This window comes from Pteronotus mesoamericanus, unplaced genomic scaffold, assembly GCF_021234165.1.
Source record: "Pteronotus mesoamericanus isolate MK-2021 breed Mesoamerican mustached bat unplaced genomic scaffold, CSHL_Meso_final scaffold_99, whole genome shotgun sequence".
In the NCBI taxonomy this organism is placed as follows: Eukaryota; Metazoa; Chordata; class Mammalia; order Chiroptera; family Mormoopidae; genus Pteronotus; species Pteronotus mesoamericanus.
Window position 1 is genome coordinate 10,675,188 of NW_026555330.1, and position 71,680 is coordinate 10,746,867.

General features: G+C 41.9%; 2 protein-coding genes and 1 long non-coding RNA gene across 7 annotated transcripts; all 3 read right to left on the reverse strand.

Annotated features, from left to right (window-relative positions):
- Positions 1-18,797: 18,797 nt before the first annotated feature.
- Positions 18,798-28,506, reverse strand: LOC129063970 (pancreatic alpha-amylase). The gene is made up of 11 exons (XM_054565101.1): positions 27,963-28,506; positions 26,406-26,619; positions 25,916-26,062; positions 24,883-25,080; positions 24,255-24,485; positions 23,364-23,497; positions 22,323-22,445; positions 22,134-22,233; positions 20,435-20,553; positions 20,205-20,330; positions 18,798-19,023 (listed from the first exon to the last, which is right to left on the reverse strand). The coding sequence occupies exons 2-11, from the start codon at positions 26,571-26,573 to the stop codon at positions 18,822-18,824; spliced, it is 1,548 nt and encodes a 515-aa protein (XP_054421076.1). The 5' UTR covers positions 26,574-26,619; positions 27,963-28,506; the 3' UTR covers positions 18,798-18,821.
- A 2,435-nt stretch (positions 28,507-30,941) lies between these two features.
- On the reverse strand, positions 30,942-36,882 carry LOC129063890 (uncharacterized). The gene is made up of 2 exons (XR_008528406.1): positions 33,390-36,882; positions 30,942-32,545 (listed from the first exon to the last, which is right to left on the reverse strand). It is a non-coding gene; the product is annotated as an uncharacterized LOC129063890 (long non-coding RNA).
- Positions 36,883-38,624: 1,742 nt separating this feature from the next.
- On the reverse strand, positions 38,625-61,900 carry RNPC3 (RNA binding region (RNP1, RRM) containing 3). 5 transcript variants are annotated; one of them, XR_008528404.1, is made up of 16 exons: positions 61,640-61,900; positions 59,810-59,857; positions 56,017-56,135; positions 55,001-55,084; positions 54,491-54,602; positions 53,353-53,421; positions 52,137-52,279; positions 49,208-49,333; positions 48,027-48,178; positions 45,400-45,561; positions 44,235-44,329; positions 44,078-44,136; positions 42,019-42,151; positions 41,261-41,332; positions 40,351-40,436; positions 39,146-39,756 (listed from the first exon to the last, which is right to left on the reverse strand). XR_008528404.1 is itself a non-coding variant. In XM_054564987.1 (15 exons), the coding sequence occupies exons 1-14, from the start codon at positions 61,829-61,831 to the stop codon at positions 41,273-41,275; spliced, it is 1,554 nt and encodes a 517-aa protein (XP_054420962.1). In that variant the 5' UTR covers positions 61,832-61,900; the 3' UTR covers positions 38,625-38,902; positions 41,261-41,272. The 5 variants fall into 5 exon arrangements, 3 of the variants coding, with proteins under 3 accessions (XP_054420962.1, XP_054420963.1, XP_054420961.1); XR_008528405.1 differs by having other exon boundaries at positions 40,336-40,436; XM_054564987.1 differs by lacking the exons at positions 39,146-39,756; positions 40,351-40,436 and adding an exon at positions 38,625-38,902.
- Positions 61,901-71,680: the final 9,780 nt, after the last annotated feature.

Below are 71,680 nucleotides of genomic sequence, written 5' to 3' on the forward strand. Positions count from 1 at the left end.
CATATCTAGGCAAACCACTTCTTTCTACACCAACTTGTCCAGGTAACAGCAAAAAGTAATTTTGAAAGTCATATTTATTATAATTGGATGTATTCATAGCACAGCTGCAAATCTCTTAAAGTTGTTATAAACCACGCAAAACTACTTCCTCGTGACAGTTTGGTGAGCATTTAAATGGAAATCAAACAACCTAAGCTATCTATTTCAATTCAGCTAGCAATTCTGGAAAGCTTAAAAATCTAAATGCCACAGTACTGTGGAAACACTATCAAAAATTTATACAATTAAATTAAAATCTATAAAAAGTACATTGTTTTCAAACATCTACTCATCTCCTTATCAACATACATCTCTTTTACAAAACCTTTTTAAGAGCCATAATGCCAACATTATACATATTGTCTTCAAATTACTCTGATGTTCTGATGGAATTTAAGCTTGAGATTTCTAAACATGGTTATTTGAAATTGTTTATCTCCGCCACCTACCTCTCAGATGGAAGGTTTTCAGGTCTCCAAGGTCAAGGTCACCGGTTTCTATACACTCTCCCTGCTCCCTCTGTCTCCAGTGCCTCTCTCCTTACTTTAGCTCCATTGTTTTTGTTCCACCAGTTCCTAGTTCTGACCCCCACAGCCATTCCTGACCCCCTTTCTCAGCTCTTCCCCCCGTTCCTACACTCTCTTTATTCCCATCAAATCCGCCCCCTTTCCTCTTTTTCTGCTCTTCCTCGCCTTTTTACTCTACAAAAATATAAAGGAAACGGCACTATGGTTTGACTACCACTTACGTATTGAAAACACGAAAGACTTTTCTCATAAGAGCCTGAATCTATACACCCTGTTGCCCCCTGACCATCACCCCCTGGAAACTCGTGTTCACATCTGGTGAATGATGACCTCTAGCCCGTTCCATTCACCTCCCGTTCTTTATTCTTTATGCAATTCTTTATTCACATCCAATCCTTCTTGTTCCCCATTTCAGTGACAGCACCATCTGTGTCCTACACCACGTCACAAATTCAGCGCTCATTCTTAAGTCCCCCTTGGTCACCGTTGCTGTCCCATTCATCAGAAAGCACTCTCGATTCTTCTCCCGGGTGTTCTGGAGACCACCTCCCTACCACTATCCTGCAGCCCCGCCTGTATCCAGGCGCTCCCCAGCTTTCACGAGCCACATCCTCCTTCGTTTCCCAGCCTCATCAGAATCGCTTTCCTCACTATCAACACACTAGGCACACAATGTTTTCTTCCCTTTGTCTTTTTTATGGGGTCTCTTGTTACCTCCGTTAACAAGTCCAAGATACAGTAGATACATAGAAAACACTGAAGTCTCCCCAGAACTAACACAACGGAGGTGGTCTTCTCTTCTCGCCCGTGTATTGGCCAACATGTGATAGTGAGTCTTAACTCTTCCTCACCGGGTGTCAGACAGCAGGTGACACAGACGCTCAAGCCCTGTTTCTTGGGAATGTGTCAGGTTTCTAATGCTGAGCCCTGCAAATCTTTTATATGCATCCTTCATTTTTCTAACTCCTAACCATCGCATTACTACACCATTTGGGTGGCATTTTTTAAAACAGCCCTAGTTATTAGCTACATATAGTTTTTCCTGGGATTTCAACGCTCAACTACATTATAGTAACACAATGTGGATGGACCGGGATGGGGGCTTTAACCCACTAAGCAAATATGTTATGAACCGCCTTTGAGAAAAGCTCCTACCCATTAAGAAAGTAGGTGTTAAATCCAAATTTTAGGACTGTTTTTCTCTTTCTGTAAAAAAAAAAATGCCATTAGAATTTTGGTAGGGATTATATTGAATCCATAGGGGGCTTTGGGTAATGCGGGCACTTCAACAATATTAATTGTTTCAATCCTTCCTGGGGTATCTTTCCATTTATTTGTGTCTTCTTTATGTCTTTTATCAACACTTTATAGTCTTCAGTGTACAGGCCTTTCGCCTCCTTGGTTAAATTTATTCTGAAGTATTTTGCTGTATTTCATGCTATTGTAAGTGGGATTGCTTTCTTAATTTCTCTTTCAGATACTTCACAATTAATGTCTGTAAGTGCAAATGATTTTACGTTGATTTCATGTTCTGCAACTTCACTGAAATTGTTTTCCAGTTCTAAGAGGGTGTTTTTGTGTGGAGTCTTTAGGATACTCTCTACATAAGATAAAGTCAGCTGCAGGAAGAAACAATTTTACTTCCTCCTTTCTGAATGGGTGCCATTATTTCTTCGTCTGGACTCACTACTCTGGCTAGACATCAGCAAGAGAGGTCATCCTTGTCTGAGAGAAAAGCGCTCGGACTTTTACCATTGAGCATGAGGCTAGCTTTCACCATGTGGCCTTTATTCTGCTGATGTGAATTCCTTCTATATCTAATTTGTTGAGATGTTTTTCATAACAGCGCTCATTCGATGAAAAGTATATCGAATTTTTTCAAATATTTTTCTGCATCCATTGAGATGATCACATGGCTTTTAGTCTTCATTTTCTTATTACTACAGTGTATTGCATTTATTGATTTGTTACATTGAACCATCCTTGCATCCCAGGTATAAATCCCACCTGATCCTAGTGCATGATCCTTTTAATGTGCTGTTAAATTAGATTTACTGGTATTTGACTGAGGTTTTTGCATCAATGTCCATCAGGGATCTTGGCCCGTAATTTTCTTTTCTTGTAGTGTTGTTGCCTGGCTCTGGTATCAGGGTAATGTTAGCTTCAAAATATGAGTTTGGATGTGTCCCTTCCTCTTCAGTTTTGTGGAAGAGTTTGAGAAGAACTGCTGTTAATATTTCTTTTAATATTTAATAGACTTCACTGGTGAAGGCTTTCAGTCGTGAGCTTATCTGTGTTGGGAGACTTTTGATGGCTGATTCAATCTCCCTGCTGTTACTGGTCTGTTTAGATTTTCTCCTTCTTCATAATTCAGTCTCAGTTGGTTATATTTCTTAGAAATTTATTAATTTATTCTAGGTTATCTAATTTGTGGGCATGCTTTTTCATTATAGCGTTTTGTGACCCTTTGTCTTTTGTGGTATCTGTTATAATGCTTTCTCTTTCATTTCTGCTTTTATTTGTTTAAGTCTCCTCTTCTCTTAGCCTATCTAAAAGTTTTTCAATTTTATTTATCTTTTCTGTTAACCAGCTCTTAGTTTCCTTGATCTACTTCTGTTGTTTTTCTAGTCTCTCTTTTATTTATTTGTTTTTGCTCAGATGCTTACTATTTTCTTCCTTCTAACTTTGGGCTTAGTTTGACCTTCTTTTTCTAGTTCTTTATGCTGTGGATTTACATTGTTTATTTAAGATATTTCTTTTTTTAAATATACATGTTTATTACTATATTTCTCCTCAGAATTGCTTTTGTAGATTCATATTCATTTTGGTATGTTTCCATTTTAACTTGTTTCAAGATTTTTTTTTTTATATCTCTTTTGATTTTTCCCTTGGCTCATTGGTATGGCATGGAGCCACAAAGATCCCAAATACCCAAACCAATCTTGACAGGGGAGTGGGGGAAGAGCAAAGCTGGATTTATTACATTTCCTGATTTCAAACTATATTACAAAGCTATAGTAATTAAAACAGATTGGTACTGGCATAAAAACAGGCATGCAGACCACTGCAACAGAGTGGAAAACTCAGAAATAAGCACACACATATACAGCCTGCTAGTCTTTGAGAAAGCTGCCGGGGACACACGATAGGAAGAGGGCAGTCTTTTCAATAAATGGTGTCAGAAAAACCTGCTATCCACATGCAAAAGAACGGACCAGACCTCTATGTTGAACAATTCAAAAAATTAATTTGAAATGGATTGAAGACTTAAATATAAGACCTGAAACCTTAAAACTCCTAGAAGAAAACAGAAAACACTCCTTTACATCATTTTTGGCATTGATTTTTTTTTTTTTTTTTTTTTGGCTATAACACCAGAAGCAACAAAAGCAAAAAATAATATAACTTTATCAAACTAAAAAGCTGCACAGCCAAGGAAATAGGCAATAAAATAAAAAGGCAACCTGCAGAATGGGAGAAAATATTTGCAACCCATAGATCTGATAAGGGGTCAATCTCCCAGATATATAAGGAACTCTTACAAGTCCATATCATAAAAAAATAATAATAATAACCTGATTTAAAATGGGCAAAGACCTGAGTAAACATTGTTCCAAAGAAGACATCCAAATGGCCAAGAGGTACATGAAAAAGTGCTCAAAATCACTAATCAGGAAAATGCAAATCAAAACCACAATGAGCTATCAGATAGCATGTGAGGTGTGAAGATTTAATGTATCCTTAAATGTAAATAGATATTTTAATAATTATGAAGATTTATCATCCTAATAGTTTTTCTTTTATAAGCTTCTCTCAAATTACATATTAAAATACTATTTTTAAATAAATATCTTCAAATACTATTTAATACTATTAATGCACATAAATTTTGAAAATATTTTTCTAAACAGTCGGAGATACTGTCCCCCTTAGCAACCTTGCCAGTTCCTCATGTAAAGTTTTTCCTCCAAAAATCTCTTGAATAATGAGACTGCAGCCTTGCCTGACCTGTTCGTGGGCTCACTCACCCAATTATATCGAATGCATTTTCTTCACTTCTTTGTCCCTAACATATTGGTCCATCCTTGCACTGCATTCATCTTTGAAAAATAAAATCTAGGACAGAGGTGACAGGAGAACTCCCTCTAATTGGCAATATGTCAGCCTTGTTCTGAGTGACAGACAGGGATGAACTTGGCAGCAGTAGGGGCCTGCGCAAACCTGACCTCACAGCAGGTACAGCGTTCACGTAACACAGGTGATTTAACTCTAAGAACAGCCAGCATCCCAGAATAGACCTTCTTTTCTCTTAAAATAAAGGTGCCATTTTTAAGTTCAAAATTCATGCCTTAAAATACAGCTTTGGCTTTAATAATCTACCAAGGATGAGCTACATGATATAAATCCTTCCCAAAATCTAATATGACTTTAACTAATTTGGTGGCAGACAGTAAGTCAGAAGCAACAGACACTTTCTTGGACCTAGTTTGATTTGTGCGTAAGGTTCTAAAAGATTTCAGAGAAACCCTTGATCGTGGGGAGGGACTAGGACCCACCCCAGGACCTCCACGTTGGCCTATGCTCTTCCTTTTACATCCAAGACAAAATGATACAAGGTTTTATGGGAGACGCGTGCGAGAAAGGGAGGGTACAAAAATCCTTAGAGGGATGATTCTCATGTGCTTCCCAATATCAGCGTCAGCATTTTATGGTTTAGGAAGGAGAGCCGCTGTCTCCCATCTATGCCAGGATGGCCCGCCACACGGCTGCGCATCCGCGCTGCCCCTGCGTGTGTCCGGGGCCGCCACGCCTGCCCCGGCTGGCTGTCTGCCAGGCGCTGCGGCTGGAAGTCGCTCCCCGACTCAAGTGGCAGGACACGGGGTGGGCCACACTCACTCTCTACCGCCCTGGGCCTTCAGCCTCCCCCTGTGTGTGTCAATCATCGCTGAAGGTTGGGGGAAGTTAGAGTCCAGGTAGGGGCGGGGAAACTGAAGTCAGGGCATTTGATTCCCCCCCAATTGTGCCAACAGAAAGCACAGAGCAGACGAACGCCCAACACAGCGTTTCCTCCTGGGCACAGCCCACGGCTGCAGCTCAGCCCGGCCGCGTCTCGCCTTCGGTGGGACTGTCTGTGTCTTCCAAGTACCTCGAAGTACTTGGAAGTTAACAGCCAGCCCTGAGCACCACATCGGCGGTGCTGGAGGATCCACGTTTTCCCAAAGGGCCACGGTGCAGGGCGACACGGAGGCCCAGGCGATTCCCAAGTGCGTTTGACACTCGGGGAGACCCCTGCCACCGCCTGGGCTTGAGCTCAGGATGGAGGACGCGATGGGCCCATCGGCCTACGCCGGCGGGTTTAGAAAAGCTGAAATAGGTTAAAAAAATTTTTTTAAGAAACACATTAAAAATACCATAATACAACACTCAGAACTTTGTTAGAATTCTATGCAATTTCGTATTCTGTTTTTTAAAATCAGATTCGGCCCTATTCCACACCTCCAGGCAGGCAGGAGCTCCGTTCCCATCCTCCCCATCTGGGTTTTATTAGTTAAATCTAAAGGTACTGTTTTCAATAGTACGTCTCCGTAAACATTTTTCATTCCAAGCCGAACATTATAACATTTTACTGCCTTAGACAATAGTTGTTATTCTTCTTCAAGTTCATTGTTTAATAGTTTTATTTGCTTGGCATTTTAAAAAAATACTGGCTTAAGCCTTCCCAAACCCCCAGCGGTTATCTAAAATGCTTTTTAATCAAATTATTCACATGGCCAAGCCTGCCAACTAATGTAGTGACTTCATTTTTCTAAAATGACCTTTCTCACAAATGCCACCAACGTCCTCATCTAATGTTTACAGGTTTATCTCTAGCCCGCTGGAACCCCCTCTCCTGGGACTTCGTCATTATATTAAGAATCTCCTTACCTTCTGTATTGCGTTCTCTCTCTCTCAGAAACCATAGTTTCCTCTTTCTGGGTTGACTTATTTTGGTCAAGAAAAAAAAGATATATGGGAGTTACACACTTTTTAAGTTTTTGCATCCGATAAACATCTGTTCTTCCCCACAAATTATGACTGAGAACGTGGCTCCCTACAAAATTCTTGGTCAGACATCATTTCCCTCAGGATTTTAAAGATATTGTTCCACTGTGCTCAGGCTTCCAACATTGCTGTTAATGAGTTTTCTAATAACAGCTGATGTTAATTTAGCACTTCCTTCATACCAAGTCCTGCATCAGCCTATTTATTCCTCATAACAAACTTAGGAAAAAGTAATACTATCCCTAATGAGAGGTGAGGAAATGGGGATCCAAAGAAATTAAACAGTTTGTCTCAGGATACTCAGCAAATAAATCATAGAGTCAAAATTTAAAACCACACTCTATCTAGCATTGGCACTCTGGTGCTAATCTTTTTATTTAATTTTTTTCCCCCCTCTGGTGCTAATCTCATTTTGATCCACCAGATAAGAACAAGTCATTCTCTTTCTATGAAAGTGTTTCTCATCACCTTTTATCCTTGGAGTTTTCTGAAACATTAATAACATGCATTGCATTCAACATATCAATTTTTAATGTATATACTTATATCCTTGAGCTCATAATTGCCTCGTTCCCATTTCCCCTGTAGCCTCCTCACAAATCATCAAAATTAGATGTTGAAATTCCTGGAATAATTTTCTTTTCTTTTCGATTTTTCATCTCTTGTCTTTTCCTTCTATTTTCTGAGAGATTGCCTCAATTTTACCTTCCAACATTTTTACAGAGTTCTTATTTCAAATATGGGTATATCATAGTTTTAATTTCAAGAATCCCATTCATATGTATAAATATATTTCCATTTTCATTCTTATGTGCCCTAAAAGATTTTAGAATTGTCTTTATAGTATTGCTTTCCAATTCCATTAGGCTTATTCATTGGTACCTTATAGTTTTGTTGTTTATTGTAAGTTATGTTTTTAAATTACTTTTTCCATTGATGTCTGGTGGTTTTTAAGAATGCCATTAATCTTGTACTGCTGGGATCTTTCATCTGTCACTTGTTTATCTTTCCTTTTTTAAATACCTGCTTCACCTGGGCCATAGGTAGTTTCCTTTCCGATTGTTACTCATTTTAATTGTGAGCAGATCTCTGGACCCAGTTGGAGCTGTGATTGCCTATGTCGCCCTTGAGGTGGCCCTGTGAGCCCGACAGCGCCACCTGGCGGATGCTGTCTCAGAACACTCCATCCAGCCCTCTGTGCCGGCTCTAAAACCACTTACTTTCATTGCAGTACCTTTACTTGTTTCTCAATCTTTTCCAAACGAGCCGCTAATCAGTCTGGCTCATTAACGAACCAGGCTTTTTATGTTATACGTTTCTTTTGTGGCGTCAGAGAGTTCATTTTATTCCTTCAAGCTAACACATAGAATCGGACGGTCAGTCCAGACACCAGCGAATCAGAGACTTTATCCCAGCATCAGCCTTTTACTAATGATTCCAGCCTTTTACTCAGTCAATCAAGGGGTTCAGAAAAAACAGAAAAGGCCTGTGACATCAACAGCAGCCCCACCCCCAGAAAAGAACACAGGCATCGGGTCAGAACCGAGCAGCTCTCCAGCGAGGGTCACAGAGCTACGTCACGATAGGAACATTTAAGGTATAAAACATCTGCACGTGTTTCTCAGAGAGCTGAACATCTTCGAAGATGCCTGCCCTGCCCACAGACTCTGGCTTCTGTTTATTAGTACAGATGGCCCTCAGCCAGGGACGCCTACAAAGGGCGGGCCAGGGGGAAGGCTTCTTCCTTGACCGGTCCCGGCGCCCCTTCCCGCAGAGGCCCAGCAGATCAGGAGGTCAGGCCGGCTCCCGCCCTCCGCTCGCTCTCCCTGGGGGTCTGGCAGGGACGAGAACGACTAGACTGCAGGCGGCCTGCTTTCGTTACTTCTTTACACCCCCAAGCGGACTTCCCACAATTGTCGAGGTCACCATCAAACATATTTTTTTTGCTACTGCTTGCAACTCTTCCTAACTTCTCCTGGAAGAGGTAGGGTTTTTGTTGTTGTTTTCAAGTTTTTGTGGTGGTGGTGGTGGTGGTTGCTGTGTTGGGCTTTCCGCTGTTCCCACTGTGGGATGGGATTGGTTCGGATCCCACAGTTCCAAGGCCCACCCCAACCGAGCCGCTCACTAGTCAAAGAAAGGAATCTTTGATTCGATCTTTATGATCAGAGGCCACCATACTTTCTAAGAGGTTTTTGCCCAGCTCAAAATCTCTTGGTGCTACTTCCTTTATAGATTAGCTCCAATTCCACTCTAGTGGTATTTCTATGTGGGTCCTTGTAGTATATTATCTGAGCAGAAAATCTCATAGTTTTATTAGAGATGAAGGAGGGGTTTTTTTCCCCCTATAGTTTTTGTTCTTGTTGTTTTCTGTTTTCACCAGGGAGGGGGTTGAAATGGAAATAACTTCAATCTGTCATCACCAAACATAAGAAAATAGAACATTTTTAAAAAGGCCTTCTACTGCTATAACTGAAATTTCTGTGATTTGAAGACGTCTACAAAAAAAGATTAGCTTTAAACTCATATGTTTGATTTCGGTAAAAGAATCAGCTTTTTCTTTCATTTTAGGACCAACAAGGACCCTATAGAAACTTTGAAAATATGTAAGAAGCTTTGAAAAGCAAATGATTACATTTTAAATAATTATTTTTGGATTCTGAAATTATATAGCCAACAGGAAAATATAAAAATGAAGGAAAAAAGAAAACTAGATTTGCTTTCGACTATTTTTAATCCATACCTGCAGTGTCAAATTTCATTGCAACGGTAAGGAATTTAATCCATATCAAGGATGCAGTGAAAAAATATTGTAGCCTATTATACAGTGAGTCATAATCTCTGTGCGGGCGGAGGGCCCTGCCTTCGATTTGTGAAAAGCACAGCGTCTGCCTGCGCAGCACGATGCAGTGGAGCGCAATAAAATGAGGTGGGACTGCAGCCTGTCGGAGGGGGAATAGCAAATCTTCAGCAACACAACATTTGTCAAAAAAACAAAACAAGAGAGAGGAATAGCGCAAAATAAATTACAGGAAGGGTTGGCACTGACAGAATGCAAGCGCCCAAGACAGAATTGCCCCGAATTCCTACAGTGACACCCGGTTCTCGTAAAAGGCACCTCTAGGAAACAGAAAGTGATCTTATATCTCATTGTATCTAGAAAAGCAATCTTCTCTAGCCGAGTCCCAGCAGCCCTCTTCAATTTCAATATGACATTTTATCCTGAGGTTAATAGATATTAATAATACATACAACCACAGAATATCAGCTACAGTAAGACACTGGATATAGAGAAAGTAGTTCTGTGGCCTCTGTGCCATTAGGACACAAATCTGACCAGGTGCGAGACTTTAGTACTTGAACTCATCCAGTCCGCTGTCATGCCATAGATGGCCAGAGCGAGACCCTCGGTGACAGTTTCACCGTAAAACTTCTCCTCACTAAGTCTTCTTTCACGTGGGACCTCATAAGAACAAAATTATGGAAATCATAGGTTTTATCATAGAAATCAGTGTCATTGTGGAAGGCTTTGGGTCCAGATAACTTTTTTAATGCCAATAACGAGCACGGTATTGAGTTAAATTATATTTCCAAATATAAGCATCAATGCCTTAAAATACTGTAATAATTATATTGCTAACCTAATAAGTTCAATAGAGTGACTAGGTAAAACAAGTCGATTCACAGCAGAATTATTTACATGGAGGCAGAGCAGGGGTCTTGGAGCAGGGTTAGGTGCCACCGTGGACCCAAAGCACCAATCTCAGAGTCGTAAAAGGAAGCAAAGACTAGGTATGATTGAAACAACCCGAACAGCGCTAACTTCTCATGGCAAATCATGGACCCCTAGAGAATTTTGAAGAGCTTCTGCTTCCTTTCAGGGTACACTCCATTCTATTTTAGTGTTAAGCTTCTCTATCTTACCCTGCCATGATATATTTCTTTTTTGTTCAGCGAGTAAGATGAGGCAATGACGTCATATCTTAGAATTCGGTCTATACGTTTAATGCCCAGCCCATGAGCCCAATATCTCCAATTAGAAACGTTGCATTGTTTGGAGGTGGGATTCTCAATGTGACCAGAAGCAGTAATAATGGCAGAATACAAGCAATGAAGAACAGCCAGGGCAAGCCTTCTCTTTTCCCAAGAAATTGAGAAAACTTGAGGAAAAAAAAAATTTTTTTTAAGGCAAAATTTAGTCAAAGGTCGGGGAAAGGGGTGATTTTGAGTGCGTTTGCCTCTACGTCGCAGATGTTCTTTGACTAGGTTCCCTAGACTGATGTGAATGCCCGGACAAAGATACTACACATATAAACGGAAACTGTATGACTCATTTGAGCTAAAAGACAACACCGCCTGGAGACTTACGCCGTGTATCTTGGTTGGGGGAAAGGGATGCGTCCCAAATGCAAGAAGACTCGCGCACGTCAGCAGTGTCTGTCCAGCCGCAGGCGCATGAGCTCTATGCGTGGCTTTGGCATGAAGCGCGGCCTCTGCACAGCACGGACTTTTTATAACGCGAATTAGCGTCATCAGGGGCGGGGTGGTGGCGGCGTCACACGCTCCCTTAGCGACCCCTGCGGAAGCCGTGAGATACAGGAGGGCATGGGCAGGTGCCCCACGGTTCGCCACCCAGTCTCCCAGACGGAGGACTCGGAGACTGCGAGGTCTTGCTGTCAACGCCACGGTAACAGGCGTTGTCACTGTCGGAGACACACAGTGCAATGCATGAAATGGGGACACGCTCCCCTGAGACCTCGGGGGAGCGAGCCGCACCGAGGAAACGCGCAGCTTGGTTAGGGGGCTGATTTTACTCAGCAAGTCTGCGCTTTCAGGAAAAACGACTCATACATCATGAGCCCAGGACATGGTGAAGAGCTGAGATCACGTGGCGGTAGATGACCCTTGAAACTAGAGGAAACGTGTGTGCCAGCAACGTGACGTGGCGGGTGAGTCCGGCGGACGAATTTTGGCACAAGGCTGCCCAACAAAAAGCGGCCTCGGGGGTGAGCATTGCTGCTCCCGAGTTTAAGGGGCCAACCCAGTCCCGGGGACGCGAGCACCGTGAACACGGTCAGTGTCGCGGTCGGAGGTGAGGGGGACAGACGAAGTCAGACTGGAGTCAGGAGATCAGACGGTCCTCGGGACTTGCTCCATCGCCACTGAGAAATTGGCTCTGCCCTCCGACGCCGCGCCTCGCTCTCGGGCGGCTTTTGTCCCCGGCCACAGCGAGGCGGCCCGCGTGCAGCACCAGGGGCGGGTCCTGCCAGGCGCGCAGGCCCCGGTAAGAGGCGCACGTGTCCTACCCAGTCGTTTCAACGCGTCTTTGCTGGCAGTGCAACCGCAGGCCGAAGGCTGACTCCTCGGGGGTCTGGCCCGGTTCACAGGCCTGAGCGCTGTGCCAGGGGCCTGGCGCGTCCTGGATGCCCCCGCAGAGCACGCGTGCTCAGCCCTGGAAGCGGGCGTGAGGCCGCCCGGGCCTGGGCAGCACGGGAGGAGCGCGGCCTCTGGGCGGCTTCTTAACGGGAAGGCAGCGAACTGCTATCCACAAAGGAGAAAAGGGTGCCGGGCAAATCAAACAATAAATGGCCATCACCTCCACGTATTGAAAAACTCGTTCGTGGGCCAAGGAGATAGAATCACTAAGAGTTATTGCCAACTACACTAATTAGCAGAGAGGGAGCCATGCGCTCCTAGACCGTCGGTAGCGAGGAGGCGCGCGCGCGCGGGCTGGCAGCGGTGCCGCTGACTCAGGGCGCCGCTTGTCCTGGAGGGTCCGTCGTGAAATCGAAGATGGGTGTTCGCCATTACTCCTTGCCTCTGATATTTTTGGTTTGCATTATTATTCCAAATCCTTTAGTTTGTCAACGTGAGAAAATATATACACCATGCATTTTGCTGTATGCCTTTGCCATTCCTCCTGTTGGAGTAGATGGAGTGTGTTTCTGCGTGTCTTGATGTGATCGATGCCCATAGAGCCAAGCAAAGGCTTTGGATGTTCTTTCTCGACTAGACTTGGACCCCTGCATTTCTGCCTTGAACAGTAGAAAGAATGCACCTTGAATATTCACTGGTGGAAGAAAATGAATCCCACATGACCTTGACTTACAGCCCGCCATCAATTTTTATTTATTTTTTAATCCTCACCCGAGGACATGTTTCTATTGCTTTGAGAGAGAGAGACATTGACGTAAGAGAGAGACTATGTTCCTCCATTTTCATTAATGTTTCATACAGTTCTGTTCTGTGTTCCCAATTATCCTTTGTACTGAAGCATGGGTACCATGTTCAAAGTACCTCCAAGAGTGCTGCGTGCTTGATTAAACCTGTGTTGGGCTGATTGATGCGCATGCTCATTGGAACATATGGCTGTCCCTAATCTTGTCCACTCGCGGCCTCCACCGCAGGTGAGACCGCGGTGCACAACGCTGATGCCGAAGTTCCCACTGGTGGCTTTCCTGCCGATCCATGACCTAGGACTGAATCACAAACACTAAGTCAAGAGGGATTTTCTGTTCACTAATGTTCAGCTAATGGCACCGGCTGGACAGGGCAAGACTTCAAGTTCGAGTAGAATGTTACCTTCTGCTCCAATTCCAATGCTTTGTGATTTTCTTTTTCTTCTTTCAGTTAGATTTTAGGAGAAATATCAAATTGCTAGCCCACAGCATTTGAATAAGAGATACATCTTTACTGAGGAAGTAAAGTATGCAGGTAACAAGAAATGGTGGTTAGTATGTTATACATGTATACAATTTCTCGTTTAATTCACCAGACTAAAACAGGAGGTGCTGTTTTCATTTGACAGATGAGGAAACCATGGTTCAGAGAGGTGTCTCAAAGATGTTCATCTATTGAATTGAATTGATTCTGAAAATATAATTGTTTCTTGATTGAAAAACATCTTCAAAAGTGTCAAATGACACAGTGCATTGGACTTGGCAGATTTGCAATTATAGGGACATAATAAACATTACCTTTTAGTCCAGTATAAGTGGTGCTCTTTCTACCTAAATCTTTTGAACACACCTATTTCTACCTAAAAACAGATTACGTAAGTGGCTCTGAACCACACTTCTCTCTTTTCTCTTTTCCCAGAGTTTATGTTCAAGGGCAAAAAGAGCAAACAGACTGTGTATTTGCCCATCTGTTCAATTTCTTGTGAAAGACCTTTAAAGGTCTTTTAATATATCACTTGTCCTCTGTTTTTTTTTAAAGAAGTATTATTTTTATTGGCATTTTTAAATGATTTCTTCTAAAACCTTGTGATTTTCTTCAACAAATTGTAAGCTACATCTAATATATCTAGCTTCCCTCCTTTGTATTTAGTGGGGTTTTTTGGGGGCGGCGGGGGTTAAAGACATTAGCAGGGGCAAACAAAACAGAAGGAAAATTGAGACTCAGCTAAGACTCTAAAAAGTTTCTAGTCACTTTCAAATTGGAAGGAATTTGCTTTGATGGATCCTTAAAAACAAAATGCAAATGTTCAAAACAGTTTGGTTTAAAAAAATAATTAGAGATTTCTCTATCCTTTCCAAAAACTATCTCATTTACTTCTTTACCACAGGAAGTGACCTCTAGAGATTTTGTTTATTACTCATAAGTGTCTTTTTGGAAACATTTATCAAAAAATGGTCCAGCACCTAAGTGCACTTCATTTGGGAGTTGAAGGATAATAATAACAATACTAATAATCATAATACTGAGATTACTCTGGAAAGAGACTGAGCAAACATTCCAATCATCCTGTGATCAGTCATCTATGAAGAGGTTCATTGTCTCAGTTCTGACTGGCAAGGGAAAGTCTAATAATAGTAATGATGATTTTTCAACACGAACAGTTCTCATCCCTTCCACAAGAAAGTCAACAGCTCAGCCTTTACAGGCAGAATGACTTCCACAGATAAAGTGAAACATCTGAAGGAAGAAACTGCTCCATGACACATATGAGCAAAGTGGGCAAAAGCACCAGGAACCCAATATGGGGCTGGGCACAAACAACACCCCCTTTGTATTACAAAATCATAAGCATGTCACTGGGTAACATGACAATATCACACTCAAGCACACACGAAGACATTTGAGGTGAGATGTTCAAATTAAAACTACCAAGTATTACACCCATGTTATTACCCGACAAAGCCCACGCCAGCCGGCGTCCTTCCTGCCACACCTTGTACAAATGGGGTCACATCCCAACCAGGTGGAAGCACGGTCTCTGGTCTAAGAGCAACTGGCTGCCTTACTAAGGGGACGTAACAGCTGCTCGGACAAAAACAATACTCTCCGGTGGCTTGAAAATCCAGAACACATGATTGTGTTTGGCCAAAATACTTGACTTCCCCATGATTTCCCCCCCTAGCTTTATTGGGAAATGACTGACAAAATTTTATATATATATATATATATATTACATATATGTATTTTAAAGTGTACAATGTGATGATTTAATATGCACACATTGTGAAATTATTACCAAGAACGAGTTACTTAAACTTCCATCACCTCATGTAATTCACATTTGTGAGAAGTAGTAAGATGCGCTTTCAGAAAATTTCAAGTGTACACCACCATAGCATTAACTCTAGTCGCTTTGCTATATATTAGAGCTTCAGAACTTATTCATCCTACCACTGAAAATGTGTACCCTTTGTCCCCCCTTGCTCTATTTCCCCACCCCCAGGCCCTGACAACCACCATTTCTACTGTTTGAGTCCAACTTTCATTTTATATAGATTCCACACATAAATAATACTGCAGTACATATTTATCTTCATCTGGCTATTTCACTTAACATAATAGACTCCAGGTTTATACATGTTCTGACAAATGGCAGAATTTCCTTCCTTTTTATGGCCAAAGAGTATTCCATTATATAATCTTTATCCATTCATCCGTTGAAAGACATTTAGGTTGTTACCACATGAAAAATTGGTCCGGCATCTAGGTGCCCTTACCATGTCTTTATTATTGAGTAATGTTGCATTGAACATGGGGGTGCAGATATCAACACAAGATTTGATTTTATTTCCTTGGAATATATACCCAGGGGTGGCATTGCTGGATCATATAGTTCTCCTTGTTATTTTCTGAGAAACCTTCATCCTGTTTTCTATAATGGCTGCACCAACTTCCATTCCCACCAGCAGTGCACATAGGTTCCTTATCGCCACAGCCTCACCAACATTTCTCTCTCATATTTTTAATAATGAATATCTCAATAGGTATAACGTCTCGTTGTGATTTTGATTTGCATAACCCTGATAATCAGTGATGTTGAGCACCATTTTATGTTCCTGTGGGCTATTTGTATGTCTTCTTAAGAAAAATGGCTATTTGGAGCCTTTGGCCATTTTTTAAATGAGATGAGTTTTTGGTATTGAGTCTTAAAAGTTCCTTATATGTTTTGGATATTAACCTCTTTTCATATACATGGTTTCCAAATATTTTCACCCACTCCATAAGTTGTTTTCTTCTTGTATGGATTGTTTCCTTTGGTGTGCAAACGCTTTTTAGTTGATAAAGCCACATTTGTTTATTTTTGCTTTTTTGCCTGTGTTTTTGGCATCATATCCATGAAATCATTGCCAAGACCTGTGTTATGAGGCTTTTTCCCTTTGTTTTCTTCCAGGAGCTTTATGGTTTCAGGCTCTACAGCTAGGTATTTAATCCACTTCAAATTAACTTTTGTGAGTGCTGTAAGACAGAGTCCAGTTTTATTCTCTTCCTTGTGCATATCCAGTTTTCACAGCACCATGTATTGAAGAGACTTTCCGCACTGTATGTTCTTGGCACTCTTGTCAAAGATTAGCTGACTGCATATACATAGGTTTATTTCTCTCTATTCAGTTCCATTGTTCTGTGTGTCTGTTTTTATGCTAGCACCATACTGTTTTAATTACTATTTTTTTATAGTTTGAAATAAGGCAGTGTGATGTCTCCAATGTTGTTTCTCTTTTTCAGGTTCGCTTTGGCTATTTTGGGTGTTTTTTGGTTCCATATGAATTTTAGGATTTTGTTTCTATTTTTGTGAAAAATGTTACAGAATTTTCATAGAGAGTGCATCAAATCTATAGATCTCTTTGGGTATTATGGGCATTTTTAACAATGCTAATTCTTTCAATCCAAAAACACAGAACACAGGATATCTTTCCACTTATTTGTATCTTCACTTTCTTTGATGAATGTCTTGTAGTTCTAGTCTATAAATCTTTCACCTCTTTGGTTAAATTTATTCCTAAGTACTTTATTCTTATGCTATAGTAAATGTAATTGCTTTCTTAATTTCTCATTCTGATAGCTCATTGTTAGTGTATAGAAACAAAACTATTTGCACATTGATTTTGTATCTTGCAAGTTAAAACTAAATTTTATTATCAGCCCTAACCCTTTTTCATTTGAGTCTTTAGGAGTTTCCTGATGGGATCATGCCATCTGGAAGCAGAGACAATATTACTTTTTCCTTTCTGATTTAGATGCCTTTTATTCCTTTGTCTTGCCTAAGTGATCTTGCTAGGACTTCCAGCACTGTGCCAAATAGGAGCGGTTGGTGAAAGTAGGTGTGCTTGTCTTGTTCCTAATCTTAAGAAAAAAACATTTAGCTTTTTACCTTTAAATATAATGTTAGCTGTGGGCTTGTCATAATGGTCTTTACTATGCTGAGATACATTCCTTCTATATCTAATTTATTGAGAGTTTTTAACCATAAAAGTTTGAATTTTGAAAAATATTTTTTTGCTTCTATTGAGATCACACGACATTAATGACCTGAGAAATCCAGGTTAACCAAGAATTAATTAAACTTGGGAAGATTTAGAGAGAGAATAAAACTGTCTTTATTCCCAGGCCATATCTTTACTAATAATTCTCTCCTCAAAAATGGTATTTTCTTTTCTTTCTCTCATTATCTCAATTTATGTTACAAATAATCATTGAGCTGTTACGTAATAGGTGCCAAACATTGTCCTGAGACTAAAGGTTACTTGGCTGAGGGAGTAAAACAGTGTAATTATAGATCCAAATGAGCCCTCATGTCACACGGAAGATGAGCCAGTAAAAATATGTGCAGAAGAGCAATCAGTGAGGAAAAGCAAAACTAGGAGAAAGCAGGGTCACAGGAGCCAAAGGAACAGAGGGGGAGGCAGGGGATTGGCATTCTGAATGCTGTTGTGAAGTAATATTAGACAACGGTAGAGACGTGCATTGGATTAATAACAAAGGTTTTTGATGATGTTGACCAGGAGCAACAAATCCCACACGCAATGTCAAGGTAAAGGAGAACGAGTAGCTACAGAATCAGGAGGAAACCCTGGTTCATCAGGTATCCTGACAGCCCTAAATAAACATCGACCCATACTGGGGGCTAAGAGAACAAAAACCCCGACAGCAACATCAAGTTAAAGCCATTAGAGAGAGAAAGAAAAGAAGAACGCAGAGAAAGAAAAAGGTTCCTGTGCACTCTGTGTAATTAAGAATTACAGATTGCATACTTTCAGTGTCTTTTTTAACTTATTACCTGTAAAAGGGCTTTCATATCGTGAAAGCCACCCAAATGTTGTTAACTTTTACAGGAATTATGAAGTCAGCTCTCCCTGACTAATTGCTAGAAACACTGTATGGGAGACAGAGAGAGAGAGATACACCAGTAATCCACAGCTGAGCAACGGGTGTTCATGTCAACAAATGTATTTATCAAGAGGCCTGTCTGAGTTCTTAGAAACTTCTTTCTATTAATTAAGTAAAATTTATTTTAAAAAATTTACTGAATTCATCGGGGTCACATTGGTTCATAAAATTAGACAGGTTTCAGGCGTACGTTCTACAATACGCCATAGTAAACCGCACTGTGCGTTCGCCGCCCCAGCGAGGCCTCCGTCCACCTCCGTGCGTGTCCCTCGGCCTCCTCCGACCCCCACCGCCTTCCCTCTGGTAACCACCACCCTGTCATCCGTGTCTACGGATTTTTTTTGTTTTGTTTAATCCTTTTAGCTTTTTCACCCAGCTCCCTAACCCCCCAAAATAGCTTAATGTGAGTCTTCTAAAAAAAACCAAAATGTCCATTGTAATTATTTTATACTTGTATAACAATGTGATTTTTATGCTTTTCGGAGTTTTCAAGTTGATTATTTACTACAGCCTTATCAAAAATGTTTGAATTATAATTTACTAACGTAAAAAAAGACATACACTTGGTTATTTCACGGGGTATATATGTATTTAATTCAAATTGTATAATTTAGATTCAGCATGGATTGCAATAAATGGATCTTCGGCAGAGTTACTAATAGAAAAGTGAGCGTTGCCGTCACGAGAAACATAGATTTTAATTCCTGTACACTTGTCACCAATTTTATCTCCAGAAATAACATCACAGTATGTGCCAGCAGGAAGGCCAGTTTGCAGAGTTAAAGATAGCGGCCTGTAAAATAAAGGTTAACATTTAACTCGAATTCAGCAAAATTCAAAGCAAGAACACAGATTATCTCTAAAACACACGGCAGAGCTCTAACAGGCAAAAGCTCCGTGAGAAGGAAATCTATACACAAAGCCGTCTCAGTGGAAGGGAACAGTTTTCTCAGGAACAAAAGTCATCTCATAGAAGACTCAGCAATCTCCTAGTCACTAGTGAACATTACAGAAGCCGAAGCTCGGAGACGGTCCGTGAAGATGTGAGTTGTCCTGCCCCGTTAGATAAAAGTACTTCCCGTGATAAACACAAACATTTCCTCATCTGAACTGAAGAAGATACGAGTTACTTTCAACAATTTAAAGTTGATTATTTCTTCAAAAAAAAAAATCTCATTTTTTCAAGAGGTTAAAATGAATTTGGGCTGGAGATAAAAATAAACTAACATTTATTTGAAGAAGCCTACAGTTTTAAAGATAAAGCTGTCTCAGCCATTATTTTGGCTCTCTCACCCATAAAAAACAGAAATTGAAGGACTAGCTATGGGTTGTTTTGGCAAGAGAGACGCATTGGCTTAGCTGCGTGCTGCCAGTAAACTGAAACCGGGGCTAGGATGCGCCGAGTGCGAGCGGAGGCTGTCGCTGGGCGGAGGCGCTCCAGCGCCGGCAGACGGCTCGTCCAAGCCACAGGCGTTGACTGTAAGACACATACTCTCTACACACGTGCTCTAAAAAATACCGCCACAGAGAGAGCAGGCGAAGACAAAGGCTCAAGAATCTGATAGCCGAACAGTTGAGAAAGAGCTAGGAAAAAGGTATTTCTGTACCAAGGTGGCGGTTCTCCATGACTGTATTTAAATAAAAGAGGGTCAACAGGACAGGTTCTTCTAGCGATTTCATGATCTGCACATGAACGACCGTGTTCCCCGTGAGGCGGGTGTGCGAGCGGCCGCGAGGCGCGGGAGGGCCCAGCGCACAAAACTCACTGCTCAGGACGCGCCGCCCTTACAAGAGGGGGTCAAGAGCCTAAGAGCCGTCATCATTTTTTTCCTGGCTCTGTTTTTGACTTCCATGTTTTTTAACCCACTGACGAAAGAACTTTTCAGACGTAAAAAAGGAAATGAGCAGCAAGAGAAAAGAACAGACCCGGAACACATTAGTATAAAATATAATTTCTAATTGATATCTACTTACCAATCATCATTGTTAAAGACAATGAACCCTCTGTTTCCTCTTCCAAAAGCTACTTGGTTGCTTCCATTATCCCACCAGTTTGTAAAAGGTTGGCCATCCACTACATTACGAAACATAACCATGTTCCTAAAAGTGAAATACGGTACAAATGCTATGAACCCTTCGACCGTTTAAAACAGAAGGTGGAGAAAGTTGACCCTTAGAGGCCATCTCTAAGAAAGCTGTCCCACCTTATCTGCCGCCAACGATGTTCGCAGACCCAGTCGTTGCCACAGGTAGTGTCTGGATTAATAGTCACTTCTTTAATCACTCCGTTATCATTGGGCGGACCGACCCAGTCATTAATATCCTTAATTAGCAAAAAGAATGAAAACCGCTCAGATTTTTAAGATTAACTCCTTTTGCCGCCTCTCCGCCCGCCACAGCCAGCCCGTCCTGGGGCGCCCCAGGGGCGCCCGCCTTTAGAGCCCAGCTCCTCCCAGAAAGCCCTGCACCAGGTCCTCGTCGTCTTCCCTCTGACTTCTCATTTCTGGCGCCGTATTTCAAAGGGACGTTTTTTTCACCCTTTTATTTCCTTCCCCAGGAACCGCTATGGCTTCTTACACCGCGTCAGGCAGTGTCATTGAGGCATCTGGGCAGTTAGCGTCAGACACAGCAGGATTAAAACATTTCACTGCTGCTGAGAAGACTCAGTCAATAGACACAGCTTCTCTGTGCCTCATTTTCTTCTTCTGTAAAATGATGATATTGTTTAGAGGCTATAAAAATTAAACAACACATGGAAAGATGCCTTGACTGTGATAATTGCTAAACAAATCTAAGAACGGCGCCCTTCATTCTCCCTTTCGGATACATGCATGAAGCGACACATCACCACACTCCTTACTCATTTGACCAAGTGTTTAAATTAGTGTTTTCCTGATTGGTGCTTTGTAAGGTAAATGTAGGAAGCATAAAGATTATGTCCATGAAGGTTCTCACAGTGTGCCTTAAAGATCATGTCCTGTGATGAACAGCGGGCAAAGCTGACATGCCTGGCAGGCTGGAAAAGCGGAAGCGTTACAGGGAAAACGGAAACGGATGTGGTCCCTGACTGCTGACGTCAGAAATAAGACCAATTAGTGGAGAACGGAAGGGGCTGGCCCAATATAAAGGGACATCTGAATAGGAAACCTGTCCAGCAACAGAATGAGTGAGTTGCTGCACAGGGTTTGGGGGCTTCTCAAAGTGAAAGGAATCTGGAAGAAACTAGATAAATATCTGTCTAATTTGTAGAAAAAAGGATTTTCTCCTTTGGCTATGAAGTTGCTGTACAATGCTATGGCTGAAATCTTCACCTTAAGAAGAAAAGTTTCTACTCGCTTTCTAAATACACTTAAAACTTTATTTTTCAGTTTCTTTTTAAAAATGATTACTCAGATTAATCTTTCTCAGCATAGTCTGCAAATGTATCTTCTTTAACCCATGTTTTCTTTCTTCTAATAAAATGCTTATTTAACCTCAGTTCAACTAGATGCTGTTTTTTGCCTTCCATAGAACTTTTTTTTAAGTATTTAACGAGTATTTATATTGCTAAGGGAAGACACTGTTTTAAGTTCCTTACAAGTGTTAATTTGTAATTCACATACCAGCTGTAGAAAGTTAAGTACTTATGGGAGGTACATATTATACTCACTGTATCCTTTTCCCAAGTGTTTGGGGGAAGTAAGGAGTTATGTTTCTCCTATTTCTGAAACACCTTACATACCAGCTGACAACGACGACACATTTTAGTTTTTAGTATCCACTGCATTGCTACGAACCCCGCATCAGTTTTACGCTAACATATTCCAGAAATGACTAGTAAGTGTAATGGTATCATGTGAAGTTTGAACAAAACCGCCTTCCTTTTCTTGAGGAAAAAATGTTTGATACAACGCCCATACTTACTTTTCCATTCACAAAATACCGTGGCCAGCGGAAGCTCGACATGACGCGGGTGAACCCGTAAGGATGCGCGAGCATGAACCCAACTCCCATCTTGTAGAGTCTGAAAGTTCCAAAATGGTGTCACCACAACAGAAAACCCTGTTCCGGCCCGAGAGGCAGGTAAAAGTAACACCGACAACCGTTTCCTACCTAGAATCCCAGAAGGTGAGGATGGACGACCCTCCAGCCCCGTGTCCTCGCTGGTTGTCATGGTTGTCCACGAAGACCAGCGCGCGGTCCGAGGGCATGAAGCCCCAGCCCTCGCCCCAGTTCCTGGGAAAACACACACACACACACACACACACAGACACAGACACACACACATGAGTCCTTTTATGGCAGCCTAACCACCTAACCACGTGCTTCTTCCAGTACAGAGTCCTCACATGCAGTTCTCTAATTGACAGCATTTTTCTGTAAGGTTTATATATACAGGGGTGGGCCGACGAACGTTTACAGTTGTGAGTGCATGTTTGTATTATTGTTTATTAATTATTGTATTATTTACTTGTATTATTTCTATATAAACAATTGTCAACCTACATTTGCCCATCCCTGTATATACACTGTATAGCTATAGCTATATTATCTACAAATACACTCCATATATATAGATATCGATATAGATATGCATGAATTACTCTGTTACATTCATGTTGCAGGTATTTTCACTATTAAAAACAGTCCTTGCAGAAGTGTTAGTACATTATAATTTAGATGGACATCAGGAGGGTCAACCACCATTCCATATTGTACAGAATGGCAAACCAGGTTAAAGTAAGGCTTCAACGCCATACTTTCATAATATAAATATTTAAAAATTTGAATCTAATTGATGTAATATATGTAAATTCCACAGTATGGCCACATTGTACTTTACAAATGGTAGAATCGCTTTTGTAACAACCTGGACCTCACAGGTTATATGCCAACAGTTATATCTGGTTGAATCACATAATACATAGATCAAAATCCCAGGTTATATTTTGGGTTTCTAGATATATCTCCTTGTGATTGACATTCTAAATAATAAAGATGATCAATTCAAGTTTAGGGAACTGTAACACTTAATAGTAACTGAATCCTTGAAAGTGGTCTAAATAAGGTCTTAATAAGACAACTCATATTGGGGTGATAAAATATCTATCAAGTCTATGAAACGATTCAAAACACAAATCCTACTTCACTTACTTCAAGTAGGCCATCTTCTCTCCGTTCCACTTGCGCAGGACTGTGCCTAGTTTGGCCCCGTACTTGAACTCTGTCACACGGCCATTTTCAAAGTAGTCACTGCTTTTGATTGGCTCACCACCCAGATCAATTACCTAGAAGAAATATAGGGGAAGATGTCGTTTTTGGTTGGAATGTTAACCAACAAGCGCATATCACATAGAAAATGGCTTAAAACTACTCATGTTATTTGAAATGCCCCAAGTGATTTTACTTCTACCAAGATTCTTGTTCACTACAGTGTGACCTGCTGTCCTGTGACAAGGCGACCTGCTGTCCTGTGGAGACGCCGACCTTATTTGGTCAAAGTGACAATGGCTCACACCTCTACAGCACTCAATATCCGGCCAACGGCACTTCTAAGTGTTTGATAAATATTAACTCATCTAATTTTCTGACAAAATCAGACATAACTATTATCATTACTCCTTTTCCTCCCATGAAATAATTTCTGCATAGGGAGGTGGATCGATTTGCCTAAAAGCACACAGCTAACAGTGCTACAGGCAAGATTTAAACCCAGAGAGACTGGCTCAAGACAACAGCTGTGTTATTATCTGTCTTCTGCAATGGTCTCTGGGGAGCCAGTGAATGACAAAGAGATGCTTGCAGCCCAAATAAATTCTCTGCACATCCTTCCTTAAAACCCCTTGTGATAAACGGAGTTAAAGAGTTTGATAAAAAGCAGCCTCTGAATAAAAGATGAAAGAACACTGTTCCATACAATTGGTTCCTGTTCTACATAAATGATTCAGTTATTAACCTAGAGAAGTTATATTTTAAATTAAATCTGCCATTTATTTTCTAATGAGTTAGGTGGTCTTGTGTATGCACACAGATGTGTCCATGTACCTCCTGGTAAATGAAGGGTTTGCTTCCTTCTGGGAACCAGGTTGTGTTCAGATGATGCAGCTGATCCAAAATGGCCTTCATGTCCCCAGGCCACATGTGCTTGGACGCGTCGATTCTGAACCCTGCCACGCCGATGTCGATGAGGTGGTTCAGGTACTCCGCAACCTTGGAACGCACATAGTCTTTCTCTAGGGCAAGGTCAAGGAGACCAACCAGACGACAGTCTCGGACCTATGGAGGCCAAAATTTGGTGGGGGACACATACGGCATCGTGTTTACCTGAGAGCCGATGTGATTAGTCATTCATTTCTTCATGAACAGAGGCTTCTATAGTGTCGTCTTTGTGTTGGGCTCTGGGAACCTGGACATTCTAGTCTGGACACACCTTTGACATATTTTATGAAATTGGAGAATGCAGGAAATAAAGTAGACGAGCTTTTTAATTGGGAGAGATTAAATTGAGGAAAGCGTTTTAAATATTGATTTGAGTCTCTTATTTTTAAATAGACCTGCAATCCTGGTTTCTTAAGGAATCTAAGCTAGTATTTCAACAGAGATCAATAAGCTCTATGTAGATAAAGGCACAGATAGTTCTTTATTCAGAACGCTGTTTTTTTTAAATAATTACCTGGTAAGGATCATTGTAGTTCTCGATGTCTCCACTGCTGGTTTTACATTTACCGTCATTAAAATCCCAACCAGAGAAGGGGACTGCAGGGAAGTCCCTGGACCCAGGGTTGAAGTAGCTCCCACAGGTGCTGTCTGTTCCCGCGCCCACGCCATTCCCACACATGTGATTAATCACGGCATCCACGTACACGTGCACCTGGAAGGCAACACTTCCATTTCAGGTTGGTTTACAGAGAGCGAGAAACCTATGATATTACCGATTGCAGTGGACAGCATGTTAGTAACACTCAAACTATTTATCTATTATTTTATAACTCATCTTCCTTGGAAGACCAAGAGTAAAGTGTGAAAGGAAATCAAGGTGAACTGAAGGCCCACCTCCCTGCATTCTAGGCACATGGTCAAATGTTTACATCTATGGTAAATTAACAGAACCAGAAACTATCGTAACTATCAAAACATGCAAAGAGCCTTTATTGAGAGAAGGTAAGAATAAGTTGAGACAGGAGAGATTCCTGATTTTTGAATTTTCCATCAGTCATCCTCAGAAAGCAGCCAGATTCTACTGTGTACTTAACATCTAAAGACAGAAGGTGAATATTGTCTCTCATTATGTTCCTCATCAAAGGGATCGTATCTAATTATCATCAAATAAAACTATGGGCAAGAAGATTCGTGAATTATGGATGGGAGACACAAGTCACATAAAAGTGTCAGCAAATATTGTAACTGGAATTTCCAATTTTTAACTAAAAAGTACTCCCCAGAAATGTGTATAGTTATAAGGGTTACAAATTGGTATTTGTCTTATAAGTAAGATGGTTTTAAATTGGGACTTACATCTTTAGTAAATAAATGGCACATATACAGAGATTTACAAATTGAACAATAAACTACAATTAAATTTTAGTTATAGCTAAAGTAGAGAGTAAAATAAAAAATATGGAACATGTTCTGCTTAAAAGTAGCAAGAAACAGGAGAAAGCAGCTATTTTTTTCACACTATTTTTAAAGAAAAGGAATTCACTTACACCAACATTGTTACATCTAGTCACCATGTCTCTGAATTCATCTTCATTTCCTGATCTTGTACACAACTTGTAGCTAATTGGCTGATATCTTTCCCACCAAGGTCTTGAAGGGTAATTAATTATAACATTTTCATTGGGTGGAGAGATCTGCAAGTAAAATAATCTCAGGTATCAAATTATGGCTTACTTCATATCACTGGATATTCTAGAAAATAAAGATCTAAAATTATTTCTCAATCTTTGTATAAATTGCTACGTGTATTTAATATTCTTAACAGTATATTGGAAACATCCCACTGAAGAAAGAGTATTATAGCAGAAAGAAAACATAAAAGTTGACAACAATACTAAGTCCTTTAATCTTCTTCACAGAACCCCTTACTTAGAGCACGTATGTAAGAAGTAGAAGTTCCCAGCTTCACAGACGCAGATCATGCCATTTACTCAAAGCCCAGCAAACCCCACAATCCGTACTATAAACAACACCCACCTGAACCCCCCCAAATCCTTTGGGGGCTAAGTATCGCTCACACTCAAGAGCAATATCAACCCAGCGCCACTCGAACAGGTGAACAATGGATGTGCGTCCAGGTTTGGTGTTTGGGACATACTGAGCCCAGCAGAACCCAATGGCCGAAAGCAACAGAAAGAACTTCATTTTGCTTTGAAGTTGTCAGTGTTCTTTCCAGCAGCTATTTATATCCCTGGCAGGAGCACATTTTACAAAGTAAATGTTAACATGCGTGAACAATCGGAGCACAAAATATTTATTCATAATCTGAAAAGTATTATCAACCATAGTGTTAACAGGTGAAGAACAGGCATAAAATCTTCCAGGAAAGCAATCTAGATGACCTAGACCTTAATGTTTTCCTTGCTGAGGGAATATTAACCTTTTTAAACATCTGGCCTTTCATATGCATAATAAAGAGTCCTTAATCATGCACTATTTATTTAGAATTAGGTTTTACTTCTGAAGTGCTTCAAGGATAGAAGGAAAATAACAGAGCCAACTGCATTCATAGATTATTGCCTTTAACCACCTATTTGCAAACCTTTGTAGTGTCTCGACTTCAGAAAGAAACTGGATATTCAATTCATTTCTGTTTTTAACCCCCAGCCCAAATTGGCAGTTACTTAAATTTCTGCAATGTGATGTAAGAAAGTACTGGGAAGTTGAATGTCCATCAATTTTCCCCTCCACCAAATCTTGTGCTTAATGTGACAGTTACGGTGGCCATGTGTGTGTGTGTGTGTGTGCGCGCGCACGCGCGCGTGTGTGTGTTCTGTCTTCACCCTCATCCAGGGCAGCCTCACCTCTCAGGAGACAGGAATCTATTTTTTAATGTGCAACTGAATCAACATTATCCAAGAAGAGCAGTTTTCTGTTCTTATCATTTGCAGTTGTTCGTCTAAATCCTTCATAAATATCTTCATGGCAAGTAATTTAGTAAAAGTATCATTAAAATTTTAATACAAATACTTTCAGTTTCACATCAGTGTCTGTATTTGATTACTTATATTTCTCTCCAGGTGTTTTTATTTTGTTGTTTTCCCAGTTATCAACATTCTAGAGCTGCAGGTAGTAACATTACTATACTTGGTCAAGGTAGTGCTTTCTTTTACTGAAAAAAATCATAATCCCTCAAATTTTACATTGAATCTCATGTAAAATTTTCTTAAAACTCTACCCTGGCGCCTATGAGCACTCTCCCCAGCTCCACCCGCCCCCACAAAAAAAAAGGAAAGAAAAATAAACCTGTGTTCAGGATAAGTCATGTGTGAGTGTTTGGGGAAAGAGGGCAGATAGTCAAGCTTGCCACCAGATTTCTGAAATGAGAGATTTTAAGTGAAGGTTCAGATGCATTTCAAATATAAATAGTACATTCTGTCCTGCTGGAAACTGAAACTTGACTTGTCAACAAACCTAAAATAGATAGTGAAACTTTGAAGTATATAATATCGTATGACAAAACCCACTTATTTCAGGACTGAAGTGGGGAACGGATTATATGATACTCAAAAAAAAAAAATTAAAATAACTTACCACATCAACTTCTTTCAATCAGCAATCTCTCAAACTCTTAGTTCAGTCTTTGTCAATTATAAAGTTTTTAAAAATGTTTTCTTTCTCTTTGGTTAGGAAAAAAATGCTGAACTTAAGACTTCAAAGGTTTTCTGTAGCCCTTCCCATCAGCAGGCGCTCTCCTGACCCTGTCTAAACGCTCCCAGTCCCAGTGGTACGAAGTCCGACCTGAGCCGCAGTGACCCACACCAGCTCTGTCTCCTGAGCAAAGCCCCCGCCCCCCACTCATTTGCAGCCCGGCCACCTCGTCTCTTGGCACGGTGCCTTCCCAGCTTGCTTTCCCTTTGCCTGCCTTCCTCTTTCCCAATATCCTCTCCCAGGCTCATAGCTCCTTCTTTGCCCAACCATTTATATTAATCTATTGGGGGAAAAGAAGTTTGCTAAAATAGCCCAAATAACCTTAAGGAAAGATTAGATAAGAGTTGTGTGAAACTACTTAAAGAACAGAAGTGCGACTAGACTGGAAGCAAAGTCTCTAAAACGAAAAAGTGATTTTGAATCCAAGCTTTGCAATTGGCTCTGTGAACCTTAAAATCGGTGTCTATAGATTACATTTGGATCCTCATTTAAAAAATGGGAATAACAGTATTGTTGATAAATATGATAAAATACAAGCATAACTAAAAACACCAATATGCATTGAGGGGTACTGTGTGCCATTTCTATGTATTATGACTTTGATTTCTCACATTACTTAAATGGAAGATACAGTTATGACAGTACCCAGTTTCAAAAGGAAGAATCTGAGGCACTGAGAAGTAATGGAATTTGTCCATGGTCCAATTTTTGTAAATGTTGAGACTGAAAATCAAAACCAAGCAGTTTGACATCATTGTGAACTCTTAACCATTACTCAATCTTACCAGTCTCTGTCACTATAAAAATATAATAAGGTATTATATATGAAGACATTTTGGAATCTGAAAATTTGTTTAGCTAATATTAATATGTTTAAAAGATTGCAGAAGTAGTAAAGGTTAGTCTCTTATGTCTTGTTTTTCATATTTCGCTCTAAACAAAGTTAATTTTTCCTTATTAGTTTTCATTCCCGACCTCACATGCACCTACAGAATGTTTTGTTGTTCATTAATATTAAGTGCTCCTTTCCACAGGTGAAACATACACCCCTGTCCTATTGAATCCGGGAGTGTCCATGTGATTTGCTTTGGCAATGAAATGCAAGCAAAAGGATGTTTTAGTTTGAGGCCTCGTGGCTGATAAAGCATGTGTCAAATGATGTTCCGGTGGCAGAGTGTAAAGTATCTACTATGAAGAGTCAGTCCCTTCTTGATCAGATTAACAGAAGACATGCCTGGTTATTGTAAGCCAGAGGATTTTCAGTTATTTTTTTAAAATTACTGCAGCATAACCTAATTTTTTTTCTGATATAACCATTAAGGTAAACTCTTTGATTCAAAAGACAATCACTATGACATTTGCTCTCTCTTGGGATGTAGGAAGTCAAGAGTAGAATGAACCATAGGATCAGAGAATACCAACACTGAAAGAGACTAGTAGAATAAACTAGTCCAGTGATTTCCAGAGTTCCAGTTCTAAATAATCACTAACATTCCAAAGAAATATATAAAAATGTTTAATGCAAAAGTCATAAAATTTAGTTTTATTTAAAAATCCACCATTACTACATTGTTCTGGTCTCTTTCTGTCATTCGGAACTACATATCTAAATCTAATCTTAATTTTATTGATATAGAAAATAAGAGCTAGGAATGAGACAAGAAGCATTTATATTAAATAACCGCTCTAAAGAGTAAAAAACCATGACATCAGCACTATGGTGGCATGAAGCATCCTTGTTCGCTCCTCTGTGATTTACATCTCACTGGACATACATAACTGAACCCAAGTGCCCCTGCGTGTCACACCAGGACACCTGGGAGCTTTCTACCCACGTGTACATTGGAGGAAGGTGAGAAGTACTTGTAGGAGCCGAGGATCCAGGTGAGTTGTGTTGGTAGGGAGGGACGGAACCTGGATCCTCAGCTCCTACAAGTACTTCTCACTGCACACCGCTCGGGGCACATGGGCAGGAGATGGAGGGTTTGTGGGGGTCCCTTTGCAGGACATTTGGTCCTGTCTAAAATCCACAGAGCCATTTCATCCACACCAAAATGTCCCTGAAATTTGGCCTCACTAGAAATGGCCATGAGCATATTTGATCTATACCAAATAAATGATCCTTGATCCTTGGTCCTGTCCAAACACCCATGCGAAGAAAAGAGAGCCCCAGATACTGCAGGTAGGGATGTAAACTGGTGCAGCTACTATGGAAAACAAAGAGGTTCCTCAAAAAATTACAAATGGAACTACCGTATGACCTGCCAGTCCCACTTTGGGGTGTATAGCCAAAGGTAAGAAAACAACCTAAAGGTCCACCAAGATTAGTGGATCAAGAAGTAGCAAAAAATACACAATACAAATGTATACACACACACACACACACATACACACACACACGCACAATACAAATGTATATATTTAAAATATAAAAGATGTATATAATATAAAAACATATATAAAGCAGAAATAAAAATATGAAATATTTTCAACATAGAGAGGGAAATCCTATAGTCTGTGACAACTTGGATGAACATAAAGTGATTATTCTAAGTAAAACTAGCCCAGACAAAGACAAATACTATCAGGTATTACTTATATGTGGAATCTAAAAAATAAAATAAAATAAACAATGTGAAACTTACAGCCAGATAGTAGAAAAGTGATTTCCAGGGACCAGGGGATAGGGGAAATATGAAAAGTTTGGTAAAAGGATACAAGCATTTAGTTCTGAAGGTCTGAGGACCTAATATAACATGGTGAGAGTAGTTAACACTTTATTTTATAATTGAAATTTGCTAAGAGACAAAGGTAAATATATGAAATGATGGTGATAATTAACTTGATGGAGTTCACTGAGGGTTTTTCATATACGGCTTTTATTATGTTTAAGTAGTTTCCTTATATTCCTAGTTTGTTGAATGTTTTCATCATGAAAGGGTGCTGCATGTTGCCAAATGATTTTCTCTATCAATTGAGATGATCCTGTTTTGTCCTTCCTTCTTTTAAAGCGGTGTTACATTGATATACCTTCATACATTAAACCATCCTTGCATCCCAGAAACTGATCCCACTTGAACACGATGTATAAACCTTTCAAAATATGCTACTGAATTCAGTTTGCCAGTACTTTGACAAGGATTTTTGCATCAATAATAAGAGATATTGGTCCGTAGTGTTTGCCCGGCTTTGATGTTGGGGTAATGTTAGTCTCGTAGCATGAGTCAGGAAGGGCTCTCTCCACTTCAATTTTTGGAAAAAATTTAAGGATTGGTATTATTTCATCCTTAACTGTTTGCTAGACTTCCATAGTAAAGCCTTCAGGTCCAGGACTTCTCTTTGTTGTTAGATTTTTGGTTACTGATACCATCTCCTTACTAGGTGTAGGTTTATCCAGAATTCTTATTGCTTTGCAATTTCGTGTTAGTAGTTTTATGTATCTCTATGCATTTGTCCATTTCATCTAGTTATTTAATTTCTTGGTGTAGAATTCTTCATTGTGCTTTCATTTTTATGTCTGTAGAATATGCGGCCGTGTCCCACCTTCATTTCTGATTTTAGTAACATGAGCCTTTTTGTCTATTTAGCTAAAGGAGTGTCATTGTTCTTGTTTCTTTCAAATGGCCATCTTTTGGGTTCATTGATTTTCTCTATTATTTCCTATTCTCTACTTCATTTACTTCTAACCTTCATCTCCTTTCTTCTGCTAACATTGGGCTTATTTTGTTCTTCTAGTTCCTTAAGTTGCAAAGTAGGTTATTGATTTAAGATCTTCACTGTAAGGAAAGGCACTTAACTACAGCTTCCCGCCCAAGCCTTCCCCTGGAATCCGTGAGCCTCCATCAGGCGCGAATTAAACGACGCTGCGGGCAGCTTCCAACGGTGCGATCGCTGCCCAGTTCGGCAGGTGAATTCCTGGGGCTTCCCACTCCACCTTGTTCCTAGAATCCTCAGGTACAGTTTTTTTCGTGTGGGCAGTTTTTTGTTCCTCTTGGGTGAATACTTAGACAGGCATTGGCTAGGTCACGCATAAGTGTATGTTTAACTTTATAACAAAATCCCCCAAACTGTTCTACAAAGCAGAAGTACAAATTTCTACTTCTGTGAGCAAGATGTGAGAGCTGCAGTGGCTCCGCATTCTTGCCAAGTCTTGGTACCATCAGAATTTATTTTAAACTGTTCTAATAGGTGTGTAGTGCTATCTTACTGTGGCTGTATTTTGCATTTGTCTAATGGCTAATGTTGTGCACCTTTTCTTGAGCTTATCTGCCATTTGTAAATCTTTGATGAAGTGTCTTCAAATTCATTGTTCATTTTCTGAGGGAGGTGTTTTTTGTTTTGTTTTGTTTTTTTGAAGAACTTTCGAAAGTTCTTCATATATTCTGGATACATTCTTTGTCAAATTATGCTTTGCAAAGATTTTTCCAAGTCTGTGGCTTGCCTTGTCATTTTCTTAGTAGCATCTTCTGAAAAACAAAAGATATTTTTATTTGATGAAGTCCAATTTATCTTTTTGTTTGTCTCAATGGATCAAACTCCTGGTATTGTATATAAGAACTTCTTATCTAAGCAAGAAAATGCAGATTTTATCCTCCTCTTTTTCTAAGTTGATAGTTTTACAAATGGATCTATAATCCACTTTTTTAATGCATTTTTGTGTAAGGTTTGAGAAATGCATTGATCTTTTTTTTTTTTGGAATACAGGTGTCCAATTCTAGCATTATGTTAAAACGACTATCCTTATTCCATTAAATTACCATCTCATCTTTGTGAAAAATTAATTTACCATGCATGTGTGAGTTTGTTTCTGCCCTTCTCTGTTCCAATGACTTATTTCTCTATTCCAGTGCCAAAACCACACTATCTGGATTACTCTAGCTTTACAATAAGTATTAGAATTAGATAGTCATAGTCATCCAGTTTTGTTTTGTTTGTTTTCAAAATGGTGCTAGTTAATCTAGCTCTGTTCCTTTTCCAAGTAAGTCTGAATCAGTTTGGCAATATCGACACAACAGAATTTTTGAATGGGAATAAATCAATTTGGAAAGAGTTGACATCTTAAGACTCATGAGTTTTTTGACCCATGTACACATCCCTTTCCATTTTTCATTTTTTATTAGAAAAAATTGATGGTTTTCGCCAGAGGTTTAGTACATATTTTTTTTTAGATTTGTACCTAATTCAGTTTTGGTATTATTGCAAATGGCATTTCTAGACAAATTTCAAAATATAGTTGTTTATTGCTAGTACATAGGTATAAGATTGATTCCTGCACCTTTACTTTTAATTTTGCAGCCTTGTTTAACTCACCTGTTGGTTGGAGGAAACTTTTAATTCCTTGGATTTTCTACATGTCCTCTCTGAATAGGGATGATTTTATTCTTCATTTCCAATTTGCGTGGCTCTTCTTTTGTTTTATGCAGGGGTGTGGAAAGGCACGGTGAACGTGCTCTTTTGCCTCTTGTTCAGCCTCAGGAGGACGAAGTTCAGCCTTTAACTCTTAAGTCTTAGGACAGCTCAAGGTTTGGTGGGCATTCTCTACGAGACTAAGGAAACTCTTTTCTGCTCCCAGTTTCCTGAGTTTTTATGAATTTAATTTTGTCAAATACTTTTCCTTCATTTATGCTTTATCTTCTTTGCTGTGTTGACATGATGGATTTCAGGTGACTTTCAGACTATGAGCTGATCTGCACTCCCCAAGATAAACTTCGTTTGACCATGATGTATAATCCCTTTTCATACACTGCTTGATCAATTTAGTATTTTGTTGAGGATTTTTGCATCTATACTCATGAGAAACCAGTGATACATAGTTTTCTTGTACTTTGTCTGGTTTTAGTATCAAGGTAATACAGGTAATACATAAAATTAATTTGGAAGTGTTCTCTTCCATGAAAAAGCTGGTTTTACATTTAACATTTGGTAGAATTCATCCGTGAAACTACCTAGCCATAAGCTTTCTTTGCAGAAAAAATTTTAATTACTAAGTAAATTTATAAATAGATACAGGACTGTTTGTCACCTACTTCTCAAATAAGCTTTGGTAGTTTGTCACTTTCAAGAAATTGGTCCATTTCATCAAAGTTGTCAAATTTATGAAAACAAATTTGTCCCAAATATTCCATTATTATATTCTTACAATTTTAGGGGTCTTTATTTTTCTTTGCAATCTGACTAGAATTTCCTCTTTTACTGATCTTTTAGGAACTAGTTTTTTTTTACCATGACATTTTTGGTTTTCTGTTTACAACTTATTGGTTTGTACTTATTTCTATTATTTCCTTTTCCTGCTTGTTCTGGATTTAATGTGTTCTTCTTTCTCTACTTCCTTAAGGTAGAATGTAAATCACCAATCTGTGGCTTTTATTCTCTTCTAATTTAGTAAATTCTCTTTAAACACTCCTATAGCTGTATGCCACATATTTTTATATTTCCACTTTCATTCAAATTCAATTATTTTCTAAATTCCCTTAAGAATCCTGTTTTTCTGTATACGTTATTTTAAAATGTTATTTAATATCCAGGAATTTGAAAGGTTTTTCTAAGTTTTCTGTTACTGACATGTAGTTTAATTCAGCCAATGTCAAAGGTCACACTTTGTATGATTTGTTCATGTTTAATGGTACAGGATTATGTGTCTTCCAAATGACTGGTGGCTGTTTAGTTCCTGGGTTAGAGGAGGAAAAACCTCCCTCATTTATCCACAAGACAGACGCATACAGCTTAAAAACAGACATACAGTATAAAGCAATTGTAAAATTTTGTAGAGGTTGATTTAAAAAGTCTAAAAATGCTCCTTTGGGAGGGACAATAATAAAAAAATAGCTGAGAAACTGGTTTAGAGGTATTCCACTATATTGCTTTATTTTCATTTTGGTTATATATTTGTCATACAGAAAAACATATAAAAAACTCCATGTCTCAGGACACAGATTTAGAAAATGTTAACATTTGCCAAAATAGTCTTCAAATATCTTTTTGAAGGAAAAACACAACCCAAACAGAGCGACCCACCCCAGCCCCCACCTCCTTCCCGTCCGCCTCTTTCGTCTGCAGTGAGCCACGTCTCAGTACAATAACACACGATGCTATTTTTGTGTGTCTTCCTAAGCTCTGAAAAGTTTCATGTAAGAAAGGAATCTGTCAGTCAGATTTTCTTCTTAAATTCTTGAATTTTCAGAGATCCTGATGTTAACTACTATGTAAACGGTATACTGGTTGCTATGTCATTATTTTAAAAATTAAAATCTCTTCTTGTGTGGTCAAATACCTTTCTTCTCACTTCGGATACACATTTTTAATAGATGTAACCCCCTTAGAACGTTTGTTTATTATTCACAGACATTCTAAAGTCTTGTTTGATCTCCTACCTTTTCCCCATGGCGTTAAAGCTTAGCTTGTAGGTTGGGTACAGGGTCTCCCTTTCCCGGCACTTTTTCCGTATTGGTGAGTCCTGGTCGTTTATTTCAGATTCCCTGCTGCTCACCCTTCATGTGAATGCTATTCCCGTGCCGCGCCCTGCTTCAGCCCAAGTCAGCTGCTTAAGTTCTTGGGGTGGGAACTCCACTCCTCCTGAGAATCGCCAGCGCTCTCGCTCTCTCTCTCTCTCTCTCTCTCTCTCTCTGTCTCATGTGTCTAAGACACTGGTCAGTTCTCATGTCTGCCCAACAGTTCTACTGGGGGCGCGATTTTTGTTTCATAGGCAAGAGTTAAGCAAGTCAAATATAACAGTGTCTTTTGACTCACGGTTAATTTTACTAAAAGCCTCTATCATTCACAAAGGGAAGGATTTTCTTACATGGCCATAAAGATCAAATAGTTACTACGTGTCAGCATCCAGTACAGTGCCTTTTGGATGTGAGGTGCGCAGGAAGTGTCCTTGTCCCTTACTTCCCCTGAAAGTCTTAATGTCTTTTGACATTGATTCTGAAGGAGCTTCACTTGCACAGTAATGATTTGGATGGTTTCCAAATCACCTAAAACAGCAACGTGAATGCTCCCACCCTTCGTCGGATGATCAACTTATCAGGGTTCCGCTGACTCCGTCCGCATCACTAACAGGAGGCAGGGTGATGACGAGGCTGAGGCGAGGGACGCTTTCATTACTCTGAGAGTGTCCCCTGGGGGGCGCTAGATGTCTCACTGGCTCCATACTCATCCCAGCCCTTGTGGAAGGCATACATGGAAAACGACCATAAGGCAGGAAGAGTTTATATGTTACGTATCGCTGTGTCTGTTCTGACTGCTCCGCCAGCCAGCCACTCCCTGCCTCTCCCCGCTCATGCTTCCCTCCTCCCTGGAACACGGCAATATTGGAATTAGGCCAACGCGTAACACTACGTGGCCTCTAAATGTTCAAGTGCAAGGAAGAGTCATACGTTTCTCACTTTAAATCAAAAGCTAGAACAGATCAAGCTTAGTGAAGCTGGCAAGTCAAAAGCCAAGCTAGGCCTCTTGCTCCAGTTAGCTGAGTTGTGAACGCAACGGAAAAGTTCTTGGAGGGAATGAGAAGTGCCAGGCTACTAAACACACACGTGATAACAAAGTGCAACAGCTTTGGCGCTGATGTGGAGGAAGTTTCAGAGGTCTGCATGGAAAGGCAAACCAGCCACAACATCCCCTGACGCAAAAGCCTGCCCCGGAGCGAGGCCCAGCCCTGCTCAATCCTGTGGAGGCTGAGAGAGGCAAGGAGGCTGCGGCAGAGGCCGGCTCCTGGGGTTTAAGGAAAGAGGCTGTCCTCCCCAACATCCAAGTGCAAGGTGAGTCAAAAGTGCTGATGCAGAAGCTGCAGCAAGTTATCCAGAAGACCTAGCCAAGATGATCAAAGGGGGTGGCTGTATTAAACAACAGGTTTTCGATAACAACAAAACAGTTTTATATTGGAAGGAGCTGTCATCTAGGACTTTCATAGCCGGAGAGAAGTCATTGTCTGGCTTCACGACATCGAAGGACAGGCTGACTCTTGTTACAGGCTAACACAGCTGGTGACTGCGAGCTGACGCCAGCACTCACCTGCAATTCCAAAAGTCCTAGGGCACTTAGGAATGACGCGAAGCCTACTCTGCCTGTGCACTCTAAATGGAACAGCAGCACATCTGTTTACAACAAGGTTTACTGAATATTTTAAGCCCACTGTTAAGACCTGCTGCTCAGCCAAAAAGATTCTTTTCAGGATATTATTGCTCATTAGCAATGCACCTGGTCACCCAAGAGGACCGACCAGGATGTGCAATGAAATTAACACCACTTCCCTTTCTGCTAACACATCTTCTCTGCTGCCCATGATCAAGGAGTGATTTTGACTTTCACGCCTGATTACTGCAGAAATGCATTCCAGGAAGCACCAGCTGCCACAGGCAGTGATTCCTGTCATGGGCCTGGGCCAGGAAACTGAAAACCTTCTAGAAAAGGCTCATCATTTTAGATGCCATCAAGGACCTTTGCGCTCATGAAAAAGGGTAAGAATAACAACGTTAGTAAGAGTTTCAGAGAGTTCATTCCAGCCCTCATGGATGGCTTTGATGGGTTCAGGACTTTGGTGGAGGAAGTAACTGCAGATGTGGTAGAAATCAAGGGAACTAGAAGTGGAGCTTGAAGATCAAACTTTTAACAGAGGAGGAGTTGCCTCTTATGAACAAAGATACTGGTTTCTTGGGAGGGCATCTACTCATGTTGAAGATTCTTGAAAAGACAGCCAAAGATTTAAAATGTAACATAAACTTAGTTAAAAAAAGCAGCATCCAAGTTTGAAAGGAATGTCTCTAATTTGTAAAAAAACGTTCTACTGTGGGTAATAGTGCTATCAAACAACATCACATGCTACAAAGAAACAGATCATGAAAGGAAGAGTCAACTGATGCAGCAAACTTCACTGTTGCCATATTTTAAAAATTGCCAGCAACCTTCAGCAACCAGCACCCTGCTCAGTCTGCGGCCATCAACAGAGGTAAGAGCCTCCGCCAACAAAACAATTAGGACTTGCTGTAGGCTCAAACGACAGTGGCCCTTTTTAGCAATGAAATATTTTTAAATTAAGGTGTGTGCATTGTCTTCGCCAGCTATGATGCTAGCACATTCTCAGCAGACTCCAATAAGGCACAAACACAACTTTTACCTGCACCAGGAAATCAAAACAACTTGTGGGACTCGCTTTACTGCAGTGACCTGGAACCAAATCATCATGCCTGTGAGGTCTGCCTGTGGAAAGAGTTTCCCTACTTACATACACGGGACACTAACTTCGCAAGGGAAGAGAAAATTTTATATGGGAAACATTTGCACCTTTTGGGTGCTATTCTGATAGATTGTGAGGACACAAAAATCAAAGGCTAAATTAGGGCAACAAACAAAAATTTCCTGAACTGGGAAACCCCGCCCCCACTAAAACACGACCCACCCCAAAAAAAACAGAACAAAACTTCTAAAAGAATGATAAGAAATAAGATAACTTTAAAAAATTTTTGCAAGTAAGTGCACTGGTATACATATAAGAATAAAAAAAGGGCATTATTTGTAATATTAAAATAAAATTTAAATTTAGCCTTGTAAAATTACTATAATAAAGTTATGTAGTTATCAAATTATACTCTCCTAGCAGTGTCAAACACATTAAAAATTGAGAACATTATTTTATTGAGAAGAAAATAATTTATTATAGATGATGCTCATTAAAATTCACATGATACATCTCCAATAAACTAAGTGAATATAGATTTAATTTTTAAATACATTTTAAAAGCTGTTACGCACAGTTCCATAGCCCAGGTGGTCAATTTCTTCTCAAAGGTGGAAAACACAGGAAAGACACGGAATTCAAAAGGAACCTAAAATACCATAAAAGTTCATTAAAAATAATCATGATTACAAAATAGTTCATTAGTTTCAAAACAACCAAAAGCTAAAATATTTATATTTAGAAAATTAGTGAATCATGTCAGCACAAACTTTTGTCTAAAAAGAACAGCTTATACAGAAATTGATTTATGATATTAAAAAATATAACATTTAACTGTCCCCATTGGAAAAAAAATATCAATTTCAATATTTCTAACTTTTGTACTCTCAGGGAAAGAATGATTACTAAAAGATTTTTTAAAAATTGTTTTGACAGTTCTGGTAACTGCAGGATTTGTAAGAAGGAAAAGCAGAGACACCAACCTCTACTTTCCTACTTACAAAAGGCTGGACGGCTAGGTTGGTATCAGGCACCAAACCATTTTAATCTCACACACTAGTCTCCAAACTGGTGAATCCTTATAACTACACCAAGGCAAGCTTTTCAGGTTAGATTCTTTGTCCCATTCCTGTAGGTTCCGATTTATTCATTCTAGGACAGAGTTCAGTAATCTTTATGTCTAAAACTCCTTCCTCCACAGTTCTCAACCAGCATCTATGTTGCCCACCAAATCAGAAAGTCAAAACTTGGGGTCAGGAACCCAGGCTTCAGTATATTTTTTTAAGGTAGCTCTTTGTTTTACTTTTTAATCAGGAGTTTTTAAAAGCTTCCTAGGTCATTTCCATATACATTCAAGATTGAGAACCAGTTCCAGGTGATTCTGGCCGTGAACTGGTCTGGAAACCACTGTTCTTACATACCCACCGAGATTGTTTCTTTTCACTTAATGTGCTACCCTGGGTCAATATTCTGTCTTCCACCTCTGTTACTCTTTGCTTCTTCCTTTTGTTATGTTTGGTTTAGAAAAAGAAAGAGGAAAAAATACTGCTACTTGCTATTTGTCTCAACAGAGATTTCCATAATCACACCTCAGATGTGAGGTCTGCTACTCTTATTTGGAATTTACACAGGAATCCAGTTATTCTGCTATAAATATTTGTACTTTTTAAAGGAAAAAAAAACCTCCTTTCCCCAACCAAATCTTACAACACATTATACAGAATACCTAAACCAGGTATGGCATGAAACAGAATACATGTGATATTAAGTTAGGTCTAGAAAATACATACATGAAGAAAAAGGCTAAATTCTGTACCAAAGTAAATGCATACGTTCTACAAGTAAACAAACTGACCTGATTCACTAACTTTCCTGGAAAAAATCATGTAATCTAAAGGACAGCATAGAAAATTTAGCAACAAATCTAAAACCCATACAAGATTTGTTTAATCAACAGTGATATTTAGCAAAATTTCTTTGAAGTTGTAAAAAATTATTGCTAATCTGGATCAATGGGTGGGTGGAAGGGACAAAACATTTAAGAAAAACAAAATACAAAAAGTACTGCCCCCAAAAGGATACAACAAGAAAGGATACGCTTTGTATGACAGAGCTACGGCAGTGTTACGCAGGAAGGCTTCTAAGGAAGAGCAGCAGAAGGCAGTTTAATGTCTTCTCACTTTCTACATTAAATTTACAAATAAATGCTTTTAAAACACACACTGAAAACTGTTTCTTTTTACCTGTTTCACTAAGGTATTTGTAGGACTTCTGACTACACCAATATAGATCCTTTAACACAAAATTCCAATATTCAATGTATCTCATAAACGGCATAAACATTAAGCAAAATTTTCTCTAAGGTATATAATTTTTTCAGCTTAACACCAGTAGCTTTTACCCATTTACTTCATGTTCTTCCAGTATACAAAGGCAGAAAGATTTTAAATTTTAAAAAAAAAAAGGATATCTTTCTATTCATCTCTTTAAATCAGTCAATGTAACACAAACTTAAAAGTTGGAAATGCTCAGAAGACAAAAGATTCCATTCCACAAAAAACAGATATCTAGTTCTTTGAAGCGTTCAATTTTCATTAGTAATGCAAACCCTCCGGCCCCACCCGGGGGGGCCAATCGGTCCTGGCGTGGCCCGACCAGCCCCATCACGGGGAGCTTGGAGGGCTGGCTCCTGAGGGTCCTAACCCCAGACCTATGGAACCAGAAATTCAGGGTGGGGGTGAGGGAAACCTCACAATCTGACACATTCCCTGTATAAAATTCATTCTCTGAAGGTAGCTTTACAAATGGGCTTTATTCTGTAGTTACAATTTTGAAGTTTAATGGGAAGTACTGCATAGTTAGAGACAGAGGAAGAACTCAACGGATCTGGCCGCTCCTTTAAAAACCTGAGGAAATAACTTGATTTACTAATCCAGTAGGCTTTTATTCTTTCTAACTTTTATCTCAAACAAGTCTTCTCCTTTTATTAGTTTATATCCACACTTACCTTTATCAATTTTTAACACTTCCTTTTTCCTTCTTTAGAATCTTGTTTTGGTCTAGCAGATCGAGCAAATTGCTAATATTTAAACATTAAGGTTTTCTTCACAAATAAGAAAGTAGTCTTTTCTAAAGAATTATCAAGAATTCAGCTTTTGAATTTACCTTTTACACTTATTTTTCTACTCTCAGGCCTTCGTCAAATACTTCTTTATCCACCTGCTGTCCCCGATATGGGGGAGAAGCAAAAAACTTGCGTTCCCTCCAGCCAACAGATTTCACGCCTAGACCTTTGCTCCTTCATCTACCCTGCTGCTTTCTAGTTTTCAAGCTGCATTAACTACTAAAAGCAGGATGGCTACTAAATTGTATATTTTGGTTATTAAAATTCTCAAGTACAAATATGAAGTATAATATGCTAAACTATAAAACAAGACTACAATGAACCACATCTTTCTTTAATGATTCCGAATATATTTCTGGATACTGGAGTCTCAGGCTTGGCATGAAAACATAATTCTGAGCTACATAAGTGAAACGTTTCGACTTGGCTAAATTTTAACAACCTCATGCTGTTGAGGTTCCTTCATTTTTTAACGAAAATCGAAATGACACGCATCCGAGTCAGGTAAGCAGGTTTGTGACTGCGTGCCTCAAGTAAGACCCCAGCTGTCGCGTTTTCTGAAGGATGGTGAAGACCAGTTTCAATTACGCCCTTCTCCTAGGAACTACCCAGTCTTTCAAACAGGCTAAGTTGAAGGATACAACCACCATAGGCTTCCCAAAAAGAACATAGCCATTCGCTTCCTTCAAGGCTTTCGCGGCTGCTTTCTCGTTGGGGAGCCCAATGAACGCTTGCCCTTTCATGCGGCCTTCCCTCATCAGGCGAATGTCAAACCTAGAAGCCAAGGAAGAGAGAGCGGTTTCGATTCAAAGGATGTCAGACAGCTCTGATGCGGTGAATGGAAGTGCGTTGAGTGAGTTAAGATTTTGATATTTCAGAGGGAAAAACAGCTATGCAATCTAATTGGCACATTAATTACTCAGGCTTTCTAAAATTGTAGTTTGTATTCACTTCTAAAATTGATTCTGTAAGTAGGCAATATAAATTTGAGGGGGCCCTTATATCTATCTTTTTTAGCTCTTTTGCATGGCCTTATGTGATTTAAAAATTATATTACTAGCAATCATACAAGCAAATTTCCTAAGATTTTATTTCATATATTTTTAAAAAATACCATGCAACCAATTCAATACCATCTACTCAAGTGATAAAAGGCAACCATACAACCAAGAAGTGCTGATAAGAACCAGAGAAAAGTAACTTCAGAGAAAAGGGATTTTAGAGCAGGACGAGGTGTTACTAATCACCCAGGCAAAACCAGTATTTCACAAGCGATGCCTAAGAGACAGCAATTTCTTCAAGGTCACACATGCAGCTCAAGTTAGAGACAGAAGCACAAACCAGATTTTTTATTTCAGCTGTAGTATTCTGTTCCATAGTGTATTACTTTTTAACACTTTTGAGACAAAACTATATTCAAAAGTCCTTAGAAAAAACAGACTATAACTTCTAACTAATGTATGGCTTGCCATTTAGATAGGCTATAGGACTAGCAGAAGCATTTTATGAAGCATTAAAAAATGCAGTAAAAATTTAAAAAATTCATATCACTAGTCCTGTGGGAAACAATTATTAATTTATCATTTTGTCATGTACAGCCTTCTCAATACAGAATTATTTTTTCCTATCAAAATCTAATTGCAGGCAATGCTGGAAATAGAGGAGAAGAATGTACGCACATTTGTATATATTTATGTACATTAAAATGTTTATTTTTCTATAATCATATTCAAAGGCAGCAACAAGAGAAAGCACCAGTATTTTGCATGGCCAGCAAAAACAAACTTCTGACCTCCTGGTAAGAAAGGGTTTCTCCACTAAAGAGTATAATTGTAAGACAATTGTAAGAACTGTGCATACCTGTCCAAAAAGATACACAGGCCAGGTGAGACCTTAAAAGCACCAGCTGCAGCACAAGGAGTTTAAAACAAACTAGTTACGAGTCACTCCTCCCCCTTGCCTTCACTGAAGGACCTGTCTCCTCACCTTTTCTACTTCTCCCCACTTCCGATTACATGGCCAAGGGTCTTACGTGCTTAGGAGTTATTGTGGAATTTCAAAGAACATTCAAACTCCAAACATCAACTTTTGTACTATTACCAACCAGACCCCTCTCTTCCACTCTCCTAAAACTGGAGCCTTGCTTAGCCCGATCCACTTAAAAGTCACCACCCGTGGAATGCATTTTGCCTGACTGCTGCCATTACCGATGAGTCACTGAAACAGCCCTTTTCCAAGGGTGATCTTCGCACCAGCAGCTTTGGTGTGATCCATGAGCTTTTTAGAAATACACATCCGTGGGTCCTACCTCAACCTAGAAAACCGGACTCTGGGGACTGGCCCAGAAACCGGTTTTGCCCAGCTCTTCAGTGATTTTTAGGCAGGCTGGCCTGCGGGAACCTCTGCTGTAGCTGGAACCTACGGCTGGGCTATTACTGTAAGCGGAGTCTGACGAGGACTCAGCCATGACTATCTGTGCATGTATTGGTTATGCGGCTTCCACATTACAAAGGCAGAAGTGGGTTGTTGCAACCGATACTGTATGGCCTGCAAGAAAATTAAAATACTAAATTTTCACTGTCTGCCCATTTACAAGGAGGCTTGCTGACTCCTGTTTATAACTACAGGGAAAATGGTGGGATAAAAAAGGGTTAGTTCATAACGGATTTTAAAAAATCTGATAATATCATTGCCACTTACATTATTCGTTGTGTTTCAGATGAAAAGTCAACATATCTTCCAAAAATAAATTTAAGGTCCTAGAATTTCAACAAGAAAAAAACAGATAAGTCCAGCAACAACAACAACAACAACAACAAAGTAAAATAATAAAATTTATTTGTAAATTGCAACCTACCTTTTCTTGAACATGTTTAGCTAAATTCTTTACATAAATTCTACAGTTTGGTTCACCAGGTTCATAACTTCTGAAAACCGAAAGTGTTTCCATTTCTTATTTAAAAACAAAACAAGGATATAAAGTTAAGATATTTTTATCAATTGATTAAAAAACCTATAACATTCAAATATAACTTTTAAATAGACAAAATAAGCATTATGAAAATGTTAAAACCATAAAAATTAAAAGTAATGTTGCTAATGGGATAAAAATATCCATTAAAAATCTGAATAATAGGAAATAGGAAGTTGATAATAGGAAATAAAGTATAAAATTTTCAGGCATATAAAATAACTAAAATTTATCCAATAAAACATCTACTATTAAAGCTACTCTTAAGATGAGTTTCTTTGCTAAAGAGATTGAACCACATTAATATTATCAATTGCTGGTATAATTGTTTTGCTTCAAGTCGAGTTCCTGAATCACCAGGCACCAGCATACTCAGTGTTAAGAATGAGCTCCTCACACATAATAATCAAGGATTTCAGACGAATGGAGCTCCTCAGGCCCTGTTCTACTTCGCTAGCTTGGTGTCAATAATCTCTTCCTGACAATGAGATGTACTATGCAGAAATGCTTGGTAGAAATATCTCTCTCATTAATATGGGAAAAATTATAAGGTGTTCCATGTCAATCAAAAACCTCTAAATGTTTTCCCAAAATGTACAAAAATACAGGAAAAAATCCTCTGGAATTAAAAAAATTATGTTAGGATATAAAATCCTTAATTATAGACCTCCAATCACCAAATAATTAAAAATACGATTTTTAAACCAACAACTGCTTTGCGTGACTCTCAGACACAGCACTGTGGTGCCCTATCAACTGGAATAGTGATCTGCGGACTGCAGGCCAGTGCGACTGGTTTAAGATGTCATTGAAAAGTTTTAGGAAAAAAACAACATTGTTTCCAAATATGAATTGGAAAGGGACTGAGAGAGACTTTCTTCCCCATGGAGTATGAGTATTAAAACCGAAGAGCAGTGAGTAAAACATTAACTGGAAGGACTTTTGAAGTCTGTGCCTACAGGTAAATAACAGGAAGAGGCTCGCTGTTCCGTTTCTGAAGGGTGGAAGAAATGTAAAATGGAGTAAGTGCTCGTTTCCTTCGTGAACTTACCTTCTCTAGAAATTCTGCCCTTTTCCAACTCCCTCCGAGAAATACATTCCGAAGGCATCTCATCAGAGTCCTCTTTGCTTTCCTCTGCGATATTCACATTCGGTTTGGGGAAGATTTTTCCAAATCCTATGCTGGATTCGTCCCCTTCAGCAGCAGGTAAATCTAAGAGGTAATGCCAACAGCAGCCATTAAAAATCCCTCCCTTCAAAACAGTCTTAGCGTCTGTCTTTAGTTTTTAAGGGACCTTTGGCTCTACAGCCCTTTGGTGTTTTCCTCCGTGCTTTGGAGCAGGGGTGTGCAAGATATTTTAGGGTTCACAGGCCACATGATTTCCCTCGCAACCCTTCTCCTCTGCCACCGTGACACAGGAACAGCACGTCCCAGTGGCAGACGGCAAACAGCCCATGGTCGCTTCGTGGTGCGTACAGAGGGCCTGGAAGGTGCAGAGGAAATGAATTTATTTTCTACACATGGGGTGGGCAAAAGCAGGTTGACAGTCCCTCCTATGGAAAAAGACATGCAGGTTAGGATTATTACAACAGCTTTGTTAATTCGAAGAAGGTTGCAGTGCCCTGTAACCCGTATATAGTTTATATTCGGTTGGAGGTACCGGAGACCAGAGGGGCATCCAGTGGAATGTGTAGTCGGTAGACACAGGCAGGATGTGCGTGTCAGGAGGGGCGGTCAATAATCAGTATTTTCTTTAACCTACCCGCTAAGAATGACTAATAGCTGTGAAAAAAAACTGCAAAAAAATTACCCAATTATAAAAGCCATTTTGCTAATCAGATGCAGTCATTCAAGATTATTTATACAATGGGTATAAAGATTTCACAGTGCTACATCAGAACACTGTGAAACAACTATTGGCCTTCTCTAAGATGATTGCTGGATAAGCATCATAAAATAAGACACTCCTGTTTGAATATCCTAAAATAGATCCATTAAACCTCCACTCCCAAAAAGAAAAAAAGCAGTCAGTCCTAATCTTCATCATACAAGAGGTGAAGAAACAGGATTATTTGCGCACTTAAGAAATGATTCAATTAGGAAAATTAAAAACATTGTAAATTTTTATTTTAGATAGCATTAAATGGATTTGATTAATAAAACATGAATTTTAGCTTCTGTAAAAATTAAACTGACTTGGGAGATGGAGTTGGGAGGGGCAAGAATAAACATTCACTAGAAAAATTCTAGTTATACTGCCTACAAACAAAATCTCTACCGAGCTGTGGACGTGATGCACGGAACACGCTCCATTTCAGAGTGCGAAAGTGAGCAAACAGGCCCCCCAGACCCCAGCCACCAAGGCGGGGACAACTGGACAGCGCTTCTGTCTCGCTTCACCGTTACCACTCGATACTGATGCAGGACAGGAGGCCTGTCTGCCTCTCATTGCAGGTCTAAGCCCCTGGGTAAGTTAAGTTTAAAAATATAAAAACGAGGTGAGGAAGCAAAGCGTACAAAAAGATCACCAACACGGAACGGACAAGGTAGGAGCAGCTGACTGGCAGCGCACTCCACCCGGGGCACAGGACTTCCAACTGGCATCCGCTTTCCCGCTCGCTCCCCTGCGACACCTAACAGACCTGGCCTATGATCACACTGGCACTTCAGGTGCCCGAACAAACACGTGTGTCCCCGTGTTTTCTGTGATACTGAAAAAATGGAAGCCACCTCGGCCACCGGAGCACAAGAGAACCGCACTACCACTCCACTACCGAGTGCTGGGGAGGCGTAAAAGAGTAACGTGTGTTTTAAAGCTCCAACGTAGTAAGCTGCTCCCACGAGCCTTCAAACTCCAGACGGTCAGTGACCACGTCTGACCTGTCCTCAGGGCCTCACTACGCTTCCAGTCGGTCGTCCCTGAGCCGGTGACAAGTGCTATGCAAACATAATAAGGTCTGGAAGGATCTCCGTGCACCAAATTGCTCACAGTGGGTTTTCTCTAAGTGGTGGCATAGGGAACAGTGGGGTTTGAAATGTTAACTTTTAAGAAGTTTACTTTACACGTCCCTATTTTGATTATATTTTCTATAAACTTGTATCATTTCCAAAGCTGAAATAAAAAAAATTTAAAGGAAAAAGGAATGCCATTATATTATCAAATTAATGCCTAAAATAGGCAGGAAAAAATATCTATCATTTCAATAAATTCTTAATAAACTTAAAACAGTACCTTGGTAAACAATCTTCCATGTTTAGATTTTTAAAAATTTACATAAAATCTACAACTTACAAGATAGTTACACTATTTTCTAACCAATAATACAATTATACTAATAAAACCATGGAACATCACATTTAACAAATAACAAAAAAATAAGTCAACACAAGAAATTCTTCTCATATTTTTAGTATAAATGACACTGAATTTCACCCTGGACCTCATTACTAGCAAAATCCAAGTGACACATTCTCATTGCTAAGCACCAGTTTTAATTTTATTAAAAAAAAGTTCAAAATGGATAGTAGTCCATGATATTGAGGAAGGCCTAACTGCAGATTGTAAATATAGTTCACAATACTAAGACAGAAACATTACACACAAATTTAATTCTAACACAAAACGCTGAGTGAGAAGAATGTTTACACAGCATAGTCCAGAACTGCAATATGCTTACCACGATTTTGTTCTTCACATGGTTGCTCCTTTTCTAAATCCTTCCTGAATGCAGCTGGCATGTCGGTGTTTATATGGAACTCGATTTTTTTACTCCCCACTGGCTGTGGCTGGTCAAACACATCTGACGGTGAGAGCGCAGGGTGCGCGCTGCTGCGTGTGAACAGCCGCACGTTACTTTGTAGCCACGAGTAAAATCCCCAGTAAGACTTGCTTCCTATTTCCTGAGCATTTTAGAACTAGTCCTGGGAAAGCACTCCCATCACAGGCACTACACAAAGTGAAACTTTCACTTCATAGTTCAACAAACGCTAGCAAGCGTTCTAATACACGCACTATCCAATTCCCGGTTTAGGTCGGTAAGAAGACTGAGTAGACGTTAAGAAGTTGCAGTAAGTGCCCGAGACAGCACGTGAGGACTGTTGATTCTGAACTGAAAGTTATTTGAAAACATGCAAAAAAAGTTCATTCTACATTTAATGTAAACATTTTTATGCAGCATATTCATATGCTATATAATAAAGCCATCCAGCAGAGTAGCTAATGAGCACTTGACATGTGCTGCCCAAACTAAAATGTGCTCTATGTATAAAACACATGCCAGACTTTGTTAACTTTACACAAAAAAAGTAAAACATCAATAACTGTTTCTGTTAATTATATGCTGAATAATATTTTATATATAGTGGGTAAAATATATATAACGGGTAAAATAAAATATATCATTAAAATTAATTTCATCTGTTTCCATTCCTTTACTGTAGCTATTAGAGAACCTAATTTGGTTCACATTATATTATTTTTAACTGCTCAGGGTTCCTATAGAGATCAAATGCATGAGACTGGCATCAAGACAAATGGAGGTAGGAATAATACGTAACGTGAAATGAAAAAAGAAGGACTAAAAATTCATTCCTTCAAAAATTAAAAAAAAAGATACCTTTAACAAACTCCTTTCTCAATTTATGAAGTTACTTATGAATTCAAGGAAAATTTACATTGTAGAAAAGTTAAATGACATTAAAATTGCGATTAATAGTAATTTTATCTAAGATATGAAAATACATCGAATTTCATGGCAAATAGGCAAAGTAAAACTTCTGCCATAATTGTTTTAAAATAATGTGACTAAAGCAAGCAGTATATACACAACCCTTATTTCAGAATCTAAAACAAAATTACCTGTGTGAAACAGGCGCAGGTATAGTCAACATATCCTTTATTTTTCGCTTTTTTCTCACATGGCGCTGCTTTATTGGTTTCGGTCTTTTGGGCTGAAGATTTGCTAATTCCATTAGTTTGGCCATTCTACATGGGGGAAGGGAGAGCAAAAAAAAATTCCTTATGTAGAAGCATAACTATTCGCCACTGTTTCTGTTCATCTTAAATTTGTGTCTGGCTTTATAAATTATAGAATAATTTGTATGCTGTAAGTGTAATTTCTAAGCCATCACTTAAGAAATAATACACTTAACAAAAGAACAGGTTCTAAATCTCCTTGCTCAACCCTAGTCTTAGTTTGAAGTGCGAATTTACTTATCTTTAAGGATAAGTTTTATTATAAAAATTATTAGTTGCCCTCCAAAATGGCTAAACGTGATGCAAAAAAGTGAACAGGATACACCAATACAACCTATGTAACTTCACTGCTCTTTTCTGCACAGCCATTCAAAAGGCCTGACAAACACAGTAAAAACATTTTGTTTCATAGTCTAATTATTAAACGGAACCAGGACCGAAGTATTTTTATTTAAAAGTATTTGTACATAATTATTGCAAATCATTATAGAACCAAGTAACTTACTTGAGAACAATTTTCAAATACTATATTCTGGAGCAGCTTATAAGTAACAATCAAGGTGTGACAACTGATACCCTGTATATAGTTTATCTCCATTATGAGTAATATTTAGAAAAGATCTTGTCCAGGCATTTTTGTATCTTGCACAGAGTGGGACACTTATTCCCACAGAGCAGAAGCTCAAAACCCACTCGCCACAACTCCCTCTCTCCAGAGCAACATGTGTGCAATTCAAAAGCAACACAAACATACACACACACAATAAAATGCAGGGAAGGAGAGTGTGATTAAAATAAGTTTTACATTTTTTGTCCTAAGCAAGGAAAAGTGTAAGCACATGCTCTAAACTTATATTCTTAACAACCATGGATAACCGAAAACTCTTCTGAGGAAATCCAGGCATACAAAACACATGTCCATATTCATGAACTGCTCATCCAAACTACACGAAGCCTCAACAACAGTGCCAGGCTTCTACATGGTAATCAATAAATACTTGCAGAATAAATAAATGATACTTTTTTAAAACATTTCCAGAAGATAATAGGGAAACATGAAAGAAGAGATTAATTCATGCAAAGACTTGGTTCTCATAATTCTATAAACATAATGACACAAAAACAAATAAAATGGTTTGTGCCAGTCTCCCTATACCATTTCTATTTACTATCATTGTTTTTATTGAAAAGTAAAATTGAGAGAGACCAAGTCATAGCCCAGCGCCGTACACCATACTGTTCTTTCTTTAGTAACAAACTAAAGTTACGGCCTCTCAAGACTCGCGGGCTTCCTCCACGTCTCTATGGAGACGGACACTCCACGCACCCACGGCGCCGATTTTAGATTTTAGCTCTTCCCCTCGGAAGAGCACACACACCGAGCTGCTGCCGCAGGAGTGTGGACGCAACCGCAGCGAGACTGCTGACCGTTGGCCCGCGCTGCCCAGGCCCGGCCGGGGTTGGGCGCAGGCCGCCCGGCGCTCTTGCGGCTGCCCTGGGCGCGGACGCACCGCCAGCGCTGGCCACGCCGGACACCTAGGCCGGGCGCGGGCCGGGGACAGCCCCAGCGCCAAGGCAGGCTGCCCGTTGCTGCGGGCCGGCCGCGTTCCGGAACCCGGGTGGGGACTGTCTACGGCTGCCCCCCCCCCCCCCACTCCCCCGACGGAACTCTCCGGCCCTAGGAACGTTAGCCATTCCTTTCCTAGGCTATGCCGTGGACTGTACGGCTGAACATTGCTAACAGCCTACTGTTCTTCACCAGAACCTTTAAATAACAGACGCAGATCACCCGGGACAACCAATTGAAAAAGAATTCATTTGCAGTAGTTGCTATCAAGAGTTTCTTATGAAATCCTACAGAATTGCTCTAGAAAGTTTTCTGAGGTGAATGAAGTCCAGGGGAATAAGGTGAAAAAATATGAATATGATCCCGTGGTCTTATTCTTGCTATTTGACATATTTATATTCTATCAACGCTCCGCAAACAAAGAATGAGTGAATGGCGACGTGCTGTCCCCAGGGAGGCTCCTGCGAGCCGCTGCCCGTGGCCTTTCAGCAGCCGGTCCAGACACGCCTTGTCTGACGCGTGTCCCTGCCCCAGGCCGTGCTGTGTGACACAGGCCGTTACACGTCACCACCGAACCCTCAGCCGCCAGCACTGTAGCTCCCGCCGGAACCCTCGTACCCAACACCGGCCTCCTCGCCACAAGGCACATCCCAGCGGCCTTGGTCTGGGGAACATGAGGCGGCACTTCAGCACCATGCTGGGGGGCCATTTGAAACGCAAAGTCACCAAACCAACAGCACAAAAGTGGGGAACACGTGGTACTACGCGGACCACGAAAAAGACACTTGTTTACGGAACGAGAGGCGGAACCGGAAGGCAGAGCGTCCCCTGTCCTGCCGCAGCTGGGCCTGTGTGTCCAAGAGCTCAGACTCTCCACCGCTCTGTGCCCGCCCACGCCCGCAAAGGGCCACGAGAGCGCCACGGCCCCTGCCTCTGGAGTCACGGATGGGTCTCGGCTAAGTGGGCGACCACAGACACCGAGGCCACAGATAACGCGGGGCGGCCGTGCTTTCCAATGCCGCCGTCATAAATCTGAAAAATCACTCTCAATCCAAAGGACTTCCTTACGTCTTGACACCTGGTCTCGGGTCTTCACCCATCACTCCTATGTGCTTGATGGGCTAGGGATGCACAGATTCTAATGTCCCCAAATTACAAAGAACTCTGGTAAAATCAAGAGCAAGAGGATCTCTTTCCAGTAGTTTGTGCTTCTCGGAATCTAAACCAATGCTTGAAATCACACACCTCTGCCGGTCTTCCTCGTCACTGCTTTCGTACTCGGATTCTTTGCTAGACAATTCCTCGTCCTCATCTGGCAAAGGCGGTTCCTCCGGTGGCCGGGGAGACGTGGGCGGCAGGGGAGCGTGTAACGGCACGTAGTCTTCATACTAAACAGCAACAACAGAAACGACCTGTGATATCTCCAGAACAGGAAGCCGCTTCCACTCAGATGCATGACTCTCACCCTGTCTCGTGATACTCTTACACATTCGTCACACTGAAACACCTGCAGTGGCTGACAGCTGGCGGAGCTAAAAGCGTCCTTCTTCTCCCTGGGCGCCCAGCTGGGCGAACTTTCCAGATGTCCCTGGCAGTTGGCTGTCACCATGGAACTGAGTTTTACCCAGGGGGATGCTGACGCACAGCCCTTCCGCGCACAGCTCTCTGCCTCCTGGATCTGCAGGCTGCGCGGTAATGGCCCCTTCGACTGGAGAACGCCCACCGCGGGGACAACTGGGGCTTCCGAGTGACTCCGCAGAGCAGAACTGCATTCTGCCCTATTTGTGGATTGGACTTGACCTGAGCAAGAAGCCACTTTGATTGTGTGCGGTGACTGAGACTCGCACGTACCTGTCGCCTGCAGCCGCCATCCCCTGACCTACTACTGTCCCTGCGCAGGCACTGGGGTGCTGGGGTTAGAGGGCCATGACGGGGCTAAAAGTCTGCACGCTGAAAAAGCAGCCGATGGCACATTTTCTAGTTAAATGTCAGCGCTCAGATACATTCTCATCGCCATTCCCTAAAGTACTATGGCACATAACGAGAACTAGTCAAGAGCAGACAAGGCCTACCATCTAAATACTGGTAAGCCTGCATAGTAAGTTCTAATAAAAAAAAAATGAGAAACCTTCTTCTGCAAGTGAGGATCTAGAGGCAACAAAACCAAACAATGGGAATTTTAGACCATTAAGTCTCCTCCATGTGACCGTCTCACAGGACGGCCCCACCTCTGGGTCGAAGGACAGCACAGCGCGGCCTCGGCTCTGACTCCTCCCTCCCTCCCTCCCTCCCGGGTCTCCGCCTGCCTATTATATCATCATGTTACCTTCATACGTACTCCTTGTTTTCAGGGCACATTACCAGTCCCTCAAACAACATTTGTAAGATTTAGCCGGGACAATGACAATCCCACCTCTGGAGAAGACACTTTGAATCCTGAAAATTCTAAGAGCTTTCTTACCATGGGGGGTCGTGCGGTGATTGGTCCAAAAGGTGTGGGCAAATTCATTTTATTCATAAGATGAAGCACCTTAAAACAATGAAACATTTAAAATAATTTAGTAAAATGATGATTCAGGTCACATAATTTTTGCACTTAAAAAGCCCCCAAGAGCTCTACCGATTCACTGAGTGAGCGCGGCGGCCGGCAGGCCTCGCGACCCCTCCCTCGCCCCGGGGCAGGGCTGCAACGGGCACTGCCCTTGCCAAGACTCGCCTTCCAGAACACTTGTAGGCTCTATGACTATTATCACTATTCAAACGTAAAATCCTCTGGAGTGCTATTTTTCAGGGGAAAATTATTGTGAAATGAGTAAATAAATACAGAGTAAAATATGAAAATAATCTGTATGTTGTATTTCAAAAACTGTCCTATTACAATCAATACTTTCCAGCATTTGCCACAGGCTCACTATGTCTTTTCCTTTAGGAAAGAATCTCTACTTGAAGGTACATGCTAAAGGAACAAAGAATTACCAGAAATAATATTTCCTGAATGACCTTATATTTATTAGTATTCTTAATACTAAACATAATGGTTTGCTTAAGCTATAGTTATAAAAGCCTTTACTTGAATGTAGGAATATTTCATCATCATTTGAAATAGACTGAATGTTTATGATGCCCTCCCCCAAATTCATATATTAAATCCTGACCCCCAACGTGATGGCATTAGGAGGTGGTGGACTTTGGGAAGTAATCAGGTCACGTGAGAGAGCCCCAGGAGTGGGCTTAGCGTCCCTTCTGAAAGGGACCTGAGGGCTCTCTCGCCCTCCGCCAGCCACCTGAGGACACAATGAGAAAACGGCCATCAGCAACCGGAGGGGGCCTCTCCCGAACCCAACGCCCCGCCTCCGATCTCGGACTTCCAGACTCCGGCACCGTGAGAAGTAACTTTATGTTGTTTATAAGCCACCTCATCAGGCACTGAGTTCCAGGAGCCTGAACTGACCGCAGCACCTTCAAACTATCATAATATCACCACCTGCTAGAATCAGTCTAATTAATACCATATGAAAGATTATGAGAATTAGTATGAAAAACAGCACACCAAGTTATACCAGCACTTACTCTGAGGAAGTTGGTTTCACTCTACTTACCTGTACATAGAACTTAGGCACGCTTGCCAAAGCGTTCACGATGTTCGCTAGGATCGTGCTTGACGGCGGCGGGTACATGTATTTGAGGCATGAGTTTAGAGGAAACGTCAGCCTAAAAAAATATTTTCAATGACAGCGTTTTACTGTTTCATATCAATAACTTGTTTTATAGAATTTGATAACACATAAAAATTGCTCAAATGACTCAGCACTCTAGATTGGCTTTGTGCCTAATAGATCCAAGTAAGGACATTTAAAAAGAAACTTGCCTTCTGACTCCATTAAAGAAAAAATACTTCTTTTCAGTCCTCATCTTACAGATCTAAACATTTTAATGAATGCAAATTCAGTGACAAACTCAACTCAAAATGTTTAATCAAACAAATTAAAAATAAACATGACAAAATATCCCTTTAAAAAATCATACTATTTGCAATACACTCACATGCACACACACACAAACCCACCCAGAGCAACAAACTAAAACAACGAAATATAAACAAGGCTCACCCATGGCTTGGTGCGATCCCATTTTCTACAGTTAAACAACCAAGTTCCTTCTTTTCTTTCTCTTCCTCCTCAGGGTCCTCAGACCTAGAACACACAGAGTCCAAGCAGACCTTGCTTTTAGAAATAGGGTGAAAAACTGGATACAGAAAAAACAGTCTCTTTTCACACGTGGCATTAAGGAAAGAGTTCCAGTATAAATAACACTTCGAGCATTTTTCAGGCAAACGCCAATGAAAAGGAAGGAAAAGAGGATCGACTTCGATTTCCTGGATTCCTGGATGCCTCCTCTGCTGCAGACACCACACAGGGCCTGCCACACTTCCACGCACTCGCTGCGCCACCCGAGGAAGGTGGTGAGAGGAACCCCGGGCCTTAAAAAGCCCCTGAGGCTGAAGAAGGCTGCTACTTTTTTTTTTTTTTTACTCAAGAGTTGTACTCAAATGTCTTCACCTGCATCAAAATCACCTAAAGCGCTGGTTAAAACGCAGGCTTCCGGGGCCTTACCCAGCCCCTCCCCCCACCCCAATCTCCAATTCAGCAGGACTGGGGTAAGGCCCAAGAATCGGTATCCCAGTCAAGATCAGAGACGATGCAGCTGGTCCAGAGACTCATCTTTGAGAACCACTGGTATAAAGCAAATCTGAAAAGATTATATAACTACCAAGAGTCATAGCTGGGAACCAAATACCAGTCTTTGAGTCCAAAAGCCACGTCTGTTCATGACACCACCGGCTGCCTGTGATACAACAAAGACTTTATACGAGTTACCTTCCCTCCCACTTAAAGTGAGTGCTTTTAACCCCATTCTCTTCCTACTTCACATTAATTCCTAATATTCAATCAACTCCTAATGCACAATTAGGAACAAAAATAAATGTTTTAATGTACTAGATTCAATTAGAGAGATCTATCATTTATTGTTTCAAATTATTTACTTGCTAGTCTGAAAATAATCCAATAGCAATACCAGTTAAAAAAACACTCCAAAATGTTAGGAAAACATAACATCTACGTACCTTTTCTTTTTTTCAGTGCCTGAAGAGGGACATGGGGAATGAACTTGATCTTGCTCTTTTGCAAACTCAACAACTAGAGTATGACCTAAAAGTTTCAGCTGGTGGAGTCTTGTCAATGCCTTCAGTTGGAATAAAAGAGTAAAACATTTGATAATTGCACCACAAGGTATTTGTCAGAGACCACCCGCATGTACACATGTTCTCTGTTAATGCTCTCAGGAGTTTCTTGGCTATTTCTCACCCGTTTCTAATCTCAGGCTGCCAAGCCTTTATTACCTACTAAGAACTGCTTCTACCACTTAGCAAAACTAAAATCTGGTTAAATCCAACTCTGCCTATTCCCAGGCAGCTGACAATGGTTAGAAAACAAACACAATGAATCTGCGCAGCCTCACTCTAAATCCATGGCCACAGCCACAAATCGGGGCAGACCAGAGCGCTGCCACCGAGCACCTATTACACGAGTATTCTTAGGTCATTTTTTCTTCCAATCTCTCTTTGTTCCTCCACCTCACAATTCTCCTCCCCCAGTCTTGTAGCCGAGGACCTGGCTTCCTACATGGAGAAAACTCCAGTGACCAGATGAGAACCTCTGATTCCCACCCTAACTCCCAGCTACCAGCAGGTGCATCTGTGTATTCGACCTTCCAGGTGTTACTGTGATATTAACTGTCCATGTTTTTTCCTTTATCCAGTGGCTTGACTTGGACACTAAATCCCACTCTCTTTCATCTACTCAAGAGCCTCTCCTCTCCTCTCTAGAGCTGTACAGAAGTTTTCTTACCTACACTGCTAATTCTCTGTCCTCCATGGGAGCCTCCACATGAGTATACAACACCCTCCTACGTCCCGTACCCTACTTTTTCCTCCAGCTAGTGACCCTACCTACCACTGCTCCCCCTGAAGAGTTACCTAAGCCCTCTGTCTAAAACCCCTCTCCTCCCGTCCAGCTGCAAACGCGTTCCAGTCGAGCTCAGGCCATAATCGGCCCGTCCCCCGACACTGCCTGTCACGGACACTGCCGAGCCAACGGCGATGGTCAGCCTCCGTTCCCTGCACTCGACACAGCTGATCTCTCCTTCCTGATGCATGTCCTTCACTTGACGTCTAAATGTCACACTTCCCTATAGTTTTCTTTCACTGGTTTCTATTCCTCAATTTCTTTGGCTTCTGCCTTCTCAAACTCTTAATACTGGCATACTCCAGCGCTCTATTACTAGTCCTCTATCTAACTTCTCAGCGACCTAAACCAGCACCTTACATTTAAATGCCATCTCTACTTCAGCCCAGACCTCCGCCCTGCAGCCCAGGCACACCCATCCAAACCGCTGGATGGCTCCCCGGGCGACTAGCAAACCCCCGGAAACCAAAACTCCAGAAACGGCACGGGTCGTCTTCTCTCCCTATGCCCCAAAAGCTCTCCATCTGGAACCTTCCCCCCTTCAGTTGATGGAACTCCATTCTTCCACTTATTCATGCCTAAAACCTAGGAATTACCCTTAACACCTTTTTCCGCCTTGTATTTCCAGGCCATGAAGAAGGCCTGGCCGCCTCTACCTTCAAAATGCACCCAGGACCTAACCACCTCTCACGCTCTCCGCCGCTACGACCCTCCACCGCCTCTGGACCGAACGACCACAATAACCTCTAACAGAGGTCCCCGTTTTCACTCTTCCCCATCTGTTCTTAACCCCGCAGCCAAAGTGACCCTTTTAAATATGTGAGTCATACTATGTTACTGCTTTGCTCAAAATACTACAATGACTCCCCATTTTACTCAGAGTAAAATCTAGGGTCCTGATCACACCAACATATATGACACACGTGACTGCTCTGCTCTCACACCCAGCGGCCTCCCGCATTCCACCTGCTTCGGCCACCCGGCCACCCGGCCACCCGGGCCCGGCTGGCCGCCCGCCTGGAATGCACACCCCCACATCCCCTCTGCTCCCTTCCTCCGCGCCCACCCTCTCCCTGCTGCTGGAATGCGGCCCTGACGGCCTCAGGTGCGGCTCAGCCGCCCTGCCAGCGCTCCGGGTCCTACTGCTTTTTTCCCCCACAGCATTGATCATTTTCTCAACTATTGCATAATTTAAGTTTATTCTCTATGGTCTGCCATCCCTTTTGAGAATGTGATCCCCAGTGAGGGCATAAAACTACTCTTCACCCAAGTATCCCAAGACCTGAAGCAGCACCTGCACACAGTAGGCATGTAATACGTTTTGAACAGATTGCATCTTTATGCGTCCTTTTTTGACTCCTTCATTAGACAACATCAGTTTCAAAATGTTGCAATGATTTTCAAGCCCCTAAATCAATTCCAAGCTTCTTCACCATCAGTTACCCTTTGATCACCTGAAATGCAGGTATGCACGCTAGCTGCTTCATCTTCCTGCCTCTCAAAAAGGATGTCACGCACATTCTTCTTTCAAGGAGTTCAGGTTTTTTGTTTTTAACATTAACTAATTTCCTAGCTCTTTCAGCTACTTACTTTATTCTTAAACATGTCTCTCCCCTTTTTTAAAAAATCAATTAGTTAAATGCACTGTTGCTTAAAGACCTACCACTGCTCCTACCTCCTCAGTTCTTCTCTTTGCTAGAAACACTTCCCAAAGACATTGCCCTATGCATAATTTTTTTCTATGCGTAAACTAACAGGGCAGGTGGACCACAGCAGGTCTGCCAGCCTCCTTTGCTGGCCAGTCTTCCGGGCAACAGGAGCCCTTCATCTGGGTGAAGAAACTCCATCTTTGATCTTGCCTCAGCTCGAGAGCCATATTTTTAGGTGTTTTACAAATATTTCCTCAGAAGTAGCCCACTGGCTCCTCAAAGTTAACACTTAACCTTTGAATTCACTGTCTACCTCTGCACACATCCCCTGAACCCTGCCCCTCGTGTCAGCTGACGTAATGCCCCAGCCACTCGGTTCACAGGTCTCGGTGCCCCCTCTCTTTCAGCCTCCACACCTCCACATGACGAGAGCCACACACCCAGTCTCGACCAGGTATATCCCTTCTTCTTCCTTTGTCTTCTCACCAATGTACGCGGACCCTTCTCTTGCCTTGGCCATTTTATCATTTCTCTCATCTTGGCGCCCCGTTTGGCCTTCCTACCTCTAAACTTTTTCCAGAGCCGCCCATTATACGAGCTCTACCAGGCATCTTCCGCAGGCCTGACCACAGGATTGGCTGGCTCAAAAGTATCAAGTGCCTTTAGAACAGCTGCTAAACAAAATTCAATCCCTCCTTCCTGAATTTAGACTGAACCTATGTGGCAAGTCCTATTTCCATTCCACCCCACAGCTCCTGCTTCACTGTAGGCTTCCCATGCCCCACACCTTCCATTAGTGTTCTCGAACCCGGAAAGCCCAGCGCCCTCTGTTTCCTTCTCAAAATCCAGCTAATCGTTACAAGGTCTACATAAATGGACACCCCATTGCAAACCATTCCCGGAACACAACATACACCGCACTCCCTTGGAGACCTAAAACATCTTGCCTTGCAACAGTTACAAAATTATCAATCTTTATATCCTTTAGAATTTATTTTTAGTTACAAGAAATTGTAATTCAACTTTCATTGTATTTCCAGTTAATATACTATTCTTACATCTAAATACTTCAAACTTTGGGTAAGATCTGCCAACTGACGAACCAAATGTAGCTTGTGGGGCAAAATCTTGAAATATAAACCCTTTTGCTTTTCAAAACTGCAGTTTAACAGTATGTTTTATTTTTGAACCATGATTAAATAGAAAATTGGTGATAACTTTAATAGTAAAGAAAAAGTCATACCTTTATAGCTGCTTTTTCATTAGGAAAAGTAGCAAAAGCTGTATGTTTCTGAAAAAGAATTAAGGTACAAATTATTTCCAATATTATTTCAGTTTTTCATTAGGATGTCTGATATTTTACGACTTACTGGATTTAACACATTCATAAAATCTTGGAAAAGGATGAAAAATCTAGATAATTTTAACTGATTACTACTAATTTCATTAGTTTTGAATCTTTTTTGGATCAGACTTCTTTGAGACAGAAACTATGTAACCTTTGTCATATATACACAGAGCACACTGTATACATAGTTTCACCAGAAGTTTAAAAACTGCTACTATAGCCCAGCCCCCTGGGCTCAGTTGCTTAGAGCATCCTTCCAATAGGTCAAGGTTGCAGGTTTGATCTCCATTCAGGGCACATACAAGAAACAACCAGTGAATGCATAAATAAGTGAAACAACAACTCAATGTTTCTCTCTAAAATCAATAAAAATAAACATTTTTAAAAAGCCTGCTACCATACACAACAGACCACCCTCAAACCACCCAAAAATATAAAACATTTCCCATTTTATAACACATCTAATCTTAAACTTTCCTCTACAAAGCCAAATGCTGAGTTTAAAATGTTCAACAACCACAAGAAAACATTCCTTGAGGGCATATTTCCTCTGGGCTTTATCTTTGTAATAAGGGTTCAGTGGGAGAAATCGCTCTTTAAATATAAATTGTAAATATTTGTAAAGCCATCAGAAAAGGAACATTTTAAATCGAAAGTAAATGCATTATTATGCTAAGGGAAAGTTCTCATCAACGCTTACTAAAGCATTTACAGTTGCTTGACAATAGAGACAGACTCAGAGAGCAGGATGACAGCTAAGTGGGGTGGGGAGGTTGGGGGGTGGAGGGTTGAGCAAAAGGGAAAAGGACTCAGGGACATGGGCAAGAGTGTGGTGATTGCTGGGGGAGAGGGGTATAAAGACTAAATGGTCTTGGGAAAAAATACAAAAAAAAATTAAGTTGCTTGAGTAATTATACCACAATTGCACTTTTGTCTAATGGGATCCAAGGTGACCTAATCAAGTGTACTTAAATGGAACCATAGAGAAGAACATTTGTATGTGCTAGTATACAGCAGGTCCTCGAATAATGTTCAAACTCCTTTCCTTATTATAAGGGCTTTCCTTGCATCCATCAGCCTACGGTAAAACTTCATTCCTTATATGTCACCTTGCTTCAAGTTGCAGAACCTATCAGCGACACTGAGCACTTACTGTACATGCACTTGGATAAAAATTTATTTTTTCAGGAATCCTCAACCCTGACTGCCTATCAGAATCACCGGGGAGACGTTAGGACCATTAATGTTTTGCCCCACTAAAGACCATCGTGCAGAAACGTAACAGCGCCTTTTCTCTTTTAATGCAGACAAGTCCATCTAAAACATCTAACTAGTTTACTCAAAGTAACTATCGTAGTTTTCTCCTCTATTTCAAGGGACTGCTTTAACACGGTCTTATAAATAAGACTTTTTAAAAAAGTCCCTTGTTCCATATTTCTGAGAATACGGAGTCTCAGAGGAAACACCCCCTAATCGTAGTTCTGAGACTCCCGGGAGGGTCGGAGCACGGCACGTAGCTAAGGCGCGCCGCGCTCTCCCGCCTCGCCTTCCCCCGGGCCCTTCCGCGGCGCTGTCAGTCACCAACCCAGGCTCCACCCTTCACAGCTGCCCCCTGGCAGGCCAGCGCCGGGGGTGGGAAGGCGGGGAGCCCGCCCTGCGCCAGCGCTCCTCCCCGGCTCGGCGGCCCAGGGCCCCGCGGGCGGCTGGGGATAGGCGCGCCCTTACCAGTCGCCCCTTATCGGACAGGACGCGCACGGACTGCGCCCCGAAATACTTGAGCAAGTCCTCTTTCTCCTCCGCGGTCAGCTCGGCCGGCAGGTGCCGTACTAGCAGGGTTCGGTCGCCCCGCGGCGGAGAAAGCGATGCCGAGCTCGGGCATCCTCTGGACATGGGCAGCGGCTGCTCGGGGGCCGCCATCTGCCTGGGACACGCAGCCACAGGGACGTCGAGCGCAAACGCCGCAGGGAGACACACACTTGGATAAAGAAATATGTTTCCGCCTCGCGCTAAGGATTCTGGTGACACGGAAATACCGCGAGATACAGCCACTTTCTCGCGAGACTTGCGCCAAGGGCGAGTGACAGTTCTTGGGAGGCCAGTTCCTGGGCGTGAAGGGTGAGGCTTTGTAGTGATTGGAAAATAACATGGTTAAAACTCCAGGCAGATGCTGAAGGTGTTAAAAACAAAAAACTTGCCCGAGAGAAGTGGGAGGATCTTAAATGTTGTCAAAGAAGGAATAGAGATGAGACACCTCAACCGTGAAAGGGGCTGCAAGTCTAAGGACAGAAGCAGGCTCTGTGCGCGTGCGCGAGCGGGTGCGCCCTCGGGGGCCGCTTCCCCGGCTGGATTCCGACTTGGGCTGATTCCCCAAACCCTCTGACTCCGGGAAGGAGAGCGGGGTCTGGGGTGCTGTTATGGGGTGTGGGTTTGCTGTAGGGTAGTAAAGCCTAGAGATAGCAGGTGCTTTCTACAGCTCAATAGGCACCACGTGGGCCGGGGAACCCAGTTTAAGGAACAAAGCGCTGACCCGGACCCGTTCTGTTTTCGGGAATCACCGAGCGTTTGACAGCGTGGGAGGCGCTCAGACCTGTGTATATGTATATACACACACATCCTTAACAAGTTTAATCTGCAGAACAAGCCTAAGTACACCTTTCATCTTACAGTTGAGGACACACACTGATGTACAAAGCGATTTAAGTCACACGGCCAGTAATTGGCAAGAGCTGGGATTTGATGCTGCTAGTGTGACAGCTTCATGTTCTGAGCCAGTGTTTTGCATAGTTTCTGGGTGCAGTGAAACAGATCAGCCCGACAAGAGAGTCCAAAGTGCCTCGCTCACTGGGCACAGGGAAAGCCTCCGGGATCCCAGAAAGAAGCGTTATTCTAGGTGCAGCTGCGACAGTCTGGGGGCCTAAGGTGCGTCTTAACTGCTCTTTTGCTGCCACGCACAACTGGACAAGGGACACAGATTCTAAGAAACGTGTCCTTAGTGTGAACATCATAGTGCACTTACACACACCTAGATGGTACAGCCTGCTACACACTTAGACCATATGGTATCGTCCCCGGCCCCCGGGCTAGAAGCCCGCACAGCACGTTGCTGTACAAAAACGACCCGCGGTTACATCAGGAACAAGAGAAGACGTGCGATCAAGAGACATGGTGAACTCAAAATGTATGAGGCGTAACACGACAGGCTGTTTGACAGCAAGCTATTTTCTTGTAAGTAGATAGGGTACACTCTGAAATAATAAGAAGTATAGCATAGTAAATACATAAACCATATCATAGTCACTTAATATCATTATCAAGTACTATATATAATTGTATGTGCTGTATTTTTATCCAGCTGATTGCACAGTAGATTTGTTTACTCCAGCATCACCGCAAACACGTGAGTCATGCACTGCGCTCAGACTTTGCGAGGGACTGGGACCTCCCTAGACGATAGGAGTTTTTCAGCTCCATTATATCATGGCTCCGCTGATGTATATGTGATCTGCCACCGAGGAAAGTATGATGCAAGCATGACTACTTGCTACTTGATTAGATGTTAAAGATATAGCAATACCCTGACTGGTGTGGTTCAGCGGATTGGGTGCTGGGACTGCAAACCTAAGAGTCGCCAGTTGGAACAGAACAAAGGAATGGCCGCTTCGATCCCCAGTCAGGGCACAAGCCTGGGTTGCAGGCCAGGACCCCAGTAGGGGGCGCACGACAGGTAACCACACACTGGTGTTTCTCTCCCTGTCTTCCTCCTTCCCTTCCCCTCTCTCAATATAAATAAAATAAAATAATAAAATACACTAGAGGCATGGTTAAGGATAAATTCTGGGTTTTTTGACTTGTGCCCACCATCCTGGTGGATCAGGATGTCACTTACTGAACAGGAGAAGAGCAACTAAAGTGTAACTAGGTCAGGGACTGTGGTGGAGAGTAGGGGACAGAGGAACACATATTAAATTCAAAGTGCCTATTCAGTATCTGTGTTTCAAGACAGCAGTTGAATATGTAAGTATGGCATTATGGAGAAATGTCAACACTGGGTATATATGTGGCATCAACACATAAAATATTTACTGTATACCCAAGGGTTGGGAGGTTCTGCGGGTAGAGAAGGACACACAGTACTGATCCATGGGCCATGCCAATATTGAGAATCGAGAGGAGGAAAAACAAGTCGATTAACCCTTTCTCTCTTGGCTCTTCATTCTAATAGTAAAGATAGATCAGAACATGTAGATAAGAAAATGCTTCCTTTTGGAAACTGCTTTGGTTGAGAGAGAGAGAGAGACAGGCTAGAGGGATATATTGAGGTTGGAAGGGGGATGGGGCATCAAACTATCCTCTGCAGGACTTTTCCTGTGTCTCTCACGGTTAGTGAAATGATTAGCACACAGTCGACATTATGTGGATATCCGTTCAACCAACGGATTAACGTTAATGTTTACCACTGCTTCCTATGGTCAACAATTGCTACGTGAGTCATCAAGATACATGTAATGTCCCTCATCTACTATAACATCTCACAACTCAGTGGGACAGTGACATGCCAGGAATTTATTTTCTGTCCACTTAATTGCTTTTAGCTGTACTTACTCAGTTAAATCTGCCGTATCCTTCCCTTGACAGTACCGCAGCAGATTTCATAATTCCTCTGTCACTTTCAGTTATTATTGGTCAAGGCGGTTTGAGAGGTCATCTTCAAACTCCATTAAGGCCCCCGTGCTGACCCCGCCCCCCTGCCCTGCCAGGCTGGACCTGCATGAGACGAGGCGGGTGCGCTCTGTCCTCAGCTGCACCTCTCTCTTGCCCTTTTCTTTGGTGTAGCACAGAGGTTCCCCAACTTTCTCAGCTCATGGTGCTCTCATTGTCTCAATAAATATTGCACAGCATCACTAGGGGCCACCTCGTTTCCTGTTCCACCCAATTTATAGTGCAACAGCCAAAAACACAGCTTTGCAAAGACAAAACATCCTCAGAAGGAATTTAGCAGGATCGAATTTTGAAACCGAGCAATATCTCAAGCTGGCAGTTGATGTAGTGCCTGGCAGATAACAAGTATCATCATGTTTGCATCAAATACTTTAAATGGTCCCTAATACCTCCCGAGGTGGCCAAGGTACCTGGGACCCCTCAGGACAGTTTGAGGACTATGAACCCAGCTCCTGTTTGGTTTTGATTTTCTTCCTTGGGGTGTGGGAGGAGGGGAAGCTGGGGGAGGTCAGGAGTACCTTACTTCACTGACCAACTTACAGTTCTTCATCTCACTCAGGTTTTCTCTGGTTCCATCCATTGACGGAGGCCTCTGCCAATGCTGTTTTCTGGGCTCCATCTTCCTCTGGTCCCGCTGTGTCACTGAGTACTTCTCGTAAAGGAGCAGCTTTTTCATTTCCTTTGGCTTTTCCTTTGGATTTTGTTCCTAGTTTTCCTCACTTGGACCTCTGTCTATTTGGACATCGCTATTACACCTTTCTTTCTATCTCCAAACTCCCTATTTTTTCACATGAAGCGAGGAGAACTATTAGGCCTATTTAGGGAAGGCCTTGGAGAGCTAAAATGAAGAAAGCAGTTTGTTCCATTTTTTTCTGATTTCTTCCTTCCTTAATCAAGGTGTAATTGATGTATAACATTATAGCAGTTTCAGGTGTACAATATAATGCATCAATATTTGTATATATTATGAAATGATCACCACAATGAGTCAGGTTAATATCTATCACCTTATCTGGTGTCAAAAAATTTTTTCACATCATGAGAACTTTCAAGATCTACTCTCTTAGCAGCTTCCAAAGAGGCCATGCAGTATCGTCAACTATAGTCACCATGCCATGCATTACAGTCCCAACACTTACTAATTTTATAACTGAAAGTTTGTCCTTTTTACTCCCTTCACCCATTCCTTCTACTCTTATACCCCGCCTCTGGCAACCATGAATATGCTCTCTGTATTTGTGAACTTCTTTGGGGGAGGTTGCTTTTGTTTTTTGTTTCGATTCCACATATAAGACCATGCAGTATTTGTCTTTCTCTGTTTGATTTATTTCCCTTAGTGTAATGCCCTTGAAGTCTAGCAGCACTGTCTCAAAGGGCAAGATATCATTCTTTTCGAAGGACTGAATAATATTCCATTGTCTATATACCACATTTTTCTGTATTCATCTATTGATGGACAACTTAGGTTATTTTCATATCTTGTTTAGTATAAATAATGTTGCTATGAATATGAGGGTGCAGATATCCTTCAAGACAGTAATTTTGTTTCTATTTGTCATCTCAGTTTGCCTGCCCCATCTTCTCTTTAGGCGTTTCAGTCAAGTGCGCAACCCCACTGCTCTGCTGCCCTCGCCCTTTGCCTGGTCACCACTGAGACCCCCCGCCCCCCGCATTGCTAAATTCAATGGTCGCTTCTCAGAGACCGCCATGTTTCACTCTGTAACTTTCCTCAGTTTCTCACATGTTCCCAGGTCACTCAAGTGTTCGTTGTCGGTCCGTACCTCCTCTGCTTCCCTGGTGTATGCTCTGTATTTCAGGAATGGAAGGAAAACGATTTTTCCATGTTTTGGCTATCTGTGAAATACACAACCCCCAAAACTTAGCTTCTACCCCTCTCTAAGGAAACTACAGTGGGGAAGCTAGAATAGTCTCCTTTCTGTGCTTCTGCACCAGCCCCGCTTCCTGCTCGAAGCTCTTCTTCCTCCCTTGGCTGTGGATTTCCTCTTCCGTGACAGACGCACAAGTACATGGGGCACCTTGAGAATGTCTGCCATACAGCCTCATGATACCAGTGACGTCCTTTCTGAGTGACCACACATGATGCCCCCTCCATGGCTGCTTCTAATCTCGCAAACAGCCCTTTGGGGGAGGTCGCTATCCACACAGAGCCCAGCCGCCTCCTGCGGCGGTTTGCTGGCCCAGATGTCAGCTACTTTCCAGGAAGGCTCAGAGCTGCTGCGACGAGCTCCCCAGGGGCCCGAGCAATGGCGCTTGCCCTCGCTCAGCTCCTGGAGCTGCTCCGCTCTCCGCCTCATACCTTCCCAAGACAGGGGTGCTCCTCACAGCCTTCTTAGGTTGAACGCGAACATATTAGTCAAAGCAAGTGTGTTAAAGTTGGGTTTTAATGAATCCAATATTTACGGCGGTAACATTGGTTACATAGCATTATATCACTTTCAGGTGTACGATTTTGTAATACATCATCTGCATATTCCGTTGTGCACGTGCCCCTCAAAGTCTGTCTCCTCCTGTCATTGCTCTGCTAGTATCAAGAACCTAATCCTACTAATATTCTTGACCTATCACTAAATATACTCCTATTTTGGGGGGAAAAAACTTGTAATTGCACACGCTTAGCATTTTAAGCACATTTTAAATCAATATTTTAATTCAATTGTTGTAATCTGTGGTTTCTTAAAGATCTTTGTTGGTTTTTCCCCTCTTTTCATTTCACGAAGTATAATAAATTATTTAAAAATAATAGAAATCAATCAAATATTAATGTTAAAAGCTATCGTGGTATAGAAGAATAAAAGGCAAACAGACTCCCTTTGTTAATTGACTCCAGCAGCAAAGCACTGACAAGACTATCCCCTAAAATCACAGACTATGAGAAGCTTTGCTTCCTGAGACATGTCCGTGGGAAGAGAATGTCACCACGGGCCTGGGGAGCCGAGCCCCGTGGCCGCGCCGCCGCTCTGACAGAGGGAAGCGGCCTGGACTCCCTGCTCAGCTGCAGAGGTTCAGGTAACGTTTTCAGACACAAGATCCCACGTTTGTTCTGACTTTGCAGTTTCCAAGGTCATGGGACCGTAACCCCACTTCTCAGTCCACCCCTGCTGTTCTGACGCTGGATCGGAGAACTGCTCGTTTAAATTCCACTTAAACGCCACGTTGCTCCCAAACCCGTAAGAACCCGGCTCCGCCTTCGTTTTGGTGAAGCAGCCCACCCTCCTGCGGACGTGGAAGCCCCCATGGTAGCAAGTTAATAAACCCAACTTTGCCAGGCTATGGACGGGCCGCAGTTCGGCAGTCTGTGGGCAGATTTCTAAATCCTCTTCGAACAACGCTTTCTGGGCCCGCCACTCTCCAGGACATTGAAGAAGGCCGGTCACCCAGCGCGGCAGGGAGAAAGCCGCGTGGAAGCGGATGCTGCTCAGACTCCCGGGAAGCTGGGCGAGAAAGCGGAGAGAAGGGAAAATAACGGTTACTTTGTACCTCCCGAACCCTCGGGGTCCCTCCGCTCCCTGGCCCGAACCCAGGCTTCCCCCTCACGCCCTCGCCTCCTGCGACAGTGACGCTCCCGCAGCCGCGTGTTCCGCCGCTGTGCCCTGAGCGGCGCCGCGCACGCGAGCCTAGTGGTCGACGTGCTCCTCCTCCGGACCGACCTCTCCTGTGATTTCCTGTACACCTGCACCTTCTGTTCCCACAGCGCCCTCTGCACCAGCGTCATGGGGAAGCTGGGTTCGGTTGCCTGTTCCGCGTCGCCATTGTCTCTTACCTGGCACGTGATGACAGCCGTCCCGCAGGCCCCCCCTCTCTCTTCCACTCTCCCCACGCGCCCGCTGCGCTCCGCCCGCGCCTCGTGCATCGTTAGAAAACCTAAATCTGATCAGGTGCCTTCCCGGCTGGAAACGTTCGCGGGGTTCCCGCCGCACTTGGAATAAAACCTGACGTCCTTGTCCTGTCCTCTAGCCCCGTTCCGGGTGCTTCTGTGGTCTCGGGTCCTGCTCCTCCGATTCTCGCCCACTTTCTTGCTGCGGCGTGGGTTGGGGGGGGCGGGGACCCCAAGGAAAACCGACCTTCCTCACGGCAGGCTGCTGTGCCTGCCGTCCCCAGCCCCAGGGGCCTTCCCACGCCCCTCCCTTCACGCGATGCCCGTCGTCCGAGCCCTTCCTCGGAGGGGACGCCCAGCTGCTCGGAACATAGCGCACCCCCTGGCCCAGCCTTGCCCGGTCACTCCGGCCTGGTCCATCTCTCGGCCCAGAACGGCCTGGGAGTCACACTAAGGCTGCCGTGCGTGTGGCTGTGTCTGCGGGCCTGCGCGCCTTTCGGAGACGAGCTCCACGATGTTAGGGTGCTATCCGTGTCTGCCGGGCTGGCTTCTTCCTCTGCCGGCCAACGGCACCCGGCGCATCTGGGGACGTCAGGAAATATTGGTTGAGCGAATTAATGCCGTCCAGTCTCTGGTTTGCATACATCGACGTTTCAGTGTTACACTCAGGAGTGGCTCGAAGCACAGCTTTGCGAGGGAAGCGGCCTGGGCCTGGGCTGATAGTCCCATTCTGCTGTGTCACCTGCGGGAAGGTGCTTCAGCGCTCCCTGCCCAGTTTTCTGTCCTGTAAAATGAAGAGGCCGTCTCCCTCATAGGCTTGTTATGGGTATGAAATGAATGAACCTGGCGCAGAGTGGTTCTAGGTGTTATTTTTCCATGTAATCCGTGATTGCTTGAGTATGTCTGTCTTTGTCTTCCCGACTAGATTTTTAGGAACCATATTATTTTTTTCCCACCCTTGTATCTCGAGGTCCCATGGGGCTCGCAATAGGAACTCTAAATTGTCACTGAGTTGCTGATGCGCTCACGGACGTGTGCACGGACGGTGCCATATTCTGCAGTCACCGGAGGTGGTCACTAGATGGCAGGCTCGCCCCGGGCAAGGCAGGTGTTGCAGGCGTTAAGCCCTCAGGACAGGAGACGGGAAATGCCATACACGTGACTTGTTTTTAGGCTGGTAGAATGCTAGGAAGATGAAAGCGCAATCATAAATAAGAAAAACCACCTATGTTTTTTTCTGCCTCATTCCCCTGTCTGCTCTACCCTACTGATGAGCTCATCTTTTATTTATTATTTATTATTGTTTAAAATATTTGTAATTGGTCACCCAGAGGCACTGAGTGAACCCAGCCCGGCTGCTGTGAGTCTGTCACCTGCACGTCCTGAGGTCGCTCCCCAGCTGCCCCCTGACCCACAGCAAGCGCGGGCCTGAGGCCTGGACACGTTCACCTTCGGGGTGCTTCGGCCCTTGACATTTTGTTAGTCGGGGTCAAATCCTGAAAACGTTCACACTAAAGCCGGCAAGGGGCATAACAACTGGCTACGCTGAAGTTTCAGCTCTTTCATTGCTAGAAACTTCGCATTTACTTCTATTTACTTAAGAACCAGCTGATGCAATTTTCCCTTTCTCCCCTCAGAACAGTCTTCCAAAGGGGGAAAGCTAAAGAGAGTTAACACAAATCCGTATTTGCTGAGCTCTTAAGATCCCTTCGGCATCCAAACTTAAGCCAAACTCAAACAAGGCGCCCGTCCATGTTTGGCTTCAGGATTCCGGAGCCGGAGGCCCCGCGTGGTCCTGTGGGCGCCAACCGCAGGCCCGGGCCTCCGGGGAAAACGTGTGCGGGCTCCCTGGCTGGGTCGGAGGCCCCGGGAGGGCGACAGCAGCTTCGTCCCTCTGCTTCTCGCAGGGCCCTGGTACCGGACCCAGGGAGACAGCGCAGCTGCCGGTAAAGGCTCCTCGCAGGCCGAGCGGGTGCCCCGAGCGCACAGGGCGGGGCGGGGGCAGCTGCGCTCATCCTTTACACAAGACACAGGGTAGCATCTCTGCGTTCCACTAACACCTTGTTACGGGGTTCGTAATTTCGTATGAAAAAATAAAAGTAAAACAGTGTTCAGAGAGGTCTCTTCTGGTATTTTTTTACCAACAGGGGCTTCCCTACCTCAACCTCAAACCCTTTACCTGCCGGTTCCAAAATCTATTATGATTTTGGCTGGAACATGTTACTCTCTATATTATACCTCCGTTCTTCCTTCTTGAGCAAGAACTTTGTCTTGCTTCCTGATTACTAGGCACTCGTGTTGATGTAAAGCATGTGTCATTTTCATCCTCCTCCACCTTGCGCGGTGCTGTTTGGGGACAAGAACACGTCAGGTTGGATGCTGTCCTGCCTGTCAAGCTTCTCTTTCAGCAAAGTTGCCCGCGGGCACCTGGTATAAAAGGAAGAAACGACAGTGTTGAAGAGTCTACAAGCTAGATAACCCCTAAATGATCAAATTGTTAGGGTTTTGAAAATTAATTTTGTAAATATCAATTAAAATGGATTAAATGTGTGTATGTGCTTTGATAAATTAAACTCACCGAAATATATTCAAAATGTGGACATGTAAAAATGAATAATGCCATTTTAAGACAGCAATAATAGTTTTTATTGTAATAATTTTTAGAAAGTATAATTATTTTATTTTTTGAAAAAAATTAACTACTAAAAATGTAGATTTAGAAAACCAGTAACGTATTTCTTTATATTCTTTTTCCCTTTCTCCCTTGAAATAATATATTATTGGCTAAAAGAAAGAAACTTGGTACATTTTTTTAATTCCTGAAGAAAGCTTTTTTCCTTCCTATTCTTTGCTTAGTAAGAAAGGTGATAATCTATTACTTACCCTACCTATTGTACACATGTATTAGAAATTGAGCATTATCATTCATATTACTCTGTAATTTTCAGTAATGCATTGCAAACATATTTTTGTGTGATTATGCATCGTTCTTCACATCATATTTTATGGAATCCCGATGCATGAATTTAATGAATTCCTTTACTATTCTTATTTATATCTTAAGATATAGTATTAGATAGCTACAAAAGAATATATGTAATATAAATGTTAGAGAGCCTAATAACAATAAAAAGAACCCACGTGAACCCACCACCTCCCTTCCAAACTAAACCATTGCCTCTCAGTGACCGAAGGACATGAGGAAATTCCCG

What these genes read in the sequence shown, in the direction of transcription:
- LOC129063970 (XM_054565101.1), bottom strand. Translation starts at nt 26,573, where the DNA reads ATGAAGTTCTTTCTGTTGCTTTCGGCCATTGGGTTCTGCTGGGCTCAG. An exon ending in CTAGATGTAACAATGTTGGT is followed by an intron (nt 25,081 to 25,915) that starts GTAAGTGAATTC and finishes GTTGCCTTCCAG; the next exon opens with GTGCACGTGTACGTGGATGC. An exon ending in ACTACAATGATCCTTACCAG is followed by an intron (nt 24,486 to 24,882) that starts GTAATTATTTAA and finishes TGGCCTCCATAG; the next exon opens with GTCCGAGACTGTCGTCTGGT.
- RNPC3 (XM_054564987.1), bottom strand. Translation starts at nt 61,831, where the DNA reads ATGGCGGCCCCCGAGCAGCCGCTGCCCATGTCCAGAGGATGCCCGAGC. An exon ending in TCACCGCACGACCCCCCATG is followed by an intron (nt 52,280 to 53,352) that starts GTAAGAAAGCTC and finishes GTTGCTGTTTAG; the next exon opens with TATGAAGACTACGTGCCGTT. An exon ending in CTAAACATGTTCAAGAAAAG is followed by an intron (nt 44,137 to 44,234) that starts GTAGGTTGCAAT and finishes TTGAAATTCTAG; the next exon opens with GACCTTAAATTTATTTTTGG.